The sequence below is a fragment of the Melanerpes formicivorus genome, unplaced genomic scaffold (genome assembly GCF_026170545.1).
Source record: "Melanerpes formicivorus ecotype bairdi unplaced genomic scaffold, bMelFor1.0.p_v2 SCAF_8, whole genome shotgun sequence".
In the NCBI taxonomy this organism is placed as follows: Eukaryota; Metazoa; Chordata; class Aves; order Piciformes; family Picidae; genus Melanerpes; species Melanerpes formicivorus.
In genome coordinates this window covers 15,328,554-15,393,098 of record NW_027142360.1, presented here as the reverse complement: position 1 = coordinate 15,393,098, position 64,545 = coordinate 15,328,554, and the positions used below count along the sequence as shown (strand labels likewise).

At 41.6% G+C, this 64,545-nt stretch overlaps 2 protein-coding genes across 2 annotated transcripts in view; both read left to right on the top strand.

The window, feature by feature from the left end:
- Window positions 1-22,097, top strand: part of PAH (phenylalanine hydroxylase) — a 38,048-nt gene extending 15,951 nt beyond the window's left edge. Inside the window, exons 3-13 of the mRNA XM_068141747.1 lie at window positions 2,065-2,197; window positions 4,408-4,659; window positions 6,758-6,825; window positions 9,968-10,164; window positions 10,540-10,675; window positions 12,333-12,402; window positions 14,118-14,174; window positions 15,191-15,286; window positions 15,616-15,749; window positions 18,681-18,796; window positions 19,363-22,097. Coding sequence (XP_067997848.1) covers window positions 2,065-2,197; window positions 4,408-4,659; window positions 6,758-6,825; window positions 9,968-10,164; window positions 10,540-10,675; window positions 12,333-12,402; window positions 14,118-14,174; window positions 15,191-15,286; window positions 15,616-15,749; window positions 18,681-18,796; window positions 19,363-19,406 — 1,303 coding nt within the window. The 3' untranslated portion in view covers window positions 19,407-22,097. The remainder of the gene's footprint in view (window positions 1-2,064; window positions 2,198-4,407; window positions 4,660-6,757; window positions 6,826-9,967; window positions 10,165-10,539; window positions 10,676-12,332; window positions 12,403-14,117; window positions 14,175-15,190; window positions 15,287-15,615; window positions 15,750-18,680; window positions 18,797-19,362) is intronic.
- Window positions 22,098-23,489: 1,392 nt separating this feature from the next.
- On the top strand, window positions 23,490-50,789 carry LOC137442772 (tyrosine 3-monooxygenase-like). The gene is made up of 12 exons (XM_068141746.1): window positions 23,490-23,687; window positions 24,537-24,711; window positions 26,680-26,768; window positions 28,957-29,024; window positions 30,228-30,278; window positions 33,922-34,067; window positions 39,579-39,714; window positions 40,357-40,426; window positions 42,110-42,166; window positions 45,002-45,097; window positions 48,921-49,054; window positions 50,630-50,789. Exons 1-12 carry the CDS (start codon window positions 23,490-23,492, stop codon window positions 50,784-50,786), a joined length of 1,377 nt encoding a protein of 458 aa, XP_067997847.1. The 3' UTR covers window positions 50,787-50,789.
- Window positions 50,790-64,545: the final 13,756 nt, after the last annotated feature.

Here is a 64,545-nt window from a genome sequence, read left to right as displayed (position 1 = left end):
AAAATCTCCAAAGAGCCGTATTTCAAAAGGTCAAACCAGTTCTCATTAGGGGATGAACTGCAAATTCTGTGTTGAAGCAGCTACAAAGGCAGAGTGTGATGGAGCAGTCTGAGTTGTAGGAAGTGTGGTAAGCTGCTGTCCTTTATCAGTGATTATATTAATAAATAACAGGCCTTGTGATGCCTTTCACATCAGCTTGTGTTTCAAATGTATCCTCCTGGCAAATGGGATCATAATCCAAAAAAGCACTTCCTAAAACACAGAAGGAGAGCAAAAAATCTCCAGGGAGAAAGATATCAGAAATATGCTTCATGGGAATATTGTTACACTCTTCTCAGTGGGCAGGTAAAGCCTGGGAAATTTTTATCCTCAGTGCTGTTCAGGCTTCCATGGGATCAATTCTTTCCCTGCTGCCTGAAGATGCTCTCAGGCATACCTTGCTAAGAATTAATTTTGCTCATCCTCATGATTTGAGAAAAAAAAAAGATCTATTTTGCTCATTTTCTCATAGGAATCATGGAGTGCCATTCTTGTGGCACTGCTTTGCAGACAGTCAGAACGAAATTTCTGTATTGTGCCCCTTCTGTTCAGTGTTAACCATGTGTGTATGTGCTTTATTGGGCAAGGGACAGAAGATTTTTCAGTCATGTTAAACCACTTTTAGGATCTTTTCCCAATTAAATGCAAAATGCAATTTTGGTTTCTCTTTGACACACCCAAGTAGTTGCAAATATGAGACTTGTATTACCAGTGTAATTTTAGCTGAGAGCAGGCCAGTAAAAAGCTCTAAATCTAAAGGTAATTTTAGAGCTTCAGATGAGATGGGAGAGCAGTCACTGGGGCAATAGAAACTGAAATATTTGTTGTGAAAACACAGTGCATCTCTTTATGGCCCTTTTTTGTTAACAAGCTGGGTATCTGCAGTCCACTTGGAGCCCACAAATAAAAATAATTAAATATTTTTCTGTTGCAGCATTAGGGAAATGCAGACAATTTATTGCATTTCTGAGACAGACTGGGAGCTGGGATTCTGTAGGGGCCTTGTTTGACAAACCCTGAGGCTGGCCAAAGCATTTGGGACTGTTTAAAAAAGGGCTAAACCTGGGCCCTGAACTGCTATAAATTGCATAGACCTGTCTTTGACCCTCTCCACAATAGTCCAAATGGAGGAGTTTCGCAGAAGTCCTCTCTGCCACTGCTTTGCTGCCTCTTATATAAATGGCTTATTAGCATTCTGCTGAGCATTTGACCCCACAGTAATTTGGTCACCACTTGGGTGTCCAGCATGATCCCATAAATGCTGCTGTTTCACTTAGAGACAAATCAATATTTATTACTGATCAGCCCACGTTTTCTCCTCAGACCTTCACAGAGGCCCAGTGTTGCAACAGCTTGCCCTAGCAATTCATTAATGGCTGTGCAGGCAGACAGCGAGTCTGGCGAATGGGCTGGAGGAGAATGCTGCAAACAAAATAGGGGATAGATTTAGCCAGGGGGTAATTTGATTTGATCTTTTAAATAGTTGCTGGGAGGGCTGGAGATAGCCTCCTGGCACAACACAGCTAGGCAGAAGACCTAGTAGCCTTTTTGTGTCCTGTTCCCTAATGCAAGGTCTATATGGACTTGGTGCCCACCCCAGAGCTGTGTACAGGAACTTCAATCCATTTTTCCATGAGAGTTGAGAAGGCTCAAGGCTTTCCAGAACCCAACTTAACATAAACTATGCTGGTGCAAATAGCACTAAGCATCCTTTAGGGTCACATTCTTCCATTTTCATCCATCTCTGTGAGCTTCTCTCTCTTACCACTGGTGCTTGGGGCAAGGATGAGATCCTCTGAAAACAGGTACTTATTGGTACCTATGGGAGCTGCATGAGTAGAAGATAAGTAGTTGCTCCTGTGTACATATAAAACAAACCACCCATATCTATGCTTGGGACCTGCATCAGCCTGGGAGCCAGTCTGTCCCAGAGTTCATCATGAGCTGTACTCGGGGGATCTTGAGAACAAAATGTGTTTAATGAAAGTAAGTGACTAGTATATATTCTTTTCTCCCTTCTTGAAGCCGCTATGATTCATATCCTGCTCACCTAGCCCTTTCTCATTCAAAGCAGCAAAACTCTACAGACATCGCTGCTGAAATCCACTGCAAACTTCAGCCACCACCTGTCTGTGCAGCTCAGACCCTTCAGGTCATGGTGTGTCCCTGAGAACAGTGGTTATTGGCTCAAATAACAGCTTTTGCTGTGAATCTGCTAGACAGCTTTTTCTCCCAATGCCCAATCACAAAATACTTACCAGTGCGTCTCACCCCAGGTTGAAAGTGAGGTGGCTGAAGTGCAGCCGTGAAGTGATTTCCTGAACAGCACACAAGGCTCAGTGGCAGAGATAGGAGATAGAATAGGTGCCTGGCTGCCCATATAGAAATTAGGGGCAGAATGGGTGTGCTCATGCTTGGCATGGTGTGAGTAGTGACTCCTCCCTAGGACTCAGATACACCTTTTTTCATTCATCCCCTATGACTAGTTTTAACTCACGGGGTGGGAGGTACAGGAAGGTTGCTAGCATCAAGGTATTTCTAGAGAAACTAGAGAGATGAGCGGTACTGCCAGCAGTAAAGTAATTTCGAGAAGATTTTCCTGGGACTGCTGCCGCCATCTAGTGACTTTATCAGGCCTGCTTTCTAGGGCAGCAGCTCGAAAAGGAGGGGGAACAAAACCTGCATATGCTGGGGAGGAGAAGGGGAAGGACATCCCGGAGCACTGCTGAGCCGCTGGTCGGGGTCTGTGCAGCTCGGTTAGCCCGGGACCAGCCCGGCACCAGCCCTTGGCTGTCAGTCGTCAGCTGCCTGCTCTCCTTGGCCGGGTTGAAACAAATCTGAGGGCTCCCAGTGGGAGCGCTGGATGCAGCCAGGTGGCAGTGCTTCGGGTCAGGGGGAACGAGCATTCTGCGTGGGGCTGAGCTGCAGCCACACAAAGTGCGTCCTTTAAATGTGCTGCTACTGCTCTTTGCCCCTTCGGGGCTTTAGGAAATTCAGTACCTCTGTGTTGTTAAGCTCAGCAGAAAGCAAAGCTGAATAGTCCTGGAGACAGTGATCCTCTTATCCTATAGGTGGTCCATCAGGTCTGGGACGAGCCACACCAGCAAGGCACTGCAGGGAGCTCATGTGGCAGCTGCAAAGCTGGAGATGCTGTTCACTTTGCACAAACTGCAAAATTAGGCAGGGACGTATGGCTGAATGGCAGTCCTCCCAGCTGAGCAGAGGGACACACAGGGCAACGAGGTGCTTTTCGAGCACTAAGGACGTGATGCCCATTTGTGCAAGAGTCACTAAAAACTCTGAATGTTTTGTTGACAGACTGTTGAGATGCCCTGGGCCAGGACCAGCAGGTTTTTGTGAGATACTAGCCTTGAAATCCATCTTGCTGACTTGTACTCAGTGTAAGGAGCATATGGGACATGATTGCATGGCTCAAGCATCTAGTACATGCTCAGATGGAGGTTTTGTGCCCTATCATTAGAACAAGTGTGGAAAAACTGGAAGCAGTGCAGAGAGAAGTGATGAGAGTGCTCAAAGACAGCCCACGGTTTCTGTGCTTGAAATACACAGGCAGCCTCATCCAGGAAGATAGGTGGTAGATGGAGGATCTGACAGGGAGTTATAAAATCCTAGGTGGCCTGGAGAAGGTGAATAACAACAAATTATATTTGTATGCAGGAATCAACATAAAATGAAATAACCAGGTTTAAAACAAAAGGGAGTATTTTTCCATATTGCCTGTAAAGAACTGATAGAACTAAGTGCTGCAGAGTTTCTTGGAGATGGATGCATACATGGGATCAAAGAGCAATTAGTTTTATTTGTGAGTTCATCATCACAGGCTATTCAGTCATGGCTGTAGCATCTGACTTAAGCAGAAGGGAAGGGAAAGAAAAGGGAAAAAAAGAAAAAAGTCAGCTAGGTCAAAGGGCCAAAAATGTAAGACGAGGCAGCAGAAAGGATATTAATTAAATATTAAGTGAATTACTACATTGTTGTATAAATATTGCAGTAATCCAATGCCTATCTGAGGTATTAGCATATAATTCATTATTTTATTTTAGCATCCTTGGTGGCCTTAAATGAGGACACCAAGTAGCTCCTAGAAAGAGATTTTGAGAGGGTCAAATAATCCTGTATCCTGCTTGTCATGGGGTTTCTTGCTGTTCCTCTGAAATGGCTTATTCTGTGCTGTGAATGGAAGGATACTCTGGAAAAATTCCTACATTTTGGTAAGCCAAGAGGCCAGAATAATCAAAAGAAAAGCATAAACATTACAAGGCAGCTCTGCACCAAGCACTAGACCTTCTTGATGCTCTATATTCTTCTAAAAGTGCAGAACAGCCACAAATTCAAGACAACTTGTAGGATTTGTTCTTATACTACAAGGAAAGACCATTACTGTCCAAAGAAATTAGCCCCTTGCTTATATTTCTTTATGTTTATGGTAAAAAGATGGAAAGACCAGAAGGTGGCCCCAAACCAATGAATGGAGAAGTATACCAGTCTCTGTTTCTTTTCTGTTTTCCAGTACCATGGTTTCCAAGGAGCATCGAGGAGCTGGACAGGTTTGCCAATCAAATCCTAAGTTATGGAGCAGAACTGGATGCTGATCATCCTGTAAGAAACAGAGCTTTATGTTTTTAACATGCTTTTAGTTATTGGGACAGGTGTTCTGGTCATTTACATTTGCTCTGCTTTAGGACAGATCTAGTAGACTAGGTCTCACATATCTAGAGTTAGAATCAGCTCAGTCCCTGGTGATGAAGTAAATCAGGCCAAAGGCTGCTTTAATTTGAGCAAACATCAGGGGACCTTGGAATTCATAGTGATCATTAGAATACAGGGCTACCACAAAGACACCTCTGATTTTCCCAGGTGGTGCTGATGTGGTGACTTCAGACTCATTTTGTGAATCACTAGTAACAAAAACTTCAGAAGCAACACACAATAGCCCAGAGACAGGAATACTGGGTTTTGTTTTGGCTTTTTTATCTTTGATTATGGTTGTTAAATCTGACATGATTCTTGTATGGTGAAACGCAACAAAACACAAGATCCTTGTTTCAAAACGTTTGTGGTTTAAATGGTAGGGTCAGAAAGTTTTGTTCGTTGGATTAGCTGCTAAAATATATATATATATATTATTTGGCAGTTTTTCAGCATATACAAGAATACTTTCTGCCTCTATTCTGTCTCCAAGCAAACAACAACTTGTTTTCGTTTGTCAAAACACACTGAGTTCCATGCAGTGCAACAGAAATTGCTGCTATTAGTTTAATTGAGATAGGGCGATTATAAATAAATCACATGCAGTGCAACAAAAATTGCTGCTATTAGTTTAATTGAGATGGGGTGATTAGTCATTCACTACCTATTGCTTAATTTGAAATGTGTTATGTATCATGTACAATGATTCATGATGTTCAGTGTGGTCATATGAAAGGCAGAATGAAAGGAGATACACTGAGTCAATAGCCCCCTTGTGTGTCATGCAGGAATAGACCAAGATTGTATTTGAAAAAAGAATACAGAACAAAAAAGATACTGAAAGGAGCGAAGCATCTCTGCTCTAGCTTCTAGAATTAGTTAGTGAGCAGTTTATGCCTTAGAAAGGAAACCCAGCTGCTGGGGTAAATAGGTGTGGAAGTACACAGAGTGCATGAAAAAAGGGGGAAATTAAAGGAGCCTGTGTTTTCAGTAGTTAAGTGTTATGGGATTTAATCACAAAACCCTCTATGCCAGGTTAGTCTGGGGCAGTGCATTTTTAGGCCATTGGCTGTCTCTTTCTGACTCATGTTCTTAGATTTCCACTTGACTTCAGGGGCCTCCTGTACTTGGTTGTGTTTCATGGCCCCTCAATCCTTTAGTGTCATGCACCACTGAGAGATACATTCATGAAATGCTGCAGTACCCAGTGGATTGTTGCTATTTGCCCTACATAAAGGTGTCCTAACTTGGAAGAACATTTCTCCACTCTTAGGCCTGAGGAACATTTTGTCTAAATAGAAGGCACACTGTGATAAGAGAATCATTATTCTAGATGAAGGTTTAGAGACTATATTTCTTTTTCCTAGTTTTATTGGTAATTAGCTGCAAAGGTCAGTCTCCTAACCACAAGGTCTATTAGACATTCTCTGGAGCAATTAAATCCCTTCAGGTGGTTGAATGTGTAGTGCAATAAGGCTTTTTGGGTTGCCAAATGCCTACTGTTCTTCTAACAGCTTGAAAACAAGCACCTTTAAGAGTGGTTCATGCTGAAAATCCACCTAGAAATTCTGATTGAGTGGATGAGTGTGTTTCTCTAATGTATTTTAGCTCTGCTTCTCTAGATAAGCCCATCTGTCCAGGAAGTAGAACAAGCTTCATGACAAACCAGAAGGACATGGTATCTGAGCACTGGTATTTCTGTATATTGCTCTTGTGGGAGCACCTTGCTGTAAAGGAGCATGCTTTCTTTTTTTAGCAAGTGGAAATGAAGAAATGAAGGCATTTGGGCAGAGAGAGCTGGACTCTGAATGGCTGCTCTGTTGTCCACTTCAAACCAGGAAGGAGCAGTGTCCTGTGTGAACGGAGTCAAGCAGTGTGGAGGCAGCTTCCTGCATCGCCCTCCTGCACTTCTTGGACTGCACCAATCACTCCCAAGGGTGCTCAGTGAGAGGAAGGCTGTTCACCATCTGCATTTATGCAAGGACTGACCATTACTGTTTCTTTTTAGGGGTTCAAAGATCCTGTGTATCGAGCTCGGAGGAAGGAGTTTGCAGACATTGCCTACAACTACAGACAGTGAGTTCTCAGTGTGTGGGCAGAAACCAAGCCCACATTTCCTGCCCTCTCCTAGGGCTATTACTCTGATGGCAATTCCTGGTTTTCCACAAGCATCCTCTTGTTGCTGGGTTCTCTGATGGCTGTTGTTGGCTTCTCTGAAGGCTGTTGTTGGTGTTTAAATCTTCCTGTTCACCATTTATCCACAAATCACAGTAAAACAAAAGTAAATTGTTCCAGGCACACATTCAAAACAGAGTGTCACCTCTCTTCTTTCCCCACAACACCCCTCTTCTCCTGCTTTGTTGTCTAATTGAGCAGAGACTTCATTGCTACTACAAAGACCTGAGCACTGAATAAAGCTGCTTCTGGTATTCTCCCCATTAAAGCAGGGCTGGGGGAGGAGTGCCTATCATTTACATTAAAGCAGGAGCTGCATGCGCTATTTAAATAATGAATAACTTATGGTTCTGATGCTAATCTAGTGCCTGATACTCTACTTTTATCATGTCTGACCCAGCTGCAATCAGCAATTTGAGCTCTTTATTTCTCAAGAAAAATAAATGGGGATGATAAATGCAGTTAGAACAGGCTTGCTTGATTCTTTTCAGTGATCAGATCTGGAGAAGATAAAATTCTGTTTCCAGCATCATTCATTTAGGTCAGCACTGTTGGGCCTGACTCTTACTGAGACTGGTAAAAATTGTGATTCCAAAGGATAAGGTAACATATGTTGTACAATTAGGGCTCCACTTTGTACAGGACTGCAAGGAAAGAATAGTCCCTGAGCCAAAGAGCTAATAATTGAATAAAAACAAAGACAAAATTGACTGATTGATAGAAAGTGAAAAAAAATCAGGTGAAAAAAGTCAGGAGCCCAGTTAGAAAATTTGGGTAAGACTTTGTGGCCAGATGTGGATGGATCTAATGTCTGTTAATAGGTATCCTACTGAATGTTTACCTTTCCAGCATAGTGGATAGTAAATTCTGTCTCTAGCTTGCAGGCTTTCACCAAATCCTACCCTTCTTGCAACCCACCCTCTCTACACACAGATGGAAGAGAAAGTAACACACACAAAAATACCTCTGGGTTGAGATAGAGTTTAATGAGATGATAAGATGCACAACTACATTAGAGTATTTGCAGAAAAATGCAGAAGCAGCAGCTGAAGCCAGAGACTTCCTCCCACCCCCTGATCCCCTGCCATCCCCGAGGAAAAGCCAACACTTTAACCCTGGAAACAGCAAGCAGAACCAGAAGAGGAAGCCTCTCATGTTACAATCTGAACTTCATGCCCCATGATTCTTTGCTCTAGCCAGCACTTTGATTTTGAAGCTGGCATGACAGGATCATGGTATTGAATTTCAGCAGCAGATTCAACTCAACCCATGACAAAATAAAACAAAAACCATGTTTGTTAACCACTGCATCCTTTAAGATTCAAAGCAAAACCATTTTAGGAAGGTGAAAACATCATATTCCAAGGTGTAATTTCTTAATATTTGATTTGTTAACCCATCCTTGGGCACATTGGAAACAGATCCTATACAGACCAGGACCCATGCCCCAAAAGAACCTTTTTATGTCAAGTTTTTTTGGAATTTCATTAGATATAGTAACAGAGCTGGGCTTCTGGGACTCATGGAATGGAGGTGTGTGGGGTTTGTGACTGGCCATTGATTCAAGAAGGCTCAGATGAATTTATGATGTCTTTGCCCTGGGTGTTATACTGGGCAGACATGCCTTTCAGGGTCTACAGCAGGGAGGAGAGGTCAAAGGGGTGTCTCCAGCATGGGAGGATAGGGAACTAGGCAGAAAACAAGAGGAGAGGGACAAAGTTATCAGGCTTCATGTGAAGCATCTAAAAAGGTAAATGTACTTTGCTTGTGATGGTACTACCCAGCTACAAAGGTGAGGTGGGTCTGTGATTGCTTGACTTGTACCTTTCTTCCTGCTGTCAATTTCAGCTTCTGTGTTCACTCTTTTGCATTTATTTTGTCCTCTTTCTCCCTACTGTTGCCCTCTCTGTCTTTGCTCTTTTGCCTTCTCTCTCAATACATTTATCCATTGGTTTAATTGAATGCTTAATTTCCATGACTTTTAGTTTGCCTTTTCCCTCTGCCTGCCTTTACTTCTGGCCCAGTTAATCCCTGAAATTTTTAAACTGGAATTTGCAAGGTTTTTAAGCCATAGGTTCCCCCTTGTAGCCCGGAAAGGTAGCTGAGGATTACTTAGGAGTGCTATAGTGACAACAATCCACCAGCAATCCTCATAATTCACTATGATGTTTAAAGCTCCACAGATCAAGGAGGGTTGATACAGGGAGACAGAAAAAGATGGTGCTCCAGAGAAGCTGCCCTGAGGCTCAAGGCAAAAATGAGGGTGTGGGAGATAGTAGGGTGTCATCAAGAGTTTAACAATGGGTCTCTGAGGCTTAGAAAGCTCCAGCATTATTCCAGCAGTGATGTTAACCCTATTAACTTACTTAAAAACTCTTTGATTTTTCAAAGCTGCTGGATTCACCTATGGACCTATCATTATTACTAAAGAATTGACTGTTCACAGGAGGCCAAGCTACATTGCTTGTGATTGTCTAATTCCCGCTAGTTTCAACATGAGCTAAGCATATGGAGGCCTAAGGGTGAGATTTGACTCAAAACTACTCATTATAATTATAAAAAGTTAAGCTGGCTGAAGTCTGCATCTTTTACAACACAATGCATAGATAGATCAGAATTTCTCTGCTCCTCTAAGAAACAGAGTTTTCTGGAGCTGATAGTTTCCCTCTTGTAACCAAAACAAGTAATGTAATGTGCATTAGGGCATGAAATACCACAGCTGCTGCATATCTGAAAATGAAAATAAATTGAAACCAACAGCCAGCAAATATTTCTAGAACAACATTTTGATAAGACAAGTAAGCACCAATTTGCTTTTACCACAATAATGCAAGGCCAGTATCTCATCTGAGGTCAATAGATTCCTTCCCAGCTTGTGCCTAAGGACAAGTGAGTCTTTTTGCACCTGCATGTCAGGCATAATGCACCTCCTCTTCTGCACCAGCTGCTCCTGACCAGTTCATGTAAAGCTCCTGAATATGATGCTGCTGGCATAGAACATTTTCTCTGTTACTCCTATGGAAAGTATCCATTTTCTTTTCAGTGGCCAACCTATTCCTCGAGTCACCTACACAGAAGAAGAAAAGAAAACATGGGGTACTGTCTTTAGGGAACTGAAGAGCCTCTATCCAACTCATGCTTGTTATGAACACAACCACGTGTTCCCACTACTGGAGAAGTACTGTGGCTACCGGGAGGACAACATTCCCCAACTTGAAGATATTTCAAAATTCTTGCAGAGTAAGTTTCAAGCATATAAAAGCTCCAAGTCAAATGAAAGGCCTCAGTTCTTTCTAGGGGTGGTGCTTCCAGAGATGCAAAAGCAGTCCCTAAATTATCACAGGCTCTCTATGGTGCTTAGGCACATCACTTAGCCTGTGTCCCAGGCCCCTATCTAAAGCTTCCAGGGGTACAATGGTACAGATGCTCAGATACTGTGGTGGTGGTGGTGTACATGGGTAGAAAATACCTTACTCTTCCACGGTTCAACTCTCTTTAACATAAGGAGAGCAAAGAAAACAATCAACAAACTTTTCTCGCTCTGACAAGGCCAGAAAAGGATAAATCAAACACGCTAGATATTTTTAAGATGTCATTTTATTTTCATCCTTTCAGGCTGCACTGGATTTCGCCTGCGTCCTGTTGCAGGCTTGCTCTCCTCTCGGGATTTCTTGGCTGGGCTGGCGTTCCGAGTGTTCCACTCTACGCAGTATATTCGCCATGCATCCAAACCCATGTACACGCCAGAGCCGTAAGTACTTTGGTGTAGAAAGTGTGCAGAGTTACAACAGGATAACAGCAGGGTCAGCCCAGCTGATAACAACCATGTGGAACTCTGGAGCCCTGCTGGGAACAGAGCTAATGAAGAACAGCCAAGTGGCTTCTCTCTTCTGAGTATAATTTTAGACTTCTGTTGAACTAGCTGCATCCTCTCCTGGAAGTTCTTATGGGACAGATGAGACAGTTTTGCTACTGCAGGAATGCTTATGTGGAGGCTTGGGTACAAGAGGGCAGTGTACTAAGGCATTTAGCTAAGCTATTAGCACCCAAACATTGGTGTGAATTCTAGTGCAGGAATGACTCAACATGTTGCAAGCAAGCTTCTGGCAGCAAGACAGAGGAAGCCAGATCACCAGTCCTTTCTCTTTTTCAGTTTTATGCTGTAATGTTTCTCTCTCTCCCTGTTCCATTGTCCTTTCTCACCATTTTCAAAATGGTTTTCTTTCTCTGCTTCATACTGCTGCAATTCTTCCTTCCCTCACCATTTCTTTGCTTCCTACTTCTTCTTACAACTTCCTTTTCACCTTCATTTGTCTATCCCTCATTCTTCTGCTCACCTCATTCTCATCCTGCACAGACACAGGCTGAAATGTCTTCCGCAGACTCCTGGGAGTATCTTATCTCTCTCCCCTTTCCATCTCAGCAAATCACTTCTCAGACTTTGAAAACTCTAGCTGTCCCTGTGTGGGTTCTTCCCCAAATACACCTGAATAGAATAGAATAGAATTAATCAGGTTGGAAAAAAACTTTTAGATCATTGAGTCCAACCTATCATCCAACACCATCTAATCAACTAAACTATGGCACCAAGCACCCCAGCTAGTTTCTTCCTAAACACCTCCAATGATGGTGACTCCACCACCTCCCTGGGCAGCCCATTCCAATGGCCAATCACTCTTTCTGTGGAGAACTTCTTCCTAACATCCAGCCTCAACCTCCCCTGGTGCAGCTTGAGACTGTGTCCTCTTGTTCTGGTGCTGGCTGCCTGGGAGAAGAGACCAACTCCCACCTGTATACAACCTCCCTTCAGGTAGTTGTAGACAGCAATAAGGTCTCCCCTGAGCCTCCTCTTCTCCAGGCTAAACAATCCCAGCTCCCTCAGCCTCTCCTCATAGGGCTTGTGAAGCTGTCCAGCTGCCAGCTTCAACTTGTGATGAAACTAGTCATGCCTGAGGAAGCATGAGATTCTACCTCTCAGTGGGAGTCTGTGGGCCTGAAGAAAGACTGGAGTTAAGCTCTTGGGGCGTGTGTTGACATCATAGTGAATTGTCTAAGTACCCTGAACTTCATCTAAAGGGATTTCTTATCCTTGAGACTGAAAAGTCTGTGTTCCCTTTGGTGGGGCGATTTCTTTCTTGGCTTTTCTAAGCTGGCTTGGCAGTTGAAGGGATGGTTTTCTTCGATAAGGAAAAACAAATAGTGTATCATTCTTCACCTGAGGAATATATGATAATAAAAGCACTGAAAACCATGGATTGTAAAAGCATTTCTATCACAAGAATAATTTTAGAGCAAAATGTTTTCCTGTTGAGCCTTAAACATTATTTGCTGGTAGGAGAAAAAGCATTGCACTCTTGACTATCTTCATCCAACACTGCAAGTAATTCAAATGTCATGTTTTTCTGCAGCGATATTTGTCATGAGCTACTAGGACATGTGCCTCTTTTTGCTGACCCCAGTTTTGCTCAGTTTTCCCAGGTAAGTTACTTAGTGCTTATATTATTAATAAAATTGAACACATCACAGACTAGGATGAGCCAAAACCTATGAAGCATGGGGTGGATTCATCTTTAAGAATACTGTTGTAAGAGTGGCTAAGGCTCATTTATTTATTTATTGCTTGAAACCTTGACACAAATCACTTAGATGAACTCATACATTCAAACTCCAAATGTCATGTAAGCTGTTTTTTACAGGCAAATCCACTGAGAAGCCATCATCTAAAAAACTTTTTGTAGATGTTGATCTTTCTCAGCATCATGAATCAGATGAATTATTGCAAATGTTAGGGAAAGTGGAGATTTTGTTTTGTTTTCTATTGAAGCCACAGTGGAAGCTGAGAAAAGTGAGGAACTGTCTCAGCTGAAAGCATGGCAGAAGGCTAGAAAGGAGTCTTTGGTAGTGTTAATGTCACTGGAAAAGAAGCCAAACCTCAGTGAAGGAATAAACTTTTGTCTGTGTCTTACCAGAAAACATGAAAAGACAAAGAGAGATTGGTCAGTCACTCAGTCAGCCAGTCAGTCAGGAAGCTGAAAAAAACAGATTTGAAGTAACATCCTGTTCAAAAGATGAAAATCAAGTTAATGGAGGTAGTAAGCACTCAGTATTGCCCTCAGCCTCTGCCCTTTCCCAAAACCAAGGTTTCCTTCAAGAGAAGCTCTACAGTACCTTGGCGTGTTAGAATTTGAGTTGGTGATGACTGCTTCCATGGTCTTGGGGTGTGTGTGCGTGCATGGCATTCTAATGTTCACACTGCATGGTCCTCACTGAAGCAAGCTGAGAAAGGTACCTGGGTATATACAGTATTGTGTAGCTGTTTTCTGAATTCAGTTATTGCTGCCTCCCAGGAAAGTCTCCATCAGCTCCCAAGTTATGAATAAGCTCTTTCAAATCATACTCTCTCATTCAGAAAAAAACCCAACCTCATTCAAGGCTCCAGGAAAAAGTCCTGAAATTAGGGCCTATCAATACAAAATTAAATATTTAGTGTAGGAGAAGGGCTGTTTTTTGGATATCATTGGATGTTTAGTCTTTGACTCAGAAAGAATGTAAACATCTTGTGACTGAGGAGAAGAAACTGGGCAGAATTTGGTTGGATGTGTGAAAATACTGTTTTGTTATCTTAGTCTATTGTATGCCTTAATTACACGCATGCCAGTAGAAAATAACCAATTAAGATGTGACACATGTGCCTTCTGATAGACTCTATAACTTTGCTGTATAACATAGAAACATCTTTTCTTGCTTACATCTTGTCCTGGAAGCTGTGCCTAGGGTGGTCAAAGACCTGTACAACAACAAATGCTGATCCACGACAACAACCCTATATTACAACAATTTAAGGCATATAGGTGTGAGGGATCTGCCTCCTTAGGACCATATAATTTTCTCAGTTGTGGACTGTAGACTTGATCAAAAGCCTGTCAAAGCAAGAGGAAAGTTTTATTTGACTTCACTGGGCTTTGTACCAGGCGTAAAGGATCATGCCTTGTAAATGTCACTTGGACAAGACCTTTTCATTTCTGGAGAAATTTATGGTTTAAAGTTGATGCTGCATGATAGGAACATGTCCTGTAAACATTTGTGTGTGGTAGTAAGTGATGGTAACATTTAAAATGTGAGAAATTACGTAAGACAAGACAGGAAGAATGTTTGCAATAAACAACTGGAAGAATAATGGTTTATTGTTACAGGAAATTGGACTGGCATCTCTGGGAGCTCCAGATGATTTCATCGAGAAACTTGCCACGGTAATTTAATAAGCGAGGGATCAATTTTCCAAAGCACCCTGTGTTGTCTTAATTCTGCTGCCACTGAAGTCACTGATAGAACTCCCATAGAGCTGAATGGGAACAGAGTGAAGTCTATGATTGGAGAACCCCACCCTGAAGCAGTTGCATTAAAGGAAAATAGCTTTGACACTCTGTATTCGAAGTGACAGATTTGATTAAACACAGAAGCGCAGACAAGATTTCCTGCAGCACAAACATATTGGGCAAGAAGAGATGACATGTTACTACATCCCCACAGGAAACTGTAGGAGGCAATTTCAGTAGCTGTTCTACCTGCAAGTGCCTCTTCCATCCTGCCAGTCAGATAATGTACTCTGCAACCAGTGAGGCTCATCTGGATCCTACTTTGAGATTACTGAGATCCAGCGTCGCAAACTTCAAATAAAACCAAGTATATGCCAACAAGATGAGCATTCTTAGCACCAGCACATGTGGGCAAAGCATTGCACCATCTTTGTACCTTCTGACAGATGAGATAGTTCTTCTGAGCCAGAGATGATATCTCTTTAAAAGCACAGACTAAGTAGTTAGGCAAGACCACACACTATCTTCCTTCAATATTGCTCTAGCAGCCTCTTTTGCCCTCTCTTTCTGCTGCAGCTAGACACCCTCTTTATGAAACAGGAGACAAGCTTCTATCAGCTGAGGTTGAAACTTCAAAGGTTTTGGCCAGCCAAAATGAAATTTTGTTGCTATAGTTTCATTGTCTGTGCTGTGCTAACAAATGTAAGCACATTAAAAAACAAATGCATTGTCAGGGAACTCAACTGATTTGCTGGCATACTGAAGCACTGAGCCCCTTTCACAGGAGAAGAATTCCAGTCTGTGGGGACATTTATTGTATTTATACAGTAGATACTTGACACATGGCAACATTTCAAATAGAAATGCAGACTCCACATATATTCAAATCAGTGATGTGCACCTACTCGTTTTGATGGAGGAATTACGTTTCTGTCTAATTTTTCTGCTAGGTGTATTGGTTTACAGTGGAGTTTGGACTGTGTAAGGAAGGCGATTCACTGAAGGCATACGGCGCAGGGCTGCTGTCATCATTTGGAGAGCTGCAGGTGTGTTCTATAAGCCAACATTCCAAAGATGTTTATAATTGCTTAAATTTCACTTCAGAATGTCTTCATATCCTTATTTTGACTTCATACTCTGTGCATAGAAGTAGCATGAAATGTTGCGCTTCACTGAAGATCTCTAATAAATGTGTCAGTGTATATACACACAGGGAACTCATACCTGATTCTTTCCTAGTGACACTGTCATTGTATTCCACGGGAGCAACTATTTCCTGTCTGAAACTGGGTGGCATTCAGTAGCTCCATATTTCTTTCACAGCCAATTCAAGCATTTTTTAATAGCAATAAATTTATTACCTTTTTGCTTGTAGTATTGTTTATCAAGTGAACCTGAGATTCAGCCTCTTGCCCTGGAGAAGACTTCTGTGCAGAAGTATCCTGTTACAGAGTTCCAGCCTGTCTACTATGTTGCTGAAAGTTTTAAAGATGCAAAAGAAAAGCTAAGGTAACCCAGCCATCCCAAAGAAGACCCAGTTTCTTCTCCACTGCCAATACAATGCTGCCCATTGACTTACAAGGTTTTGGATTGACAGTAATGTTTTGAGAGGCATTACATAAAGCTGTGCAATACCCAGAGACTAACCGGTTGTTACACTCAAAATCTTGCTATAGGCAGTAAGACATCATGCATGAAGCAAAGAATTTGTAGTCAGAATTTAATGTGTACAACCCAAATGCAACAAAAAATATTAGTCCAGTTGCAATGATACTAAAGCTTAGAGGCAAAGCTAACTAATTAGTGCGAAACAAATCTCTTTAACAATAGTAGAGTTAAAAATTCTTACACAAAGTATCTCTTGAGTATCTACTTTTTTTGCTTTGGTAATGTTCACTCTTTCTTTTTTGTGTTAACAGTTTCAGCCTGGTGGGGGCAGGGGGGTCGGGGAGGAGCAGTCATGGAATTGTGAAGTAATCAGCATCTTGAGGGCTTCAGATCAGGGCCATGATGATAATGAATGGAGTTTCTTCTTTGTTGTGAGGAGATGGATGATGTTGATAATTCCTTTCTTCCTCCTCAGCCCAAGGTTTCCATAAGGCCATTTTAATGTATTCTAACATGCTTTACATCTTGCTCTTTCTACACTGGTCTGCATCTCTGTGTTACTTGACTTTACTATTTATGTTAAATATTTTTGTTTGTCCCTTTTGCTTCCTCTAAAGCTGTTGGTTTGTATTTCTCTTAGCTCCTAAGTTTGTTTTGCTGTGACTTAACTGACCATCAGGGAGTTGCTGATAGCCCAGAACCACCAGCATCATCCTATGCATGCACCTTTGAGGCCTCTATTCCATGATCAGTACTTCAGAATCAGACTTCATCTCACTATGTACAGTGTAACTACTTGCTATTCCTGCCTATATAAAATTGTTAACAGCAGGCAATTTAGCACACAATTATTCAGAATTAAGCAAAACTAAAACAAATTAGGTAATAACTACATGGTCATTAGACAATTGTTACTACAGTTTAACAAAACTCCAAGCAAGCCTAATAACCCCAGTCAGGAGGCCTCTGTGGTTAGCTTAGTACAGAGCCTCCAGTTTGTTACCAGCAGTGTGTTTACAAGACTACAGGGCTACACAGCAAATCTTTCAGTCATCTGTGACTCAAATACAGATTCCGTTCCAGTTCAACAGATGGTCCAGGTTCATTTCTGGTTCTTGAAACAGGAATGTCTCAGACTATGTTTAGCGTTCAGCTTGGGTTCCATCTCACAACAGTATTTCTATTTCTGTTTAAAAAACACCACTGTATTCCTGGATGCTGGCCAAGCCACTGGGGGTCAGCCTTGGTTCAGACTCAACAAATCTTTCACTTGGAGATGCCGCACAGGGAGTCGTGTCAGACGTAGAGTCTTTTCTCTCTTTCCCGTTCACAGATAAACACATACTGAGACCCAAGATATTCTGCACCCCTAGGCTCCCCAGCTCCAAGGGCTTCCTAGCTACCTCCTCTGCTGCTTTCTCAGTCCCTGTAAACCTGCAGCATCTCCTTCTGCCCTTTTTTCTGATGTAATACCTGAGAAAGATGGCCTTCTCTTCTGGTTTGTGCTATTAACAGCCCGCACACAGTTTCTGTTTCCTCTCTATACTTCCTTAACTGTGTAGCAATTTCCTTGAGAACGTGGAAGATGCTGCCTTACTCTATATGAGCTGTCTTGGAGCTTCCTTTATTTGTTTCAATGACCAAATTGAAAAAGTGGTTAAATTGAAACAGGGGTGGGTCCAGTGCCTGTGTTTGTGGCTTGCACCTGGCTGTGTGTGTTTGTGTGCAATAGAAAGCTTCCCTGGAAAATTATTCTGAGGCTGACGTAAAATATTTCATTTTAAGGCATTCATCTTCTGATTAGGAACTTCAGCTGAGATTTAGGAAGACTGTCTTTTAACAAGGATTTCTCCTCTTATTAAAACTGGACTGATGGCACTGAAAACTTTCATCATAGCCAACATAATTGTTTTTCCATTGTCACACCTTGTGGCCTGCACAGAGTGAACTCTGTTTGAGACAATGGCCTTAGCTGGTAATAATCAGGAATAAACTGAAAGGCCAATGTGGAGGTGGCATCCAGCATATTCCACTGTTCTGGGCGTATGGGATTTACCATGCTGAGTCACAGTCTGTGTACTTCGGCTCCATAATCAGTTCCTTCGTGCTCTCCTTCCTCTTTCAGTGTGCAGTAATCTGAAGCAGATATATAAGCCAGTATCCTGCTGGGGTCTACATGGAGCATGGAACAATAGCTCTGACCGTCTCATCCCATTCAGAGTCCTCCATTCCACAGTTTTGTGGTTACGCAAATAAACGTTTTCCCAAGACCTAAAATCTTAATGCTTCTGCCATGGAATTAACTATTTTGCATCAGGGAAGCCTGTAAGGGGTAGCAAGAATGCTGCTTCACTCATTGACTATCCCCTATCTTTGCAATAATGTGGAGGCCACTACTAAATCCATGCCAGAAGTTAGCACTCTGCTTGCGTCTTGGTACGCCAGGATGGCATAGATGCATGACCTCATTTCCCCAGGAACTGCAGACTTGGATCAGAATTCCTGTATTTTACATTACTGAGAGGAAAATGAGGTTTTCATGTTTGGCAAATCCTAATAGCTACATAGTTGTCCTATAGTATGAGCAGTGTTGCCATGCCAATAGCATAATTAGTCCTGTTTGGTAAAAAGCAAAGGTGGCAAGGACGAATGCAGATTCAAGGGTGTGCAGAATGCTGTAGGTCTCAGATCATTTAGCTGGAATTTCAGTTATTTCCTCCAGCAGATTTTCTTATTCCCCTCACCAATAAATGCACACAACAAGAAAACAGCAAGCTACTGAAAAAAAAGGAGCTTTTCATGTTTGTATATGCTTTTGTGTTTTTGCCTCAGGAAATTTGCTCAAACAATTCCTCGTCCTTTCTCTGTTCGGTACAATCCCTACACCCAGAGGATTGAAGTCTTGGACAATGCAAAGCAGCTGAAGAACTTAGCTGACACTATCAATAGTAAGGAAAACCATAATTTTTACCTTGAATTCCTCAAAATTCAGATCAGAAATGGTAGCCACAAAACAGATTCTGTCTGGTGGCATTTAATGCTCTGATCCCAGCCAAGATAAAGCAGCACACATCTTTCTGGTGCAAAAATTGCTTTGTAGTTCTAGACAAGCTTCAAAACAGCATTTCCATCTGACTGTAGTTTGTTACATCTGAAATATCAAGTTTAGTGGAGGTGCTAGAAAAGGCCTTGTTATGGGTTCTGATGTATGTCAAGCTGTTCTCAGTAAGGAAGAAAAAGAAAAGTCTGTCTTTAATCACATTTCTAGCCTTTTCCTTCATACATTATCTACCTACCATTGGCTAGCCTGCTGAGAGCCAGCAAGCCCTGATCCTGTGAGCCATAGGTAAAGGGCTGACTGCAGACCTTACTCCAGTAACACCCTACTAAATGGGCAATCCAGCACTTCTTTGCTCACCTTATTCTTTCAGGGAATGGATTTAAAGGGTAAATAGATACAGGAGTGCTATAAATGGGCTAGCAGGTGGATTAACTGCTCTGATTTCCTTTGCAGGTGAGATGGGGATCCTTTGCAATGCCCTCCAGAAGATAAAATGAAGACTTCTCGTAACTTGCTAATCACTGGCTACTGACTAGAAGCCAGTCTTCATCTAGCCTCAGTTTATTATCCTCCTGTGTACTGCATAAATGCTTATGTTATGTATCTTAATTACTATAGATTAGCAGAGAAATAGACACCTTCAGGTGACCCTTGACTGTTTTGGCCTTCAAATACTAATCTATTTTTTCTCACAGATGCATAAAAATGACCTTAGTTCTGGGTATCTGGGAAAAACCTCCATATCTTTTGTGCCAAAGATTAGCAGGAGGTCTCCGCCATGCAGAGCTATAGTCAGTCTGCTGCAGCTGTGAGGTTGCATTACCACCCTGGACCCAGGAGCAGGGTGGCAATGCCTGACAGGCTAAGCCACCTTGCTTTCTCTCACAGTAATTCTCTCCTCAATCCCTCACATATTTGCAGGGTTCCCATGGAGTTCCAAATCCTAGGCATTTCAGGGGGTATACACTGCTTGGCCCTCTGTATCTCTGCTTTTACATAGAGCACTTCTATCCTGAAATATACTACGTCCCTCCCCCCTCCATATATGTGATGTTGCCGTTCATCCAAAGCACACCTGCTAGCAAAGAACACAGGCATGAACATGTCAGAGCCTTTCAATTTCTAGCGCACTGTATCTGTGGCTAGAGACCCTACCATAGCCATGGAAGACATGGTTAGCTTTGTACCAGTCTGAGTGCATTCAATATCAAACATGGTACCTTTCAAGATGGCTCCTGAGCCATGATACTTTTGGGAGTTTCCTTCCTTCTCCCACTTGAGCTTCAATCTCCCTTTCTCGGGAGTTTTGCTAAGCGTAGCTTGGCTGAGGCAGCAAATGAAACCAAGGTTGACTCCAGCTTAACTCATTGTCTCAGCCATGGAGAGAGAACTCTGCTGCTCAGGAAGCTATTTCTGTATGTTATCCACTAACTTTCACTGAAATCAATTAAATGCCCTTTTGCACTGGTTCACATTCTATAATGCCTCCCTGTCACTCCCTAGTTGAAGGAGGAAGAAGGTCATCATTTGTACATTGGAGTAGAACGAAAGAAAGCAAAGCAGAGCAGTATTTCTAGCTTGAAACAATTCTGCATCATGGTATTAACAGGTTTCAAGAGTCACATTTCTGTTAGAAGTTCCAGAGGATGGAGATGGATTTGAAAGTCCATGAATCTCATACCTACTATTGTACTACTCTTGTATTTATGGTTTAAAAATCAATGCAGCTTTAATGTAAGCATCAGCCTTTAGGAAGATAGAAAGTACAGCTGTTTCTATTGTATTTGTGAAAGGTAATAACATTAGTCTAAGGATACCAGCTGAAATCCTTTTCAGCAGACATGTACTTATGCAAAATGTGCTTTGAAGCAAGCTTTTTTATCTTTGCCTTTTTTTCTCTCATGACAATATCTGTGTAGATTTTTCAGTCCTGCTTGGCCTCTATTTTTAGCCCATATTTTTCTCTCTTAATATAAAAGGAGTCATAAGGTAACTATTCACCATTAAAAACCAGCTTCTTCTCAAGAGTGAAGACTTTCAAACTAATGCTCAGAGAGCTTTTCAAGTTCCTCTGCTTTTGGCTGTTGTTATGAATGACAGCAGCAGTAAATCTATAGTGATATTGAGAACCCAAGATTCGTGGTTGTCTTTTATGTGAGCTGGAATGGTTAAAGAGTATTGATGCCACATATCAGATCCTGTGTCCCTTTATGCAAGTTTAAATGGGCAATAATTCCAGCCAAATCAGTACAATGTAGCTTGACTGGGAGCAAGACTGAGAGATGACAAAAAACTAAATGCTCATTTTTTTTTTTAAAAGCAGAGGAAATCTACTGAAAGTAGAATTTCCTGCAGAACAAATTAGCCTGTGTATATGTGCTTCAAATAGTACCAAGAAGTTGCATTCTAAATAGGACTTCTTATTTCCATGCTTAATGAAATTTACAGTTGTGCAACAAAATGGTTTTTGGCATTATATGGCCAATGCAACTCCTCTTTGTAAGGTAACCACACAGGTCAATCAGAATTAAATACCTAGGCAGGTATATATATGCCCATCTGAAGCATATTCCAATGCAAAAAAGGCTCTTTTGCACTAGTCAACTATCATTCATCCAAACAAGCTCACGAAACTGATATCTTAAAAAAGGTATCTCTTGATTGGTGGAATTTGCCTATACATGTACAGCAAAACCTTGCTTGCTCTATCTTTGCATACTCTGTGTATCTTTGTATGCCTCTCTAATGTATCCCAAGCCAATATTTTAGGTAACCTTCCTCTCTTCTATGATCAGATTTCTTGATGTCTGCATCTCCAGCTCTGTTTCATGTGATCAAAGAAGCACCTTCATAAGGCCCTTTTCCTTTTCAGTGATCTTGGCCAAGGTCAGTGATGGTGCTGGAGAGAGAGTTTGTCAGCACTGCTTACACAGGGAAGTGGCCTCTTCTGGGTGTCTTTAAGATGCCTAGATCTGACATCACCTTTGGAGAAGGGACAGGTTATTCCTCAAAGGATGCAGAAATTATTGGAAAAAGCAATCAAGCACAGAAGGACCGTACAGGACTATGTTCTTTTAAAATGTGTCTCTTTGTCACTTCAAATTGTGCCAGCAGCTGTCAGAGAAGACTTTTTGATGTTCAAACATAACCATTTGAATTAATCTAAATAAACAAATATTAATGCTGTATCCCTCTGAAATGAATGGCTCATACATGGTGTAGATACCTGCAATGATAACAGGTCAAAAATGGGTAGGTTGTGGTGATTCAATATGGCCTTTTAAAGCACCCAGACTGCATGAGAGGGGAGTGAGACTACTCTTGGGTGGGAAAGCCTGACCTCCCGTTGGGAGAAGCTGCCTGTCCCCATTGGAAAGGCTGACACACTGTGCTCCAGTCCTTACATAGCACTCCTAGAGGACCCCAAAAGTGCTGAAAGCAGGACGCTAGGATGCCTGACCTTCTCATGCCCTTTCTTGGGCAGAGGAAACATTGTGCTGTTCTTGTCTCTGGAGAGCAAAATTTGGTTACACTGTCTTCAGGGAGAAGGCAAGAGCAGTATAGTACCACGGTGTGTGACCTAGCCAGGATCAGCTAAGGGGCACATCAGAAATGGCTCCATCTGCAAGGGGAGGACAGAGAGGTGGCCTTCTCTGTGGGCCAGCAAAACAACTTTCAGAGAGGTTTTAATACTCTGTAACTTGTGATATGAAGATATGGGTGCCCATAAAAAGAAACGTGATTGTGGATGTCAGGGGATGCCATGCCCTGAAAGAACCAAAGCTGAATTCCCCCTGAGCTTACCCTGCCAGCTCTGAGAAAGATGTGATCCTGGGCTTTTTGATAACGTACTTCACTGGAGATAAGATCATGACAGAAACAAATTGCAGAATTACTTAACCTGTACACAGCACTCTGCTCTTGAAGGGCTAGAGTAGAACAGGTCAGATCCTGTGGGCAGGGAAATCTCAGAAGCAGGACAAGAGCTTTAATTCTCTCTCAGGTCCCTGACACTGCCACAATTTTGTGTGTGCAGAGAGGACACTATTTGGCTTGGGTTAGGGTTTGGGGGAAGAGCCCCTTTGGTTCCCTGGGTGCATGGGCAGTGCAGAGAGGGTCCCAGGGAGGTAGGAGAAGGTGGGATGAAGGGCAGCATCAGACACTGTGCAAGACACTCCAGACTGGGGGATGTAAATGGGGTTCAGTCTAATTGCCTCTCCACAAAGGAGCCCATCTCCAGAGTTGAATGGCTTTCAGACACTTTCAAACAGAGCAGAAGGGTTGCACTTTGAAGTTGCCCAGAGGAGGAAGGTAGTCTTGGGCTCTTGCGCATATCCTACGCACATGGTTTCCCTTGATGTCTCTGGCATGGCCAGCATAAATGTCCCTACACCTAACACAGTAGCAACTAGCTTGCTTCATTGCTGTCTGGTAGCTCTTATTTCCCTCACCATCCACATAGGTGGACTGCATTTCCAGTCCCACCACATCCCCTGGCCATTGCTCTGGCAGAAGCATTCACATTCACAAGCAGTTTCCATTCAGCACCTGGCAACTGCAGCCCAATCTCCTGCCTCCCAATGAAGACTGACTTGGTGGGGATCTCAGATCAAAAGGAAGAAGCCAGAAAGGAGAAGGAGATGCATAGCACAGAGTCATTGAACAGTCAAGGTAGCCTAGACTCCAACAGGGAGGATGACAGAGCCACTTTCATCCTGACCCTCACCCTGTACAATGTGAAGAAGATTGAGCTCTCTAAGGCAGCCAAAGTTTTTGAGGTATGACCTTCACCCTTCCTTTTCTCTATGGAGCCATCTCTTCTGTACCTATTGCCTTCATCTCTCCCACTCCTCTCTCACGCTCCTCTTGCTCCCTGCCTGACTTCTGCTTTCATTTGCCTTCCTGCTTTCTCATTGTCCCACTTTTGCTACAGCTGCTCAGGTTGGCTGGCCTCTCTAATTGAAGAAAGAGAATGCTCTGGAGGGATGGATTAGCAGAAGAATCATCATTTTATGAAAGGGCTGTTTAGAACAGACATCAATCTAGTCCTTCTTTTTAGTTGCTCTGGTGGCCAGCTATGACTACATGTTAGAAGCCAATGAATTTTTTGTGCGTGTTTGGCAGGAGATAGAATACTGGTGCTGTAAACCATACAGGCATTATATATTCTGGGCACTTGAAGCATCCCTACCAGGTGCTTACTCTCATCTATGAAAATGAATAACTCGAAAGAAAAGTACTGTATTTGTTACTTATTTTTACTCGGTTGCAATTATTTGATGATTATGGTGTTATTATACATCAATAGGTCTGCTGCATTCTGCCAGGGTTTTAAGAGTTACCTAGCCACTCATTTATTTTTTCTGCTGAGACAAAATGCTACAGTCAACAGTATCTCATCTTTCATCTTCATCTATCTGTATCTAATTCTACAGCGTTTAATGTTTATCTCTGCCTGTATTTTGGCCCCTTCTAAACTGAGCATTATGAAGCTTTGTTGCTTAACATGCGCTTCTTGTTAACACCACTTTTAGTCATCTTTTAAAGACATTGTGAAATATATCTAGACTTACCTGGATTTTTAGTCTTTTGAGAAGCTGCATCATATGAACACCTGGCTCTTGCAGATGTTTGAAACTGAGATCCATCACTTTGAAACCAGACGAGCCAAAAAATCAAAGACTTCTGATGGTGATCTTGATGTTTTTGTTGAATGTGAAATTCACAGTGCTGATATTAGCATCCTTATTACCTCCTTAAAGAGAGTAGCAGAGGATGTGAAAACAAGCAGAGCAGACAAAGGTAAGAAATGTATACATCTCGTAGTGATGTTTTCTTTCTTTTTGGAGTAACTCTTTAGTGTTTTCTTCATTCTAATTTGTCTGGAAAGCTGGTGAGTGAGCATTCATTTTTCTTCACTGCATGACTGTTTTCTCTGAATTGGGATCATCCCTATCAGTGTGGAAAGAGAGACATTTTGTCATAGCTAGTGGATCTGAGGTGAGAAAAGCATCCCAGCAAAAAGGGAGATGAGGAAGATAGATCGGCAAAACAAGAAGCTGAGGGAGAAACTGGGAACTCCTTGATAACAGGAAAAATATGTGCTGAGAGCTGTGCAGAATGCTGACTGCTCTCAGGCAAATGTATACGCTCTTTGTGGGAACATGATGACACAGCAGAGAATCTGAATGTTTCATCTGCTTGTAGTGTATTGCATTGGTTTCATTCAAAAGAACAGTAGTTGTCTGCAGTGTCCTGCTTCCTCCCATTTGAGTCCAGTAGGACTGTCTGGAGATAGATTGCTTCTTCACTGAAAAGAGCTAAACACAACCAGCTCTAAAGAAGTTTCCAGAGTGCACAAGGAAGAGAGGTCAGCAGAAAGTCTGCAGGCACTGTGCAGGCTGAGAGAATCAGGGGATGAGCTTCTTGTAGGGATCAGAGTCTCTGCCAAATCCAGAGTAACAGAGCATCACACATTTTCCCAGGCACACGAAAAGCTTGTTTGGAGGTTGAGCAGCTTCAAAGGCTGCAGTTTAGGAACAGTATTTCACCTGGCAAAGTGCTGCAAGTACTACTCCACTGCCTGTACTGGATTTGATTCACTATCTCTACCAGTCATCAGGGTGTGAAGTGAGTTTTCCAGAGGCAGGCTGGTATTTGAGGTACCTATTTACACGAAGGTAGGGGATGGGTGAGTACAAGCAGCTGTTAGAGACACAGTCCTGATGATGCCAGAGGTGCCCCTGGCAGATGAGAAGTCTGAAAGTCCAGCCTGAATACGGAATTTCCACAGGGTTTGCTACCCTTGACAAGTCCAAGCAGAAACCCCCAGGGTTGTTTTATTTAATACAGCCCTCTTTGGATGTTGCTTGAAATTCACCTTCAGGCTTGTGGTGATAGGCTGTCCCTGCCAAGCTATTGTCAGGGACTATGTGGATATCAAAAGGGTATCATCAGGGAAACTGGAAGGAAAGCCAAAGAGGGTTTTAGAGATGAAAAAGCATTTGTTTAGGATTTCCTTGAAGCTGAGAGGTTGTTGCTCAGAATTAACAGTTAACTTCAAGTGTGCTGGTACTAGAATCTACAATAAAAACATGGGACTATTAAAAGTGGACATTTTTATGGTTAAAGCACAGGAATATTAAGGACATAATTTTCTCCACATTTTCTTTTTTTCCTGTGGTTTTGAACAAACATAATAAAAATGGATAGGCTTGTTTTGTATGCAATGATGCTAGAATTAATACAACTGGCATGCAAATAGTCTTTCTGTTTCTAAGTTAGCTCAGACTTACATGTAGCACTCCAGTTTGTAAAGAACCTTTTCTGGGTATTTCAGACACCAGAATTCAGTAGTGCCCCAAGCAGTTAATTTGGTTTTAAGATGAAAAGGTCAGAGAGTTAGTATCTGTGGCCCATGGAGACACCTAGGGTGCAGGCACCAGCAAGAACTCTGGATTTGTAGGTTTTGGCCTTAAAGCTCTTTGTGTTGTGCTGTGTGAAGCAGAATATCTCATTTGGTTTAAAAGGAAATTTTGGCTTTAAAAATCGTTTCTACTAATTAAAACTGAGATTTTTATCACTGCAAGTTAGTTACAGATAATTTTTCATCCAGTCAGCCAGTTTGGCCAGTAAACAAATTCAGCTACTGACATACAGACACATAGGTATGGATATTAGATACTGATGAAAATTAAGCTTGTAGTCTGCAGTACAACTTTAGAAATTATTTCATCCTATCTCATTTAACTCTCACTGCTTTTTCTCCAGTGCCTTGGTTCCCCAGAAAAATCCAAGATCTGGACAAGTGTCACCATCTGATCACTAAGTATGATCCCACTTTGGACCAAGGTCACCCTGTGAGTTTCAAGGCATTGTTATTTAATTTAAGAAGAAACTTTCTGGAGGGAAATTTTTGTAAGGAGAAGTTCAGGAGTAGAGAAATACTCATGAAATGATAATAAAAGTAAAGGGCCAGATAAAGGCTGGTTATCAGTGGAATTAGGGACTGCAGAATGAAAAAATACAGAGAAAAGTTTATGGGCCCTGATTCACCAAGGTACTTAGGATTAACATAAGAGACATGATGAAGTAACTCCTATTCAATGTATTCTTTAGCACGAGTTCACATGTAACTGTTTAATAAAAGAAAAAATCTCATTTATTGTTTCATCTCACACATTTGAAGTACCCACTCTTTGTACCAGCTGGTCCACATAAAAGTCAAGTTCCCCAGACTTCTGCTTTCTGTTTTCTATGTTTGACCTTTCAGATATTCCATATCTACATTTTTAAGTTGGCATATGTCAGGAATCTCATTCAATGCACAGAGGATGGTAATGAGGATAAGTGGCAGAGAGCTAGCCACTAATAAATGCCAGATCCTCCCATAGAAGGAAGTATTATGCAATGCAAAAACTTTTTAGTTAGAATACAGGTACAGCTTCCCTGAGCAACCTCTTCCAGTGTCTTACCACTGTCACAGTAAAGAATTTCTTCCTTCTATCTAACTTATATCTACCCTCTTTCAGTTTGAAACCATTATCTTTCATCCTGTCCCTATAATCCCTGATATAGAGTCCCTCTCCATCTTTCCTGTAAGCCCCTTTAACTAATGAAAGGTTGCAGTAAGTTCTCTCAGAGCCTTGCTCAAAAATGGACAGGTGGAGGAATTGCCAAATACACTGATGTGCAGTTGGCATAGCAAAGAGTTTACACATACATTTACTACCAAACAGGCAATTTGAGCTGTCCATCTCAACAGGTTCACTTGGTCTCTTTAACGGCCAGAACAACAAGCCAATGACATTGTAACACCAGTTGCTGGGGCACCCTGATGCTGTTTGTGGTGGTTCCCCCAGGACGCTTCTGCAGCTCAGAGACTGGGTAGAGAGCCCTGGGAATGGCAGGGACAAAGCTGAGAGGTCACAGCAGCGATGTTAGTCTGACCCAGTGGTTTTCCTGCATGTTTTGCATAGACTGATTACAGTTCCTGACAAGTAAGGGTGGCATCTAAATGAACTCATTATCCACAACCCATGACAGAAATAAACACGCTCTTGGGATCCAGTTCTTTCCTCAGATTCACGCACACAATACTCATTAACTGCAGTATTACTGGTATTATTGCTACACTGAAAATTATGTGAATAAACCTAAGGGAGAAATTTGGCTTGTAGTACACAAAGTGGTTCCAGTAAGTTCTGAATATTTTCGAATAATAAATATTTGCCGAGTGATGCCGATCAACACTTCTGTATGAGTTATATTAGCAACATAGTGCCAGATTTTATTCCTATTATGAATGATGTAAAATTCAAAGGAGTTTGAGTCCACATCTCTGTTGATGCCTAATAGTTGGGAAAGCTAAACTTCTAGTAAGTACTGAGAAGACAAGAAGAAAACTGATGTTAAATAAGTAAGCTCCCCTTTTAAACACATTCCACTGAGACTGTCTTTACCATAACATGGTAATAAATGGGTATGAGCTGAAAGTCTGAACTTTCTACAAATTCAGTGATGGTTCTAATGATTTCTAGCCAGTCAAGACTCTTCTTTGGCCAAAGTGCAGGATATTGTGCCGGCACAATGTAATTTCTCTGGTGAGGTGGTACGAGGTTTGGTACCATTATTTTTATCACAGCCCTGCAACTTTCATGCTTAGCAGAAGAAAGAAAATATACAAAGAGTGAGCTCTCCTTCAGTGGAAGTGACACCCCTGTTTCAACTCCATCTTTTATGTAATTTGCATTTAAATCTGACTCTAAGTGTAGTCACATGGCAATATAGCATCTATGAACAAGGCCAAAACCTTCCCATCAATCCATGTTACTTTAATTTCTGGTCACAGGCCCCAGATTTTCATCTAAATGTCATGGATGTATATGCAGAATTTGGCTTACCCTGTTTATAAGGTTCAAGACTCATTGCCTCAGAGAAAAGACTCTATTTGTGTCCTAGGTTTTCTGAATGTTTCTGTTAGCAAATTCATTTATCCCTACAGATCTCTCTTCAGGTTAAACTTCTTTCAATTGTTTTCTGTCTCAGGGATATGCTGACCTGGAGTATAGGAAACGGCGGGCATTCTTTGCTGAGCTTGCCTCCAATTACAGAGCGTAAGTACAAGGCTGCTGAAGAGAAATTGCAGTGGCCCACATACACCTTCAGACATCTTTCTGTGCAAGAAATGCCAGAGACAATCTTTTGTCAGTGTATCAATGGGGTTATCTTTTAGAAGACATAATGCAGACATTGCAGTTTTGACTCCATATAAAACATACTTGTCTCACTACACAGCAAATATACCTTTAGATAAAAATGTTAGGATTGCATTCACCACTTCTTCAGTGTTGTATTTTGTCTTAGCAGAGGTGATTTCTCAATGTGACTCTTTTGTTCCAGTTTTGTAGTTCCTTTTAGGACCAGGTCCTGAGCTGAGGCCAATCTTTTTTTTCAAGGAACTGTAAGGAAAAATATTTGGGAATATATTTTTAGCAACAAAAAAGTAATTTTCTATTTTTGTTATTTGTTTGACAAAATGTCTCTAGCTATGTATATTAGCTGTCTAAAAATGTAAAACCCTCTCAGGTCTCATGTGGGTGACTGGAAATGTTTCTACCTTTACAACAGAATCACACTGCTGTCTGACAGTCAGTCAGATGTATAAGTAGAACGTATTGTGGATTATCAACCCCATGGTGTCCAGGAACTGGAGAAATTTCCCAGGCCTTGAGAGACTTCTCCTTGAGTACAGTTTTCTCACTGCCACCAAATATTATAACTAGTGCAGCATGAAACAGCACTAAAATGAACTGAACTAACTCAGAGCTGCTGAAAAAGCAACAGTGAGGAGAAGGGGAGAACACCATCAGAGAAGTTAGTGATAACCATGCAGTGTATGCCTGGGTAGCTGTCTGCTGCTGAATCTGCAAATGCTTCTCTGCGATGACACTAGGCTCTGTGATGACACTAGGCTGATCACATCCTTCAGAACTGGACCCTCTGGGTACACACTGTATTTTAGTTGCTAGATCGCCTTCATCAGAAGTCAGGATAGACCTAGGGATCTCATTTTACTTCTGTAAAGCAGCATGTGGCTCCCTTTCTTACCACATCCTTCTGTTTCCTCCCCATAATGGAATAGAGGAGAAAATGCACACATTAGAGCCTACCAAGACACAGAATTCAGTTATGTACTATTTTACTGTTTCTACCTTCACTGCATTAGATATTCATAAGGCAGGCAAAGAAAATAATACTCACAAACATAACTTGAAACCTGCTTTAGACAGATGCATTGTTTCCACTCTTCATTACAGAGGAGACCCTTTGCCTCGCATCAAGTACACAGCACAGGAGACTGCAACTTGGTGAGTATGTTACTTATCCTCTGACACCTGGGCCTGGAGTGCCAGGAGAGACTGGCAATGTGAGATATCTTATCCACCATACTTATCTACCTCAAATTTTACTTCTTGCTTGTTACTTTTTAGTCATTTGGTTTGCAGAAATCCATTCTCAGGACTGGTCTTAAGTGTTCACTTTCTGGAGGAAATTACATTTTCCCAACCTTCTACCTGCTTGCCAATCCCAATAAAATACCAGAATAGCAAGTATAACTTCTTCTAACTGACCTCTAAGTAACTGTAGCTATAGTGGTGACAGAAATACCATCTTTCCAAATCTGTTACTAGGAGAAAATGCCTATTTGCAGTGTGGAAGATCACTCATAGGACATGGCTAATCCAATGTTCATAGGTCAGCCTTGCTTGCAAGTATTCATTCCTGTTAACATGAATAGGTATCATCCTTTCAAACTGGAGGTAAAGAAAGTTTTGGAGTTTATATCCCCCACAGGATACACTTATTTACACTGTAAAAAAGCCTTTGATGTTAAATGAATTGATGACAAGATACTTTCACATGTGTGCAACGTTTTTTCATGGGGGCTTTGTTTCTCCTGAAGAGTTGTGCTGAGAAAACCCATCCTGAAACACACAAAATTAATTCAATTCAGTTCAAAGTATGTTTTCATACTTTATGTGAATTACATGTCAGATTTGAAAGAAAGCAGAGTTCTTGTTTCATATACCTCTGTTTCCACTGTCTCCCACTACCTTTTACAGAGCTCAGTAGGCAGCAATAATTACACATTTGTATGAAAATACAAACATAAATCTGTCCAAATGTCCCAACTAAGAGCAGAGTCCCACCTTTGTGGAATGTACCACGTGCACCTAGTAAGAAAGAGCCTTTGTTCAGAAAAGTTTGCAATATGAACAGAAAGACAGCCTAAAGGTGGGGCAAAGGACAAGTGAAGACCACATATTATAACTGTGGAACTCAAAAAGCTTGAGCTTAAGGGATTTGCCCAAAATTATACACAAAGCCTATGTCAATGCCAGGAATGAAATCTGTACACTAGATGACTCATCCCAGAACCTCAGCAATAGGGCCATCCTATCTTTTTCACTGATTATTTAATTTTAAATATAATCTGCTGTGCCATAAAGAGCTTGAGGGGTGTTTTTCACGATCCCATGGAAAGCTTGCATCCAACTCATCTAGGCGATCACACTTTTATTAAGCTCAAATAGGATTTTATAACGTCTTCTAATTGTCAAAGACTGATGGCCAGCGTTACGCTCGTGATTGCTACCACCAGCCAACAACCTTGGCATGGGATGGCGTGTGGAAATGTCATATTTAAGCAAACTTAATTTTGTGTTCTTTCCTGTTTTTCTCCTTTGTTGCCAACCTCTGTCATTCCAGCCCTTCTTAACCTAGTAGTTGTTGCGCTGTGCTAATAGAATAGACCTTTAAAGGAGTATCCCTCCATTTCCCCAAACAGCTAGTCCCAGCAACCCAGGTTGTCTTGTTATGCAAAGCTGTTTCCAAATTTAGACCTTCCAATGGTTATCACAGCCCCCTGGAGCTGTGCCCTGAGGTCAGCTGCGTTACAGCACAACTTAATTGAGTACTGTGCAATTGAACAGGAAATTTGGAGCACAGATAAAATTCCCTTGGTGTTCACTCTGAAGAGTTCTTGGATGCCTTCAGTTTGTAGCAACATGGTTATAAAAATGAAAACTAATCAAGTGAAGAAATATGACAGGGTACAGATGATCTGAATTTCTGTTTTCAAGCAGACTTCTTGGAAGGCTCTGAAACTAAGTAGTCATAAAAGATGTTTTATGGGCAAGAGCTATATAAGAAAATGGGAGAATCTAGGACACAATTATATGGATGCACCTGTCATATCTTCATAATAAAGCTGAATAGTACCACCTTTTGTCTAAAAAAATGACATTTAGGTAAAGTCAAGTCATTGCCTTTAAAGCCTCAAGTGTCTGTCTCCATCCTTTGTTATGAGGCTTCTGTCCAGAGCATTTCATAGACAATGATTTCAGCAGTTTCTCTTTCCATCTGTGCACTGAAGAACTATTATGTATCAGCTTAACGGTCCTTTGTGTGATGGGATCTCCACATGATGAGGCATTACACCTTTTTGAGACACTACATTAGGGCAAGCTAAATTGTCTGGAAATACCTGCTTCTCTATTGACTTTAGAGTGGACTTAGATGATTTTCTTAGAAGGACTTAGAGAGGAGGGACACTTAGCTTTGAACAATTCACCAGTAGTCTGCCTAAGTTTCTGTGGCAGTCAGTGTTTAGACACACAGCAGAATGGTGCTTTGATAAAAGAGATGATATGTGCAGAAAATGTATATAAGCCTCTTCTCTCTAGGTACCAGGCTGGGGATGAACCATCTACTAGTTCAGATCCTATGTAACCCCACTGAAGGCAGTAGTATTATATGGGGAAATACGCCAGGCTAACGTGTGAACTCTAGTTATCTCTTTCTTTCTTCTTCTATTTTTCTCCTCTGTGAAAATGGCCCAGTCTCCTGCAGCTTTTGCAACAGTCACAGCAGCCACTGTTTTCTTCTCTTCTGGTAATTTTTTTTCTTCATAAGGTTATCATCCCTTCTTTCATTCTGGCTCATTACTCCCACACCATGTAAGACATTTGTACAAATGAAGAGAGCCATTACCAGGGACTGGCTATCACCTCCATAGCAACAACAGCATCACACAAAAAAATACAATGCAAAACCAACAAGAGGTCATTTTCTGTAGCCAGCATTTCCAAGAATGATCTCAATTTTCATAAAACAATGTTTATAAAATTTCTAATACCCCAGAGCCATGTCTGAACAAAAATAACCATTTCTATAAGGTTCTTTGCCATCATCCTATTACTACTTGTTTACTTTGTAGCAGCTAAACATATTCCAAACCACAGTTCTAGATCCAAGCACCATCAAGTTTGGGAGAAGCTTGAAGCCCGTGCCCAAATCTGGTTATACATATTTTTCTTCAGTTACTCTATTTATGTATAAAGGGCTAAATGCTTCAAGAAGTTGGCATGTCTTTCTAATACATAGCCCATGCCAGGCATTTTGAACTGCAAACATATGAATCTTTTTGCCTGTCCAGATGTTACTCTTCAGTATCAGAAAATGTGCTTTTTTAGGAGGAGGTTTGTAAGACTGAAGTATAGGCTAGGGTTCAGCATAGAGATGGAATGACCAGAATTTCAAATTGTACCCCAGCATAGAGTGGGAGGGAATACCTTATTCATCCAATCCCTAAACTGCACAACCTAGAGAGGACCACAGCTTCAGCTTTTCCCTAGGATTTCCCTGCTGACTTGAACACCCTTACACTTCAGCAAGAAACACTTCTGAATCAGGATTAGTGTCCTGTTATATTAAAGCAAGGTGTAGGAAGGGATAAAACAGATTTGCTGAACAAGAGCCCATCTTCTGAAGCAAAAGGAAAACAAAACCCCCTTATGCCTTGCTAAATCCACCCAGGCATCGGTTTCCAAACAATAGGTGTCTGTCCATGGCCTGTGCTGGGGGTTTATGCCTCTGTGAATCTGTACACAGGGCAGATAAGTACTGCTTTGTCAAGCTGGCTCATGCTCTATGGCTTTTAATTTTTAGGAGAGAAGTCTACAGAAAGCTGAGCGGCCTTTATCCTACTCATGCTTGTACACAGTACTTGGATGCTTTTCAGCAGCTGAAGAAATACTGTGGCTACCAAGAGGATAACATACCTCAACTTCAGGATGTCTCCAGATTTTTAAAAGGTCAGTCATTATGAACTGAGGTTTATCCTAGGGTTTCCTGGATGCATTTGTACACCGCGTACACACAGAAACCATCTTGTAGGACTCAATCTCGTGAACAGAGCTGATTAGCTGCAGAGTTCCCTTGAGCTGTAGCATGTGGCATATCTAGGACTAAGCTGTAAGTTTTTAAGTGGCTGAAGTTGGTGCAGCACTAACCAACTAATTCCAGTGCTGGCAGCAGCAGAACTGCCACAGCACACTGCTCAGCATGACTTGTACACACAGCTTTTCCATGGGTTTGGCTGTATTTTATGCTTCTCTAACTACATTGGTAGTAAGAGCCAAACACAAATACAGGTGCATACCTCTTAAGTCCACTTTTTTTCTGATTCATGAGGCAAGATGGCCTTAAGTCCTAGAAGAAATTATTTCCAGGTGGTCCTGCTAGTCAGTCAGTAGCTGCCTTGAAATGATGCTACTTCTTTCTATCCCCTTGGCCTCCCACTTATCACGCTAAACTCTCTGGTACCTAGCATGTGGCTGACAGGAAAGAAGGAAAGCTTTGAGGCTAGTCTATAAATACAGGGGGATGTGGCCTTAGATGAAAAGACACATAACATTGCTAGACTGACTAACAGGGGGCAGGCAAGGAAAGAAGGCTATGTTATTTTTATGAGATCACATGCCATGGATTCCCAAGGTCACGTGCTTTGTGTTAGCCAGCTGATCTCCTACTGTTATCAAGAATGACTTAAAGTGTTTTTTAAAGCCTCCTTGCTCCTTCTCAGTGATGAGGAGTTGTGGTAGAGAGAGGAAGACAGCTGATAACTATAATTAAATAAATAAAAAGTTTGGCTTAACTTTAAATAGATTATATTTAAATATCCAGGAAATCAAGTGACCTGCTCCATGTAGGTCAGTAGGTGATGCTAGTAAAGCCAAAACAATCTTTCTGTTACTGAAGAGTTTCCTAAGACATTGCCACTTCTAAAGAAGATTACTATTTGGTGACAAAGTTTTTATTGCACCTTTGTGTAAGGGAATAGAAGGCTGGCATGTGAAAAACATCATTCATGAGCACCATCAGATCCAGCTGTAGGAATTTTTTCTGTACACGTATTATGTATTTTCTCATGTAGTTTCCCTTTTATTCAACTATCAATCTTACTTCTTCCCTGTAGTAACTGGGATGATATTTCGTGAAGTAGTTTATATTCTCTCATTTACACACAAAAAGCTGACAGTAGGGAGCTCCAGAAATGTGATGCTTATTTGAGTCACAGAGATATTCATATTTAAGCAAATCAGGTGATTTCAAGGAGGAAGAATGAGGGATAACATGAAAAATATCCTGTCATAATACAATTTGTATTGCTCATATTGGCTGGCTTGAGCCTGCTTGTTTCTTTTGTAGAGCTGCATTCTAAATGTCTTGTATGCTGTACAAATTGTGCTAAAACAAAACAAAAACCTATCCCAAAAGCAAAACAACACCACCCCCTACAAAACAAACCAACCTCCCCTAAAAAAAAATAACCCAGTAATTCTGAAAATTCTGCTAATGGTAGTTGGGAAGATGTTCACAGTGAGTTTCAACTCATCTGCTAAAAGCAGAATGTGGCTAGACTATGACTCTGTCCCCGTGAAACTAGGCTAGACTATAACATTTCAGTGGAAAGGGACCTACAATGATCAACTAGTCTAACCGCCTGACCAATTCAGGTCTGCCCAAAACTTAAAGCATATTTTTAAGGGCATTGTCCAAACATCTCTTGAACACCGAAAGGCATGAGACAGTGTCCACCTCTCTAGGAAGCCTGTTCCAGTGTTTGACCACCCTCTTGGTAAAGAAATGCTAATGTCCAGTCTACACCTCCCCTGCAGCTTTGAAAAGCCTTCCATGGTGCAACTTTAAGTATAATAAACTATAGAAGGAGAGAGGGAGAGAGTAAAGGATACTGTGGAGGGGAAGTGATCATGTTATAACCAGTCCACACAGACAGATCGACTTCCATCTTCTCTTTTACTCAACAATATCTCTGAACTCAAGCAAACAATTCCTTTTGACTTCAATACAAGTGGAATTGCAAGATTGGTCTAGTGTTAACGGGCCTTTTGTTGAGGCTGAACAGAAATAAACTCTACATCATAAGTATTTAATAATTAAAGGGAACTTAAGGAGTTAACTGGAACCGTTGAATATGGCAAATGTTTTCCTAAAGGGTTAACTAGACAAACCTAGGCACATCTTTCTTTCTAGGAAAGATGTCCAAATTTAGGCAGACGTTGTCCTGCACAGCTGGAAGGAATTACAGCAAGTGAACTCAAGCAAGCTCACACTAGAATGTGCAGACCTATATACATGAGGTTTTTAGGCCAAGAATTAAACCCTACAGATCACTTTAGGTCAACTGCTCAAGACCTTTTCTTCATCTCATTTTTATGTCAGAGACTTTTGGGCAGCAGGTCCAATTAACCACACCCCCAATTCTATACTAATTGCTGGGTTTGTTGTGCAGTAATGAAGTAAATTTCAGATCTGACAGATATTACCTTCAGTAGATAACTTTTTCCTATGGCTTTTTAAGGCAAATGGCCAAGTCTGTTACTTCAGCAGACTGTCTCATTCACTGGCCTGTATTTCGAAGGGCATCTCAGGGAACATAAGCTGTAATTTTCATTTTCCCTTCTGCTCCTCCAACATAGATGCTAAAGCAATATAAATTTCCCTAGACTCTTTCATAGTCCTTCCAAAACTGAGTTACTTAGGGCTTGGATCTTGTTTGATATATTTTTCAGCTGGTTAGTTTTCATTTCACTCAGACTCAGAATTTAGCCCAAAGATGACCATATTCTGCAATTTTCACAATCCTCTAGATTGATTTATTGTGATATTAGCAGCAAGGGAGTACCCTTCTTATGCCAGCTTCTGGCCAGCACCTAAGGAGATATAGCTGATGGTGGGTCTATTCCCTCAAACATCCTGCTTTCTTAGTTGGGAAAGGGGGAGAATCACAGAATCACCAAGGTTGGAAGAGATCTCAAAGATCATCAAGTCCAACCCGTCACCACAGACCTCATGACCTCATGGCTAAGGTATCTTAATCATAGATTCATAGAATCAATAAGGTTGGAAGAGACCTCAAAGATCATCAAGTCCAACCTGTCACCCAACACCTCATGACTACTAAACCATGGCACCAAGTGCCACATCCAATCCCCTCTTGAACACCTCCAGGGATAGTGACTCCACCACTTCCCTGGGCAGCACATTCCAATGGCTAATGACTCTCTCAGTGAAGAACTTTCTCCTCACCTTGAGCCTAAACTTCCCCTGGCACATCTTGAGAGTGTGTCCTCTTGTTCTGGTGCTGGTTGCCTGGGAGAAGAGACCAACCCCCTCCTGGTTACAACTACCCTTCAGGTAGTCATAGACAGCAATAAGGTCTCCCCTGAGCCTCCTCTTCTCCAGGCTAAACAATCCCAGCTCCCTCAGAATAGGGAGCTGCTTTACAACAACCCCTGATTCCCTGGTTATTTCTGATGCCTTTGCTCAGTACAGACATAATACTCATAGGTTTTTTTTTGTATTGTTCAGTTTTGAGGCAGTTCAGTACCTATTAGCTTTGAATTCAGCGGAGCAATAGAAGATAACCATGGCAAATGCTATCTACCTAGTTCCTCCCATTGTCAGGTAGAATTCCTTGCTGTCCATTCTTTTTTTTTCTTTTTTTTTGTCCTATGCAGCTTCAGTTGCTCTGTTGCTTCTAATTATTCCAGTGCTCTTTTTCCCTTTCCTTCTCTCTCTCTCTCTCTTTGATTTTTGTTTTTTTTTCAAATGAGAAAATGCTAATAGCCAGGCAGAGAAAGACAAGAAATTCTGGAAGAAACACTGAAAAACCAAACCAAACCAAATCCTGTAAATGTCTGGGTTCCTGGGTGGGATTTTTTTTTTTCGTTGTTGCTGTTTGTTTACATAAAATAAATTAGGTTCCAGGCTTTGTGACACAATTGAATATGGATAGAGAAAGGAGGGCAAAACCTTTTCTGGTTTTCAAAAATTGTAGCTTTATGCTTTAAAGAAGATGAAATGTCATTTATGGGATCTGAGAATGTAGCACAGACTTTGAATATGAGACTTCAAAAAGATTATCATTGTCTCTCTCTTCAAGCAGTGATTTTCAGTTTTCTTAGCTTTGCAGACCACCAACATGTTTCCCATGGAAGAGGAGGTTTTGTATTCTGCTGACCATGAGACTGGTTATTTTGCTTCTTGTCTCTCACAGGCTTTTCATAGCAGTATGGGGTGTCCTAGGGTAACACTGACAACATAAGCTGAAATCCCAGTGCAAAGGCATTGCAGACATGTGCAAAGCAAAATAGACATGATCATTCACTGGGAGCCTGCGTAGTTAGTTCTAGACAGGCATAATGCAGAAAAACAGACAAAACAGGGCAGAAAGTTAGGTAGAAGTACTGACGGAAACTCTGGTAAAGAGCCAAATTCCAGCACCTTTACCTCTGATAAGGACCTGTTTGCTCTTTCTTCTGCCTGTTCTCATTCTAACAAAGTCTAGGCAAAAAGATAAAACTGATAGAAAGCATTGCTAATGCTGAGCTTGTGGACCATGTGGAACATTCACTGAGAAAAGGAAACAAAGAGTATGCTTTGATTCTTCCTCTGGGGTATGTTGAATGAGGCCCACTGAGAAACAGAAGAATTGCTTAGACTGGAGCAGATCCATGGTCCACTTACACTGTCTTCAACAGTGCAGGGTACCAGGTGTTTCTGTGCAGAGAATAAGAAAATCTGCAGAAGGGGATTAAAAAGTAACCTCACAACAGCGAAGAGGCACACGCTCTCAGACAGGAGTAGGGGTGGAATATGTCCCATATCTAGCTCTTATTTTTTTTTTACATAGCTGTACAGGAACTGAGAGATAACACAGGAATTAATAGACTAGCCAATACTTAAAATGCAGTTTCTGTCACCTGCTTGATCATGAAGATTGCATGTGACTGCAGACACATCAGTGACATGTGGGACATAGTAGATACATGAGTATGAACGTGCTAAAGATGTAAGCTAAGGTAGGCAGTGCTCCCATATCTTGTATCATTGCTGTGTGAATGTGTGTAGCATGGATGGCTAAGTGATTTGATGGTGCAGTAACTGGACACACAGCAGCGCAGGGGCACGTTGATAATTCATTGGTCATTGGAATGGGCTGCCCAGGGAGGTGGTGGAGTCACCATCCCTGGAGGTGTTCAAGAGGAGATCGGACGTGGCACTTGGTACCATGGTCTAGTCAGAGGTCTGTGGTGACAGGTTGGACTCGATGATCCTCGAGGTCTCTTCCAACCTTGGCGATATTGTGATAATGACAAGCCATGATGCTCCTGCTGTGTTTACGTGGAGGGAGCTACTGCAACAGAGACTGAAGATCCTCTGGAATTGTTCAACTGAAGTAACTCTGCCATGCCATTAACTCTAGAAATGCCAAAATTCAGCCTCACTTCCCTTTGCAGAGAGAACAGGTTTCCAGCTGAGACCAGCTGCAGGACTGCTGTCTGCTCGTGACTTCCTTGCTAGCTTGGCATTTCGTGTCTTCCAGAGCACACAATATATAAGACATTTCTCTTCTCCTATGCATTCCCCAGAACCGTAAGTTTGATGCCTTGGCATAGTTCCATTCTTCAGAATGTGTTGGGGATGATTCTCTTGGGAACAGCTCTGAAGTTCCATCCAGTAGTTTACAGAATTAAACAATTGGATAAACTGGTAGCTGCAGAGTTAGAAGGGGAAGTCATGCATGAGAGGGTGTGTCTCTGTCTCTCTTGAAAAGCTCTTTGGGAAGGAAAAGACTAGAGAATATCTGGTTTAATCTTTTCATTCTGCCTTCAGTTACCATCTGCTGGGTTTTGATTCCCTGCTGTGAAACTCTCCCAGTAAGTGCTGGCCAGACGACAGCAATTACATTTCATAAGAAATGACAAATTCACACAGATGCTTTTGTTGTATGCTGGGGCAAAACAGGGGCCTTTCAAAGCTGTTTTGACATACAACACTAGTGTTTGTGCCATCCCAAGTGAGACAATAGCCTAGGTAGTACAGGGCGGCTGGCAGAAGTGAGTATTCTGTCAGGACCCCTGCAGAGCCAGACCAGGTATGGAAGCAGATAGCACAGAGCAGTCCTCACAGTAGCTTCCTTTGGGGGGGGGTCTATCAGGTAAAGTCCTCCACAGGAAGTTCATACAGGGCACTGAAAGAAGCCTTTATTAATACAGAAAGTCACTTGTTTTCCAGAGACTGCTGCCATGAGTTGTTGGGTCATGTTCCCATGCTAGCTGACAAAGAGTTTGCCCAGTTCTCTCAGGTAAGAAGGTTTTTCTGCTGGCTGTTTAACCAAGTCCTCTGGATAGCAGACCAAATGTGCCTCAAAGGCATGCAGCTCACAGTGCTCAACAGGCTATTTTAAGACTTGACTATGCATGAGTTGGAGCCTCCAGAGATGGTAGGCTAGTAGTGCCTTGGGAGACATTTACTTCAAGGGAGTGGTAGCACTGCTCCCTAAAGACATCGCGTAAAAGGAAGGGCAGGCAGTGCCTGTGGGAGTTCACTGTGGGAGGGCTGAAGAAGGATGCCAGTGGAGCCTCTGAGGTGCTGTGTTTGAGTTGTACTGACTGTTGTCCCCCTGGCTTCCTGTCCTAGACCACATGAACCTAACAAGCAACAGCCATCAAGCCCTCAGGCTGGTTCTGTCTCTAGATGTACGTTTTTATCTCACATGATACTTTAATTATATCTATCACCATGTCATTCATTAGAGTTGTTTTTCCTTTTCCAACTTACCAGATTCTCACAGCATTGCTCATTCTAAGCAATGCTGAGGAGGCTCCAAAAAAACAAACAGGATGTCTTTGTACAACAAGGAGCTTTTTAGTATGAGCAGTAATGTCAGACCCAAGTGAACTCAATGACCGTATAATTAAATACTTCAGAACTATGCTTATGCCTCAAAATCATAAGGGAGGAAGGTAACTCATATTCTAAGCTTATCAATGAGTGGCTAGTGTGGAAACTGGTAAACAGAGCAGAGGGGTTACATGATGTATATTCTTGTCAGAATATCTTAATAAGAAAGCAAGTTCACCTCATATAATGTGGTTTTCAGTTGTGTCAACCTGGATATGTACTACTTTCCATTTTGGTCACAAATAGATGTTATTGTCAGATTCAGATGAATAGTATTTAAAATATCCTAGTGGTCTATAATTTACTCTGGAAGAAACCTCTTCAGTTCAGTTCAATACCAGAACCGAAGACACATCAGAAGTAAGAGATGATGGCAATTTCAAAACTTTCAGCTTTCCCCTTTTTCCATCCAGAACACAAACTGTACAACACAGGATCACAGTAAATGAATTTTCACATTTCATTTCCCCACCCCCACCCCCCAAATTATTTTCATAGTTGAAATTCACCCCATGAAAATTCTTTTCTGTTCCTTTCAACATGAGACAATGAACGGTGAAAATATTGTAATTTTATGTGTTTGCTGCATGATACAGCTCCTGGCATAGCTAGGAAGAAGCATCTACAGATTTCTATTGTGTGAAAAACAATTAACAGGAAGCACAGATGAGAGTAAGCAGAATCCTCCCTGCATTCATCTGACCCACTCATAAGGGATGTCAGAAGGGGAATGAGAGACAGAAAGACAATAGCAAAGATAAAGCCCACCTTGCTGTTCTTTCTTATGCCTCTTTATAATCTGCCAGGGATAGTCCAGCATTAAGCCACGAGATGGTTAATTTTATACAGAGAGCACTGAGAATTAAACACTCATCTAGTGTGGCTCCCAGTGGTAAGTAGCTGGGGGCCAGGGAGAGGTAGGCATCCTGGAAGCCATGGAAGGTCATTTTGGGTGACAAAAACAATGAATAGTTCACGCTATTCATGTTAGAAATTATGTGGTCCTCCCCCCTTCCCCTCTTTCTCTCCCTTGGGCTGAATAATCACACTGGTGTAACGCTGCCTGCTTGCTTACTTGCTTTAGGATATTGGACTGGCTTCTCTGGGATCATCTGAAGTGGAGATTGAGAAATTGGCCACAGTAAGTACAGATGGCAGTTTAGTATTGAAGGCAAACCCCAAACAATTTACTGCATATCCCTTACTGCACAGGGACCGCTTTTCTCTGATGTCTCATATTAGATACAAAAAAGGGAACATCATCTGGGTCATCACCTCCTCATTCACAGGTTAGTGAGGTGCTGGAGCAGGGGCTGGAGTCCCTCTGGGAGAGCCCAGAAGCATGTGATTCTACCTGATGAAATGCTTATACCTTTTGCTTCTATGAGAGTATATTCCTGAAGCCGTTTCTACAACTTCAACCATAGGAAGGTCCCAACTAGCTTATCACTTACCTAACAGACTGGATACCCAATGTCATTCCTTCTTTTTTCTGCTACAAAAGGTGAAGGGAACCATCAGAATTTGGTTCACCCTGCACTCACTAATCTCACAAAACAGGTGAGCACTTAAAAGCAATTTGAGGGCAGGTAGTGTCATTCAGTTCTGAGTCACTGGGCTGTATACACACGTCAAAATAACTCCTGCAGCCCCTTGCTGCCTTCTTAACTTGTTCTGAAAGTGGACTGGAGGTCAGATTATTTTTTAATTTTTTCACATAATGATAGCCATTTCTCAGTCCTGATGACTTTTTGTCAGAGGAGGAGAGGAACTTTATCCTCACCCAGGTGGGTGAGGCACAATCAGTAAAGGGAGTGGAAGGGAGGAAGCTGTCACTTCCAAAGTACTGCACACAGCCCCACTCATGGTGAAGTGGAATGAAGCACTGTGTGAAGGAGATTGTGACTCACCTAAAATCTATCTGCATATATCTGGGGTGAGGACTAGGTAAGACTAACAGTATTTTTAGAGTTTGGAGAGCAAAAGGTGCCAGTGCTGAATTTTTTGTGGCATCATCCACATCTTGAGCTGGTGATGTGAGAGAACTATGTGGGAAAAGACAGTGACACACACATTTCCTGTGCATTTTCCCATTCTCTGTGTCTAGAGATGCTAGATTAACATTAAGATCCATGTCTTTGATAGAATTATGAATCCCAGGGAGCCATTTTGTGTTGCCACCTTGGTCTTGGTGATGTTGGTTGAAGGCCAGTGGCTTACATAGCATTTCTTTGCAAACACTTCTTGCTGGCCCTGGACTAGATTAGAGGTAAGGTTAAGATTCAGGTTAGAAGAATGATGGATATCTCATATCTGAAATTGTCACAGTATCATCTAGGGGTTGGGAAGGTAGAATAAGGACACCTGTTAGAAAAGACTGCCTTTAGTTCAAGATCTGTGAGAATGTAATTTTGTAAGTGCCATTCAAATATTCCAAACAGTAAATGCTGGTTTAACATCTCAGTCTTCAATTGTTTAAAAGTTAAACATCTAATCTAGGCTTATTGTTTAGGTTTCATCACTAGAAAGTGAAGGTAGAGAGGAACCTGTAACATTGACTCTATCCTGACAAATATGTCTAATAAAAATTCTTTTGAAATACCTGTCATTCTTTCTCTATTACAAAGAGAATGAAGGTAACTAGCTTAGATGGCACAAGAAGAGTTAGGCTGACTAAAAGTTTGTTTAAAGAATCTCAGCTTTGTTTGTTGCAATGGTCTGTAACAATTCTAAAGCAAATTTTGAAATGCCATTCTTTTATACAGACCCTGGACTTCACTAAGCAGGTGGATCTGTGCATAAGAGATATAGAGAATTATTAGTTAAACTACAGGGAGTGCAGCTCAGGATTCTGCAGGGGGAAAAAAGGGTTCAGGCATGCTGTTTCTTTAGTGGCAAATTTGTAGACTAAAACCAAGTATTCAAAAATGTAAGATGTGTGAAAAGAAGGTGGAAGGAAGAAAAAGAAAGAAAGTAAAGGGTAGAACAGAGAGAATAACATACAATTTTCCATTATTTTACCAACTGCATGCAATTCTTGGAGAAAGGTGCTGAGACTGCAGTTCTTATGGCTAAACAGAAGCCAAGGTCAAACTGTCTGAAGCAGCAAAGAACTGCATGTCCCTAAAGGAACCTTGCAGAGTTGTAACTTAAAGCCACATTCTTGAAATGCTTCCCACTTTCCATGTTTTCCTTTTGCACACCACCTATCCAGCTTCTGAGGGGTCAGGCTGTGTCCAGAACTGATTCTTTCACTTTATAGCATCTTTGGATGCTATTACAATGGAAGGCTTAACAGGTTGGCAGAGCCAAGGGTTGCTTTTATCCTGATACTGTCCATCTGACAAAGGAAATATGGTCATAAGCGTGCTTTATTGCAAGAAAAGCCCAGAGAGATGTATCGTTATTTCCTGCTGGAGCATAGTAAAAGTATACTTTGCATAATCTTAAAGGGTACATTGCTGCTAAGGGAGAAGTCATTCTTCAATTCTTCTAAATGTTATCATACAGACAAAGGAAGAGGGAAACTACCCTTCCAGGTGCCTTTCCTAGGGCATTGAACCCTGGGTGTGGAGGGGGTCTGCCTATACTTCTGGGGACTATGGGTTGAAATGTGCCACCTTCCAGCAACTCTACTGAAGCTCATGGCTAAGTGGTCGTGGGGCAATTTGTAGTATCTTCCAAATAGAGGGGATAGGACTGTATGACTATATTTAGCCATGTAATCACCATTAGCACTTTTTATTCTTATTTAGTGGAGTGAGAACAGGAAGTGTTGCATGTTCTGGGGGGGGGAGAAAGTGTTATAATTTGTATGTGTTATATACGATGAAAGAAAAGCTATTATTAAAATATACAGGTATAAAAATTGAAAATATGAAGATATTCAAGAATAAAAAGAAGATAAAATAAGGAATAATGAGAAGCTTAGAAATTAACTGCCTGTCTTTCACAAGTTTTTTTCTTTTTTTGCCAGCTTTATTGGTTCACTGTGGAGTTTGGTCTCTGCAAGGAAAAGGGATCGATCAAAGCATATGGGGCAGGACTGCTTTCATCTTATGGGGAACTTATGGTATGTGTCAAATGTATGGTATTGAAAGATTTCTATGATCTGTTTTTCTTAACTCTCTGGTAAAAACAAAATAATATTTCCTCACATAAGCCAATAAGTTTTACAATACTGATTTTTCTTTCGCAAAAAAACTTCATTCTCCCTTCCCAGAAGCTGCTGAGTAGGGAAAAACTAAAGGATTGTATCTACCTGTATTCCACCTAAAAAGAGATAAAATGCAACTAAAGCAATCATCCTGTAAAGTATTAGATTTGCTTCTTACTCTTCCTGGTCGGTAGTAATTCAGTTGATTTCTAACATAAACCACGTTGTACGTTTCTGAATTGCTCACTAGAGGGCAATATTAGGCTTACTACAGACTGCTATTTCATGCCATTGAGGGATCTACTAGAAAGGCATTGAATAAAGTGTGAAGAAGCACTAAAACAAGTTTAGTATTTTACATTCCTAAATCGATTTTAAAACTTATCCCAGCTCAAGTTTTACATAGGGGAAAATCTGCACACACAGGTTTGATATTGTGCTACCTAGACAGATTAACTGTGGAAAGAGGAATTGGACACCTTTACAGAAACCCTGTGAGTTTCCTATCCTTTGGACAAACTGCTAATAGGGGAGATAACAATTTCTGCTCATTTTTGCAGAGCACAGAAGCAGAAGCAGTTTCTAAGCAAAAAGCCCTAAACTTGTGTCAGTAGATCTCAATTGCTATGGGTTGTATAGAATAGAACAGAACAAAACAGAACAGAATAGACCACGTTGGAAGAGACCTTTGAGATCATCGAGTCCAACCTAACTATCCAACACTATCTAATCTACCAAACCATGGCACCAAGCACCCCATCCAGTCTCTTCCTAAACACCTCCAGTGATGGTGACTCCACCACCTCCCTGGGCAGCACATTCCAATGGGCAATCACTCTGTCTATGAAGAACTTCTTCCTAACATCTAGCTTAAACCCCCCCTGGTGCAGCTTGAGACTGAATGATTTTATTATTTTTTTTTAAATTAGTAAGAGCCAAAGGAAAAGAAAAAGTACTATGTTTTATAAATCAGATTTTTTGGTTTGTTTTTTTTTAATGGGAAGTATATTTTAAGCTTAACACATAGACACAGCAGCTTAACAGTTCTATTCACATGGAACCAAGGCTGGGTTAGCACAGCTTGGTCTCCTATAACTGGAGATAGTTGGATTATCATGACAAGAAGCATATTACAAAATTCTCCTAAGGGAATACAGGTCATCTTGCTTCCCAGTCAGTTGACAGAGGGAAGAAACAGAATTTTAATGCACTTCAGAACATATATGAGGGATCCCAACACACCTGCGGTGGTGTTAGGTCAATGGCTGGACCCAATGATCTTAGAGGTCTTCTCAAGCCAAAACAGTTCTATGATTCTATGATTCCAATGCTAACTTTAGTATAGACAGCAGCAGTGTGAGTAAAGTGCTGAGGTCCTATGCCCAAGCACCTGCTAGCAACTTGAAAACGTATACCAACTGTTTCTTGCACAGCTGAAGAGATGAAATATGTCTAGTGCAGTCTCTATTTTGTAGAAGGGAGTTTTTTTAGAAATGTAGCAGTAGATAGACAGTTCTCTTTGAGAAGATGAAGAAGATAGTGAGGCTTATGGTAGCCTTCAGTTTCTTGCAAAGCTCATTTTGAAAGAAATGGGCAATTGAAAAAGGCGTTAACCCACCACAGCAATAGAGTCTTAGACTGACTCTTGAGAAAATTCTAGCTAAATTTGTCTGATATTTGGGAGAAAGCTATTGTCCATCCGGACAATTAGTTGCCAGTCTTCTCCGTAAGGGCCCAGGCACAGGTTTGTGCATGGAGGCCCCAAACTCAACTTTGTATCATTTAGCTAGTCAGTGTATTTGACACAGACAGACTCACTGTAGTTCATGTCACAGAGTCATTCTGCAGTAACCTCTGGAAAGAAGGGGTCTCCAGATCACTGAACATTTCTGAGAACAGTAGGATGATTTGGTCATTGAGGAGGCAAAAAAGACATAACTTACTAGTGCTAGATGGTTAACTACAAGAATATCTAACAAGCTGGAGAGGGTGAGCAGCAATACATCCAGCTAATATTATGTAAGAACTCAGCATCAGCAAGAAGCCTGGGAACATCCCTAAACTGCTGTTTGGACTGTTTGTGGATGTGTGTGACTGTAACCCAGGGAACCACATCCTGACTATGAAATCTTAAAAATGTTTTTCTCTTCTCCACAGCACCCTCCTCCCACCCCCCACCCCCCCAACCCCCAACCAGTTTGAAATCAGCTTCAGGTGCCCATTTTCTGAGGATGAGTTGATCCTGCCCAAAGTCAGGGCATAACTTGAGAGAAGGACAGAGGATAAGAGGTAAAACTAGAAAACCTCTGCATCAGACTTGCCCTTGAATCCGTGTTACCTGACAAATCATTTAGTGACAGCAGCTAAGTATCTGAAGGGATGGATAACCATACCCAAGTCTCAACTGAGCAGTTGTAATGGGTCTGACAGCTGGCCAACCTTGCCTCCTCTGAACTATAAGAATTCCTCCCAAACAGCTCTTGGTATTGCACTGTTTATTTCACTATATTCTGTCAGCTGTTCTGCATTATCCAAAATGCTTCTCCTGTTAACACTTAGCTGGACTCTGTCCTACGTACTATAAAATCTTATGGCTCGTACCGCACTTCTGGCAGCGCTCAGTGCTACATATGCTTTTCTTGCAGCACAACAAGTACTTGACTTGTAGAGGCTTTTAAGACCATCCGGTTTCAAGCTGATCTTCCACTGAAATCAATGGCATTTCAGTTCTGCCTCAACACTGACAGCATAGTGGGACTCCTGTCAAGTTTTGGGTTTCTGAAATCTTTTCCCATTAGTCCCCAGAGTTTCTCAGATTGTTTAAGAGTAGTCTCATCTTTGTGTATACCATCCATCTTAGCTTGTTCAATTACACACTGCAAATGAAGAACAGGAAAAACATAATCTTTAAGGATTTTGTATTCTGGTTCCTTTCCCCCCTCCAGCCCCCCCCCCCCCCCCTTTTTTTTTCCCTTTCTTTTTTCGGGGGGGGGGGGGGAAGCAAAAAGCCCTGTATTAACTCCTGCACTAGTTCTGTAGCAAATGAGCATATTGATTAAGGCACGCCATCAGTGATGGAGAGTTCAAGCTCACTTTAGTGAAATATCTAAAAATGTGCTTAAGGGTACTGTCTGTAGTTTTACAGTTAGCAGATTGAGCTGAGAGACCTGAAGAACACATAGATGAGCTTCTGTGGGCCCAGAACACAAACACACACCTGCAGAGTACAGTGGATATTTATATACTTGGGTTTTCAGGGATCTTTGACGCTTCTTAGCTGGCATGGGATCTGTGCAGCACATACCAGGACCATTATACCTGTTCCTCAGTGCAAGAGGAAATGTGAGATTTGTGTCATGGACTGGGGACTTGGAAATAGTGGTGCAATGAACAGTGAGTCTTCTATGATAGTAATTGAAAAAGCAGCATGATACTGTTTTTTCTTCTAGATCTTCAGATTTTGGGGGGTGCCATAGACTTTCCCTGGTTGAGAGCGTTGCTAAGGTACTCAGTTGTACATCACTGGAATACAAAAACTAGCTTCTCTCTCTCTTTTTTTCTTCTTTTAAAAAATTATTTGGTTTATTAACTGCTAATTACAAAGGGCAACTTTCACCTGAAAGAACAGGACATGATATTACTTTGAACTATTCCACAAAGAGTATTGTTTAGCTCAGTAGGTATTAATTCTTGGTATGTTCATTCACCTGCTCTAACCTGTGTTGTTCCCCTTACAAAGTATGCTTTATCAAACAAGCCAGAGTACAAACTTTTGGATCCAGAAGTGACTGCAGTTCACCCCTATCAGGATCAAGCCTTCCAGCCTGTTTATTTTATAGCAGAAAGTTTGGAAGATGCCAAGGCCAAACTTCAGTAAGTAAAATGTTTGTGGGTATTTTCACTGGGGGAGACACAGTGTTTCTAATCCCAATCTCAAATACACGTACCACTACTGCAATAACCATGCCAGGCTACCTCCCTGCATGCCTCATCTGTGCAGTGGTGTTTTTACCACAAAGCTAAGCATAATATTATTTATCTCAGAAAATCTTCACAGAAAATTCTAACTACTCACTGTTATCCCCTGTCCCATGTTTCATCTTAGCAATGCCTCATTTTAACGACTTCCAAAGATCTCTGTCACTGAGTAGTGAGAGTGCAATCCCACAGTTGGGGTGCCTCTGTGGTAATCCACACAAATAGGAGGTCATGACAAACTGATTTACCCAAGGTCACACAGAAATTTTATAGCAGACTCAGGAATTAACATGGATCAGCAGGGGGCTTAAAAACAAGATTGCCTTTCTCCTCTGATTATATCTGCACAAGAATGCAGAATCAGCATTCACAGGCAATCTAATTTCTACAAAGGAGCTGGCTGCAACCTAACTGACATTATTTGAAATTAGCTTGAAGTATTTCTAAATTAATTTATCTGACCATAATATTTACATTATGGTTGGCAGTAAGGATGCTTTATTTATTTTATTTTTTATTTTTAAAACAAGCAGGATTTAAATTCTGGCCTTTATCTCCAAGAGTTAGAATATGGCAAGTTCTGGCTGGAGGCAGGAGGCTGGAGCTACTAGCATGTACAAGCTGAAATGAGGAATTTATTAGAGGAAGAGAACCTGTGCCAGACTTCTTCCCTACCCCCACATCTTTTCCAGAAGCATTGTCTGCTGGGGTTACAGCAATGGCAAATTAGGGCCCTCATGTTAAAGCTGAAGGTTCACATTAAATTATTAATGTGTACAGAAACGTGGCTGAGAACTCATTGGCAGAAGAGGGAGAGTTTTCAAGAACATTTGAGTCAGACAAACCTGAAAAGAACTTACAAGGACAAGGAATACACCATTCTCAGAAGCTTTTTCATACAGTTTTTCAGGACAGTTGTGCAGCCAAAGCTACTCAAAATAACCAAAGGCATAAGAGTCTGTCAGAGTGGAAAACAGAAGTCAGCATCATTACAGGGTGCTCCTACTAGCATGCACTCAATGGAAACATTACCAAAAATGGCAACCAATCATATTTTTTTCTTTTAACAGAGACAATAAAATATCCCAGGATGCCTAGTATCAACAGGTTTTTAGTATTTGGAAAGAGCTACCCCAGGTTATTTCTTGGAAGTGAAGGCTGCAGATATGCTGTGTTCCCACATTCCTCAGCTTGTGGCTGTAATAACTCTGAATTGTGTTAATGTATAGCTGTAAGAGCACATATGGGTTGGAGCCAGCCATACTGAAAAGCAGGGATTAAGCTGCAAGTAGTTCAGCCACAGGAAGGATATGCTGTACCCTTCAACATTAAGGACTAACAATGAGGAGATGGTCATACCAGCCTCTGCTCCCTGATTAGTCTATGCCTGCATACTGAGAAATCAGATCCTACAAGCTTTACTTTTATGGAAATGGGTTCTGAACTTGATCTGTCTTCTTCCCAACCCAGGAACTATGCAATGAACATCAAGAAGCCTTTTTCTCTGCACTTTGACCCATTCACCAGCAGCATAGAGGTTATGAGCACACCTCAGAAAGTCAAGAGGTCACTCTATCAAATAAAAGAGGAGCTGAAAAACCTATGTTTGGCCCTGGAAAACCTCTGATAAAACTACAATACATCTCACCAGGTAGTGAGATACCTGTAGAAGGCTCCAACACTCGAGGATTTAGTAACGAAGGTGTGCCTGTATGTGAAAAACTTTAACCCATGAAACAGGTCACTGTAATTTAGTCTGGTGACTTAGCTGCATTAATGAGTTCCTACGGATCATGTTTCAGTGACAAACAAGATCAAAGTACTCCAATTTTTGGTAGGTCATGTGATCCACAGCTCTTTGGAGTCTATTTATCTGTTATTATTGGACTCAGAGGGTTTTTTTAATTCACCTGCCACGTTTTCATGTTAGAACATTAACTCTTCAGACACACAGACTTTTACTTTGCTGCTTAAATGACATGATCACAATCTTTAGATTGGCTAGCTGCCTACAGTTAGCAGTTCCTGCAGCTAGCTCATTTCTCCTAGCAATTATTCTCAGCTATTGTGCTCACAAACTATGAATGGTTCCCTTACAATGTGCAAATGCAAGAGTTTGTAAGAGGAGCTCTTTATTTGTGCTCACTATTTATTATTCAGACACTCGTCTCATTCAGTAGCCTTCAAACATGACAAAATAATTTCCTGTCAGATTTGAGATCACAAAATATTTGTCTCTTGGCTAAAAAATACCAGAAAGTGATAGGCCTATGATACTCTGGCTCTGTCATGTACAAGGATGTGAAATAGAAATTTGGATACTGAGAAGGAAACTTGGTTGTAAGGAGGTATCTTTGAAGAAGCCTTTAAGAAATAGAGTCCCATTAACTTTTCTTGAGATTCAGATACTCCTGGAGACCTTTAAAAATCTTTGTTTCTATACTGATGTCATGATGATTGTAGTAATAACCAAAAGACTAAGTCTGCAGAACACCTAGTGTGAAATCTAGGATCAACCAGTAGCAGCCATGTACTATTGCTATGGAAACAATACCAGATATGTACCCCAACTCATCTTGTCTCCCTCTCCAGTCCATCTCTGAGATGTCTGAAATTTGTCTACATTCTGCAGATCATGTTTCCCAGAATCAGTCTCATAATTGCCTTTTGCAGACTTTCATACTCCTCACATCCCTTTCATTCCTCTACTATTCACAAGTAGAGACTAGCTCAGGAAAAGATGATGAAGCTTACGCTTAGAATGATTTTTTCTACTCTTAGCAGCAGTGCAAACAGATGGGTTGCATGCAGGTTACAGGTATGGCATAAGCTGGGACAATGTGGACCTCATGGCTTAAGCTGGGTGACAGCGATCTGCAAACATCAAGACAGATTTATCCTGCACATCTTAGAAGCTCTACTTAGTTTTTCAAAAGTATATTTAGCACATGGCAGACAGTAAGCTCGTTGATTGGCGTCCACTAACTGCCAGTGTATGTGGCCTGAACTCTGTGGTAAATGTGAAGTGGTTTGGGTCTTGATGGAAAAGAAATCAGTGTCTCTGCCTTGACTTGCCACTGTGGAATAGGAACATGTACACAGAAAGTCACAACAAAGGAGTTCATGTGCTGTTACTTCATGAAGAGCTTATCTCACTCTAATTTGTCCATATGCCAGGCTCTAATGAAATTCTGATTGAAAGTTTATGGGACTGTGTCTCTTAAATCTCCATCTGTATAAGTATCTCTGAAAATTTCCCCATGGAGAGCTCCATTTTATTAATATGTGGTGATGCCTGAACAATTTGAAAGTATCTTGTGAAAATGACTGTAAGACCTCTTTCTCTCAACAGCAGGAACATCCCAAGTTCTTGCCATTGTATTTTCATTTGTTTGTTTAATAGCATTCCCCTAGTCTGCTTCAGGAGACCACTTGCATATCATAAACACTATTTTGCTAGTGATTCAAACAGGGAGACAGCTGAAGCCAAATAATTTCCTTCCACCATATTTCTGCTTTGATAAAGGATGATCACTCAGCATACTTTCATGGATTTAATTCTGCTTATCCTGCTCTCACACACACACAAGTACCATTTCTCCTCAGAACAATTTGTTTTGTTACATATTGTAATAATTTATCTGTCTGGTTCCTGCCAATTGGTGCATAGGCAAACAGGCTTGATAGTTCACAACAGATTGTTTTCAGAAGTATTATTTTCATCAATCAGTTGTTTTTTGGTGAAAATTCAAGCATGTGCTGTAGGTTTGTGTGTTTTCTTTTTCTTTCTTTTTAAGTGGAAGTTAAGGCTGGAGCAGAAGAGCTATCAAAATATTTTCTATAGATGGACTCTGTAGGCCATGGGGTCTTTTTCATGTATTCCCCCTGAAACAGTTGAATGTGGAGTTTAGACTTGAGTTTGGCTATTGCTCAGAACAGACCTATATTTGGAAGAAATGAGAGACCTGATGGATTTGTTTTGCCCAAGGCCTCACACTTTCCTTGGAGGGACTCCAGGCCCGCCCACACACCCTTGTCTTTTCCAGTTCCTGTAGCAAGGAGAGAAAAGAAACCATTTGGAGCCAGATTCTCCCACCCTTACACACGCTGACTAGTACCCGATCTCTCAAGCAATCCCAGTGACAGCATTGAGACTATTTAAGGTGCTGTACACAGACAATAAGAGCAGGATTATCAAAACCTTTGAGGGCTTGAGGTTTTTTACTGTCTTAATGACACTCAGCATACATGGCTAAGGTAGACTTCAGTGAAGCAACACTTCAAAAGTAATTTATTTGGCTATGTGAACTTTTAAGAAGCACAAATAGTTTTCCAAAGGAGTCAAATCTTTCCTTCCTTACTCAGGCAAAATCTGCCCCAGGATGCCCATGTCTTATACTCCCCTCCAAGGAGGGTCAAATTCTTCTCTTCTGATTCAGTGTAGTAACAAAGCAAAAGCCTTCAGGGCTATATCCTCCTGAGATACACTGGTCATGCTGCTCTTCTAATAGCCATTCTTTCATTTCCTTAGAGTAGCCAAGAAGTACCTCATACTCCTGTCAGTTTAAGGCAGGGTTGATGAAGAAGGCAGTGTTGGGGCCTCTCTATGAAAATAATGGCACAGTGGAAAAAGCACCAACCAGTAAAAATATGTCTTTTTGTCAGATTGCATTTCAACAGATTCACATTAATCTTGCACAAGAAGGCTCCAAAGCCAAGTAAAACACATCTTGTGACTTGAAACTGAACTGATGAACTCCCCATGGGTCCTTTGCTTATCCTGATAAACTTATTTTTCCTAGATGGAGTGCATTTAGAGCAAAATAGTGTATGTTATTAAATCTGTATTGTGTTGTACTGTTATACATGAGAGAGTTAGTAAATTCATTTTGTGGGTTTGGACTGGTTTGTCTTTTGGCTAACCAAGTCTGTCCTCTACCAATTTTGGTCCACCTTCAAGGCTCCAGCTGCTTCACTGCTTTCCTGCAGATTTATTAGGGATGCCAGTGGTACCACTGTGTAAGGAGAATACAGAGTTATGCAATGTAGGGAATTTGGCAAGACAGGAAGAAGAAGTTTAGGCAGGCCTCCCACCCACTCCCATGAGAAATAGTATTGTATTACAAGGCAGAGCTGCCATCCTCAGAAAGACCTTCTCAATCGGTTCCCTCTGGTTCCTTTAACATTTTGACCTTTATACTACCTGGTGAACATAATCCTTACTTAACCAACTGAAGAAATACCAGAGGAGGGGAAAAAAAGGAAAGGAAAAAAAAAAAGGGGGTGGGGGTAAGATATATTCCAAGAGAGGAAACTTCATTGCATGCAATCTGCTTTGCCACTGTTGATCCATGAAGGACAGAGGAAAGAAAACAGACAAATAAATGAACAAAACAAACAAACAAAAAAGTAAAAAGAGGAAAAAGCAAACTTTCATGAAAGTGACAGTCTAATCCTGAATAAACCTGAAGTGTGAAATCGTTCAACACGTGAAGATCACCTTACACTCATCACTGAAAAGTCAGAATTTACCCAGTAAGTCAGAACTACCAATAAGCCACTAACAAAACATGTAACACCACTGCTTGAGGAAGAAAATGAAGCTGCTAGGAGAAACCCTCCAGTAGTTTTGCCTTACACATGTACTGCAAACCAGAAAGTTCTCTGGAGCTTGCTTCCATAGATATCCTACAGCGTGGAGAAATTCCAGCTGGCAAAGAAACAGAAGGGTATATACATACATGCCTAGTAATCTCCACCACGACTAATCAGGAGTTTATACGTGGGCTTTGAGATTTGGTTAAAGGACATTACTTCGCAGCATTCTTCAGCTGGCGCACGATCAGAGGCTGGCAGAAAGAGTTACTGACTGTATCATGTTAAATATACATTGACTTTGGGTAACACTGGTGGCTGAGGCCCAAAGCGAAAGCAAATCTCTGGCACTCTCTCCCACCACAAGAATTCCTCAGGGGAAAGTAAGTCAGACTAGAAAAGGAGCCTGGCTGACAACTGGCACAGCAAGGGACAGGGAATGGAAAGGACTGGTAGATAGACCTAAAATGTGTTTGCTTTGCATATGCTGTTTCCTTGTATTTGAGAAGCATTTCTGTCTTGAAAGGGAGCTTTTCAGCATAAAGGAGGAATGTTCATACCTACAAGAGTTTAGAGGAGTTGAAGTCGGTTAAGATTTAACTGTGCCTGAAGAGTGTTAGCCTTATTATATAAGGCATTTATTTTCAGCATGGGGTAGAAGGGTTAGAAATTAGGAAAGGGGTCTTTTGGCAAGAGTTTTTTACGTGGTGTGTAGGAAAGCCAATGACAGAAGGTCAATGGCATCTTGGCTTGTATAAGGAATAATGTGGCCAGCAGGACTGGGATATAATTCTGCCCCTGTACATGGCACTGGTGAGGCCTCACCTCAAAGTATTGTGTGCAGCTCTGGGCCTCTCACTTCAAGAAAGATATTGAGGTGCTGGAGTGGGTCCAGATGAGAGCAAAGAGATTGGTGAAGGGACTGGAGGGAAAGCCTTATGAAGAGAGGCTGAGGGGGTTGGGGTTGCTTAGCTTGGAGAAGAGAGGACTCAAGGGAGACCTTATCACACTCTATGACTACCTGAAGGGAAGTGTAGTAAGTGGGGTCAGGCTCTTCCCCCACACAACTTGTGACAAGACAAGAGGGCATGGCCTGAAGCTGTGCCAGGGGAGGTTTAGGTTGGATGTTAGGAAACACTTCCTTGTGGAAAGGGTAATTAGACACTGCAATAGACTGCCCAGGGAGGTGGTGGAGTTGCCATCCCCGGAGGTATTTAAGGAAAGACTGGATGTGGCACTTTGAGACATGGTCCAGTTAATACGGTGTTAGGTCTTAGGCTGAACTCTATGACCTCAGAGGTCTATACCAGCCTCAACAATTCTGTGTAAGCTAAAGTTGATGAGACATTACTGCCCTGCAGGACACAAGGGTGCTAAATTTTGAGGGAAGGCTACCTCAGGAGGGGAAAATGAGCAGCTAGCCAAGGACTGCTCCTGTAGTAGAATGTAAATTTGTTATTGCAGTAGCTGTGTGCTAGTCTTTGTCTTTCGCCCTGCTCAACTATTTTGTCAAAAGTTTGATTTCTTCCCCTCTATTTAAAATGTTATTTATTGACTCTTCTGAGTTGTGTTTGGAAACTGTGAGAATTGGCTTACTGAACGTGAAAAACTTCAATATTATTTTCCCAAGGATTTGAGTGGAATTTCAGCAACAAAAGGACCTTCTTAAACTTAAACCTGGCCCTTGCTGAAGTCAGTTAAGTCCTGGCAAAATGGTCACATTTGCATAAAAGAGTTGACAGCTACCACTTCATGTTTCCAAACCAAATCTCCCATACACAACCAGAAGCGTTAGTCTCCAGGTATGTCTGTCACAAAATTGCTCTTAATAGATTTAAATATAAAATGTAGCACATAAGACCTGTCAAGTACAGTAAGTAGAAAAATTCTCCACTTTGGAAGTGCACTGTCTGAATTGGCTGCCTTTCAAAAATTTGAGGTACCATTTACAATCAGGTTGCCTATTTCAGTTGTTGCTGAAGTTAAGAGAGTTTGAGCACGGTGTGCTGGTGAATTCAGTGAAAAAGGTTTTACTGATCTCACTGCAATGGGTGGGGGCAGATCCCCTCCCCACCACGTGCAGAAATAACAACTCAGACAAACAGATTGCAAAAGTGATGGAAAGTTTAAATAGGAAACAGTAAGTGCGTGCAGAAAACTAGAAACACAGTGACAAGAGAAACCCCAAAACAGACCCAGAAAGATCCCATCCCCACCTGAGGGTGCACCCAAAACCCCTAGGGGTCCTCCTCTCCCCCCTATCCGGGCCAGCACCCAGCCTAAACCACCACACCCACTCACAGACTGAAAAATTTCTATAGACTAGGCTAATAGCTAAAATGTGGAAGTAAAAATAAAGAATCCATTTGCAGTTGTATCACTGTGCATTTAATACTTATATTTGTTTATATTGTATTTAGTGACAGAAAAATCCCCAACTATCAGTACCATGGAACTATTCCTTGAAGAGTTAGACTGGCAGACTTTAATCACTGACATAAAGAGACAAAATTATTTCATAGAAGGAAAATACCTGTTAATTTGTAAAGTAACAAATGCTGTCATTCAGGGACATGTCACAAGATGACACAAATGAACATTGTTATGTTTTGTACAAGAGTTAGAAACATTCCCAACAGAACCTGTAAAGAAAAGGGGAGGGGGAAAGGCCTGTTTTTAAAGTATTCCTGAATGAATCCCAAAACTGATGGGTTAGAAATGGAATGTGTGTTGGATGATGATACGAATTTTGTACAGTGTTTAAGCCTTGTACTTCAGACATGTCAATTTGTATCTGACTCTAGCATTAGTTCATATTGGTTTAAATCTGAGTAAACAGAGTTATTTCACTGAACTCTTTTGTCTCTAATGTCCTACAAAGGCAGGCTCTGTAACCAAATATGAATTTCAAGCCTCTTTAGGAAACATTGTGAGAGCTACAGGGAGCTTTGAGTAGGAAGGAGCTTCATAAATGAAACTTCAAATACTGATCTTTATCCCTAGGCAGGAAACAAGCTAAAGGTGACCAGAATGGGCTTTGTATTACAAATGTGTCATCCAATTGTGCTATCATGCCTGTACACAGTGCAGTAATAATTCCTCCCCATGACTAATGTGGTAACGGCCAGATATTGCCAGTTTGGGTTGTGGGCAAAGCATTCAAGCCTTTTTTCTCAGTGCCTTGTGATACAACATTAGTTTCTACATTGCTTAAATGAGTTAGATAAAAAAAACAACAACAAATTTGAGTGGAGAAAATTGACTTTCCTATTGCCTTGACATTTCTGTTTGTCCATGAACCAGACCGAACACTTGAAGCAACAAATAATGAGGGCTTTATATAGAAAATGAGAGAATACATCACTCTTTACTACTTACATGATAAAGACTGGCTGTACAAAGACTTTCCTGATCAGTTTCTGCAAACTATTCTTTGTATTTGAGCAGTTTATAGGTGCTGACTAACAGGCAAAGAAACTAAATTTATAACAGGACTGTTGGGCCCAGTAAGATTCCCACTGATGGCTTAGTGCAGTATCCTAAGCTGACATAAAATGGTATTGCACCACCAGTTTCAGAAGACCTGTCTTGGGCCATGCTACACAACTTACTATGTTGCCTGAGAACAGGAAAGAAAGTTCAGGTTTTATGCCTCTAATTTATCCATTTTGAGATTATGGAATCCTATTTCTATGTGTTCAAGAGAGAGTAAGATAAATTATATCACTTTGGAAATGTGAAGAAAGGAGAATACTTTACTTAAAGAACTCAACTCAGAAATGAGGAAGAATATACTCCTATAGCCGAGGAACTGACAAGACCTAGCAAGAACTGTTTTGCTCTGAATTCCTCCTACAATGCCATCACAGAGTCTTCTGCTATCAATTTTTCTCCAGTGAAACAGATTCAGCATTTGTCACATTACCAGACTTCCACCCTCAGTATAGAAGTTGTGATTTTTGGCATCACTAGCAAGATCTCTCCAGATGAAATTAACACAGCTTAGAGATTAAAGTCTTTATCACATAACCCATTTCTCCATAGCACCTATGTTATTTCACAGTACTGGTCAGAGAAAGAGAGGAGCAAATGGACAACAGGCGAGTGTAAGTGAGAGAGAGTCCTAGACCCATGGTAGTCCTGCATAACAATTCTGCTATGCTTGAAGCAGAGCAAAAGGTGAGGTCTAACACTGAACTCAGAAACTGCTCTTCCATAGAGATGGAGTGGAAGAGCATCTGCAGTGCATTTACTGTCCCTCATGCCCTAAGCTTATCCCCTGCTTTTCCCGCACCAAAAAGTAGTATATCTATATTATGGTCTTTCCTATCTCTAAGACGGAAGCTGGTGCTAGAGGGAACTATGATACTTCAATAAGTTTCTTTGAGCAATGGAAAAAGTAGGGCAGAGAAAAGTGCTGAAGAGAGCACAAGGACTCACTCATGTACAAAAACACCTTTGGGCTGAATGTTACCCTGAAAGCAGAATCAAAAGATAGAAATGCTTTTCCACACTCTGAGTAAAAGAGAACAGGAAGTTGTACAGGGAGACCAGTGGATGCAGTCTACATTGACCTTAGCAAGGATTTTGACACTGTCTCCCATAACTCCCTTGTGAGTAACCTCAGGAGGTGTGAGATAGAAGAACAGACAGTGAGACGAATTAGGAACTGGTTACAAAACAGAGCACAAAGAGTGGTGATCAATGGTGCCAAATTCAGCTGGAGCCCTGTACTTAATGGAGTCCCCCAGGGATCAGTGCTGGGTCCAGTCCTGTTCCACACCTTTATGAATGACATTGATGAGGGACAGAGTGTCTGCTCAGCAAGTTTGCTGATGATACCAAACTAGGAGGCTTGGCTGATACACCTGAAGGCTGTGTGGCCATTCAGTGAGACTTGGACAGACAGAAATGTTGAGCAAAAAGGAACCTAATGAGGTTCAGCAAAGGTAAGCACAGAGTCCTTCACCTAGGAAGGAGCAATAAACCACACCAGTACAGGTTAGGAGGTGATATGCTAGAGAGCAGCCCTGTGGAGAAGGACCTGGGAGTCCTGGTGGACAAGAAGTTATCCATGGGACAACAATGTGCCGTTGTAGCCAAGAAGGTCAATGGTATCGTGGGGTGAATTAAGAAGAGTGTGTCCAGCAGACTGAGGGAGGTTCTCCTCCCCCTCTTCTCTGTCCTGGTAAGGCCCCTCCTGGAATATTGCATCCAGTTCTGGGCTCCCCAGTTCAAGAGAGACAGGAATCTACATGAAGGAATCCAATGGAGGGCTACCAGCATAATTAAGGGACTGGAGCTCTGCCTTATGAAGAAAGGCTGAGAGACATGGGGCATTTTAGTCTGGAGAAGAGAAGACTGAGAGGGGAATCTAATGTATATAAATACATGAGGGCTAGGTAACAGGAAGGAGGGGACAACCTCTTCTCACTTCTGCCATGTGATAGGACAAGGGGCAATGGATGTGAACTACAGCACAGGAAGTTCCTCCACCTGCCTGAAGTGGTCTTCCTACTGCAACCCACTATGCCATTGGCAACCTTAGCCTTGAGGGCAGATTCCTGTCTTAAAGTAAATTTGTTGTCCACTAGCAGCCCCAGAACAGCAGGCTTTTTCTGACAAGCTGTTTTTCAGCTGCTTGATCCCCCCAATCATCACTTACATGGTTTAGTTGATTAGATAGCATTGGATGATAGATTGGACTCAATCTCAAAGGTCTCTTTCAACCTGGTTTATTCTATTCTATTCATGTGAGTTTCTTGAGATTCTTGTTGTCCTATTTCTTCAGCCAAGAATCAGTGAGTTCCTTGGCCTCTTCCATGACCTCATTCAGCAGCATACCTACATTCCCCCAGATTTATCTTGCCTTTTTTATTTTTTTTTGGGGAGGGCATATAATTGTAGAAGCCCTTCCCTTTGCCCTTTATATCCCTCACCAGAATCAACTCAATTGGACTTTGGGAATATAGAATGTGTCTGTATTCCTTACGAGAGGTCCAAAACAAAATCACCTTTCGCATGTTTCTTTCTAATGTTTAAGAATTTTCTGGAGCTTTCTGTTTCATTGATGCAGGCCTCCTGCCATCCTTCCTTGGCTTCCTGAATGCCAGGATAGACCAATTTTTGCATTTGGAAGAGATGATCTTGGCAAAGATGATTAAACTGTCTTATGAAAATGCAGAGGATGGGGGAGGTGAGATGGAAGGAAGGCAGAAAGAATTCTACTGCCTACCATTAAGGCAATCTGTATCACAGATATCACACAGAGGATCTCAGCCCCAGTAAGGAGGTCCAGCCAGCACCCATGAATATTGGAGGAGCCATCAATGTTCTTCCTACCTAACCGGGGGGCCACCAGGCCCCCCGGCCTTTGTTGTCACCACCACCATCACCCAGTGTGCACCATGGGCACTCACCAGTGATGAGAGGAGGATCCCTCAGCCCAGATGGGCTCAGCTTGGGGATTCTGCCTTTCCTGGGGGGATTAAAAAGGAGAGTGGCCAGGGAGGGCAAAGTGGCCACACCTGGGGTGGGAAGAGACTCCAACTGAGCCCAGGTGCTTTGGGATTTGAGTGGAAAATGGGGGAAAATGAGTAGACTGTGAAAACAGTGTTCTTCAGAAAGAATGGGTATTAAAATAATATTCAAATATGAATTATTGACTTCTAGTGATTGCTAGATGCTTAATATGACTACTTTCAGGATGTTCCACTACTCTTGGATATTAGGTAATGTATTGACAAACCCAAACATAATTTTTATAGGCCAGTATTAAGTTCAATAAAAAAAAGCCCACACAGCTTCTGCTAAGGTAACTTTATAGTGTTATCATATCAGCAAACTCTTTGTCTCAACCTGGAGGGTTTTTTTTGGGGTTGTTTTCTCACTCATCATTGGTTGGGGGAGGGGGCTTGCTTCTGAGAGCAGGCTGTGTGAAGCCAGGACCCTGCTAGGCTGCAGATGAGCCAATGGGTTTAGCTGGCAGAGTTGAACTTTCCTACAGCTAAACAGGAGCAGTCCATGCCACAGTGAGCCCTGTGGTCTCTCCTGTGTGAGTATGGAGACAATAGGAGCATGAGATGTTCTACAGGCACCAGTGCATGAGTTACAAAGAAAAGTAAGGAGAAGAGAGAGTTCCCCCAGAAGGAGAGCTGCACTGGTCTACCATGAGTGGTTCTCTGGTCCTAGTACATGGGCATCAGATCCAAATTTGAGTAGGGGAAGATCTGGATGAGGCACTTAGTGCCATGGTTTAGTTGATTAGATTGCGTGGTAGGGTGGTAGGTTGGACTTGATGATCTCAAAGGTCTCTTCCAACCTGGGTGATTCTGTGATTCTGTAGTCATGGTAGAGACCCAAGTTCAAGTGCATGCTCCAGTTGACATCTAATTTAGTAAGCAAGGAGAACTACTGTAACAAAAAAAAACCAAAAACCCAACAACTGAGGAAGGCTTGTAATGTTAAATACTTTGAGGCTTTGGGACATGTTCTAGGGATGTGGGAAGCCTCAGGTTGACTTTGTGTCACATCAGACCACAGAGAGAATTTAACATCAGTATAAATCTGAATCTCTAGACTATTGACTAACAGAAGGCCTGGCCCCTCTAAAGCTTTAGCCTTCAGCCATGTAAGATGCAAATTGGACCATGATAATTGTCTGTGGCATGTAATTGAGATGTCTGAGTAACACTTGTTTTTGAAATCCCTTTGTAGTTCATGTGTGAGTAGGGACATCAAGCAGTACATCTCCCCTGCTAGTGCAGAGTGTCAGACCTGCAGGGGGCTTCCTTCAGTTTCAGGGAAAAGGAAGATAAGATTTTGGATATATGTTTGTCTTCTGAAATATGTTAAGTGCCACAGACCACTTCATCCTGATGGGAAGAAGCTACCAATAACCGTCTTATAAATAATTTGTTCAGTAACTAGACTTTTAGCTGGTGTTCTGACTTCTGATCTTCCCTAAATCTTAACACTGAAATGCAGAGAAGCTGCTGCTCTAATCTCAGCATGTGGAGAGAAGACCATGGAGGAATTGAGCTAGCATGTAGAAGATGGTCAAGGTAGCTGCAAGCAGCTCTGAGAGTTGGGGCTGAGAGCAAGCACATCAGAGGAGCTGCTTATGTAAAGGCATTGATACTCTAGCATCATAGGAACATCATTTAATTCCTCGTTGTGTCTGTCTTTATCCTAGAGCAGAAGATGACTGCTATATCCCCTTGAGTAGTAGCCTTCACCTATCATTCACACCTCCATCAGAACTTCACATTCTGGTTGCTATTGACTGTCCAGATCCCAAACTTGCTCAGTCTGGCGGATTCAGACGATACCGTCCTTGTCAGCTAGACTGTCCACAGTCACCTTCCCAGCTGTGTCCGTGCTCGTTACGCACTGCCGTTGTACCTGCGTGCCCACCAGCTCGCTGCTATTCACCTTCTGTCCACAAGGTGGTAGCGCAGCATTAGCATTACCGTAAACATGGTGGTCGCGTAGCTCCTGCGCAGTTACCAGACGGACTCCTACTACAGGACAAATGTTGACGGTCTTCCTATTGGTCAGTTTCTAATTAAAGAACAGCGTGATATATTAAGCCAAATACATATACACTGGGATAATAAATATTTGTGAAAATGAAGATAAGATACAGAAATCTATTCCATGCCTAAAAGGCCTGTTTGGAAAGAATGAGGCATAGGGGTAAGATCCAGCTTTCACATTCTCACTTGTTTCCATAACTGGAAGGGCCAGATATTATCAAACGCTGCTCAAGGAGAATGAAACTGGCTGAGTGCAGTGGTCCCTAATGTCAGACCTGGGTGGCTTTCTGGCTGTAGAATGTGGTGTGGTAGAACTTGTCCTTTCAAGGCTCACCAGAACCCGTGTTTAGCAGCTTGTAGGACAGTATTTGGTCATCTCTTCATTGAAATATTTAGGCTCTTTTCTAAAGCTACACTTTTACTGGCTTCAGACAGCCCCATCTACAACCTCCTCCCACTTTCCAATTCTCATTGCAGCATGCCACAACTGGCAGCATGACTAAGACAGATCAGGAAACTATTGCAACATTGAGCTCTCTTTTACACATACTACTTTTTTTTCTTTCAGACATACTTCAGAGGTCTAGTTCACAACACAGGCTCAAGAACAGTTGTGCTGTCGCTAATGAGAAGGCATAGTGCTTACAGCCGAAGGTCAGGAGTGGGAAGAACAAATGAAAGCGGAGTTAAGCTCACGAATACTTTTTATCATGCATCTGAATTTGTGTTGTATTTTTCAGTAAGTCATATCAAATGAGATAAAATGTCCCTCAAAACAGTATTTCACAGTATAATGATTTAGATCAAGGGCTAACTTGCCTACTCCCCCAACACCAAAAGTGATGGGAAGAGCCAGCACCCAAGAATTCAGAATCCAGAATCAGCAACCGGAATAGGAAGCCTCCCAAGTTGCACTCTGAACTTCAAGCCCCATAATACTTTGCTCCAGTTAGCACTTTCATTTTTTGAAGCTGGCATGAGTGCAACATGGTATGAATAACAGCAGCAGATTCAACTCAATCTATGAAACACATTAATGTTATGGAGATCACTACTTAGAAAGTTACTCAATAACAAAATACTTGTTAAGTTTTTATACCATTACTGCCATATAGCCAAGTTAATGAGTACCTCATTAGGATTCCTACACACTCAAAATCTCTTCATACTTGTAGGTCTCAGTTTGAGAGTGATTTTAAGTAGTCAGTCTTTTGTTCAACAGAAAATCAGAGCATTCCTATAAACCCTTTGAGC

What these genes read in the sequence shown, in the direction of transcription:
- LOC137442772 (XM_068141746.1), top strand. Translation starts at nt 23,490, where the DNA reads ATGAAGACTGACTTGGTGGGGATCTCAGATCAAAAGGAAGAAGCCAGA. An exon ending in CCTATGCATTCCCCAGAACC is followed by an intron (nt 39,715 to 40,356) that starts GTAAGTTTGATG and finishes CTTGTTTTCCAG; the next exon opens with AGACTGCTGCCATGAGTTGT. An exon ending in AGTTTGCCCAGTTCTCTCAG is followed by an intron (nt 40,427 to 42,109) that starts GTAAGAAGGTTT and finishes TACTTGCTTTAG; the next exon opens with GATATTGGACTGGCTTCTCT.